At 39.3% G+C, this 71,305-nt stretch overlaps 3 protein-coding genes across 4 annotated transcripts; all 3 read left to right on the top strand.

Annotated features, from left to right (window-relative positions):
* The first annotated feature begins 20,762 nt into the window (after positions 1 to 20,762).
* On the top strand, positions 20,763 to 23,249 carry LOC140228758 (uncharacterized). Its single transcript, XM_072309035.1, has one exon. It carries the CDS (start codon positions 20,763 to 20,765, stop codon positions 23,247 to 23,249), a length of 2,487 nt encoding a protein of 828 aa, XP_072165136.1.
* A 9,683-nt stretch (positions 23,250 to 32,932) lies between these two features.
* Positions 32,933 to 61,325, top strand: LOC140228617 (glutathione hydrolase 1 proenzyme-like). 2 transcript variants are annotated; one of them, XM_072308863.1, is made up of 12 exons: positions 32,933 to 33,142; positions 36,136 to 36,353; positions 45,915 to 46,154; positions 47,027 to 47,250; positions 49,117 to 49,315; positions 49,880 to 50,040; positions 50,839 to 50,988; positions 53,536 to 53,672; positions 54,307 to 54,503; positions 55,983 to 56,196; positions 57,262 to 57,381; positions 58,043 to 61,325. In XM_072308863.1, exons 2-12 carry the CDS (start codon positions 36,136 to 36,138, stop codon positions 58,190 to 58,192), a joined length of 2,010 nt encoding a protein of 669 aa, XP_072164964.1. In that variant the 5' UTR covers positions 32,933 to 33,142; the 3' UTR covers positions 58,193 to 61,325. The 2 variants fall into 2 exon arrangements, with proteins under 2 accessions (XP_072164964.1, XP_072164965.1); XM_072308864.1 differs by having other exon boundaries at positions 32,933 to 33,402.
* Positions 61,326 to 64,709: 3,384 nt separating this feature from the next.
* Positions 64,710 to 70,448, top strand: LOC140228757 (uncharacterized). The gene is made up of 3 exons (XM_072309034.1): positions 64,710 to 65,394; positions 66,163 to 67,225; positions 69,650 to 70,448. The coding sequence occupies exons 1-3, from the start codon at positions 64,710 to 64,712 to the stop codon at positions 70,446 to 70,448; spliced, it is 2,547 nt and encodes an 848-aa protein (XP_072165135.1).
* The last annotated feature ends 857 nt before the right edge of the window (positions 70,449 to 71,305 follow it).

The following is a 71,305-nucleotide window of genomic DNA, read 5'->3' as shown; positions in this document are numbered from 1 at the left end:
AAAGTTATGTGTATATTTCAACTTAACATGTTTCCACAGCAACAGTGGTATCAGTCACAAGACATACATGTATGTAAATTAGACAAGTTGTGACCCTGCCTAACAAAACTGTTAGGTGTCCCCTGTAATGGGTATGACATTCTATCATTACTTTCCATGTACAATCTTCCTTTGTATTTGCACAAACTGTTCATACCAGTCACGTGAGACCAGTGAATGTGAATTTGTCAAGGGTTGAGGAATCAGAAACAATGATTTCTTCCAGGTTCGCATCAAACACTTGGCATCACAGTACTCTAAAAGCATTCCAGCATTCTAAAAAAATGAAAAATGTCCCCTAATCTTGTTTAATAGTCTAGACCCATACAGAAAGGATCGAGGCGCCATACAAACACTGACCATGTATGGAAATTTCACCAGGAAAACAGAATGTCATGGCAGTCAGAATACAAGAAAAATATCTTGTGTAAACAAAGCAGGATATGACATGAGGCATGCTATATCCACTTTTACCTCCTTAATGTCTGTATGATAGTGGGTAAAATTAGATTTTCATTGTCTGTGGGGTAATTCTGCTATGACAGATTATAGTTTTTACATCAGCGAGGCCTCTAACAAAATAGGCGATGTGAAAGACTCTGTGGTGCATACAGAAAACAATCACAGATGATTAGATACAAATGGGTTCATAAAAATATAAATATGGTTTGATGTGGACACTCATTGCGAAACTATTAAAACAAGACAAATTACATCCCATAAGAGATGATTACAGACTTTTAGTGCCATAGTGCCGCTGCTACATCGTTGATTTATCACACCATTCTGAAACTCGGTCCATCATTAAAGGCATAATTTACCATTTGCAGATGAAACAAAAACCCAGCATTATTGCTTTATAAGAGTTCCAAAATGTGAGTTTGGGTTAGAAGGAACCACTGTAAAAAATTTAATCCATATAATCAATGTTAAGTATTGTTAAATAGACAAAATGTGAACAAGAGATATAATAAAAATGTCACCAGAATAAACCGTCTACAGTTATGGTTTAGTGAGAAAAATACTGATATCTCCTTACATTTTAGGCTTTAGTGCGAAAATTTTATATGGTAGGATGTTTTGTGATACAACAGACCTACACATATGCATCAAATGTGATATCTTGAGCATTTTTTATATCACTGTTCCCAAAGGTAAACTGGACCTTTAACAGTCATGTTTATGCCAATTGGGAATACAATTGTACAAGTGAAGATTTTGCATTCTCAATTGCATTTCTTTTTGGAAAGTTTACAATTGTATGTTATTTGTTAACTTTCTGAGGTGTCTACGCAAATTACCATGATGGGATTTCATTTAAGGTTGAAAATATAAAAGAGAGAGAGAGAAGGAATAGACTTTAAAAGCTTCTGTTGAGTTTCATCTATGTAAGATGATGCTGTTATCTTTCAGTGATTTCTCTGCTTCTTCAGCATTCTGGAAATTGTTATGATTTTGTTTTTTTTTGTCCAAACTTAGACATTCAGATTCATGAAATTCTTCCATCAAGAAGTCGCATTGCAACTGATTGACAAATTGCCCTACATCGACATTTACGTCGATGTAGGGCGATTTTTCAATCAGTTGCAAAACTTAGGCATGATTTGTCCTAATATTTGGTCAATTATTCTGGTTTAACAATCATTTGCACTAGATGTATATTGGGATAAGCTCAGGAGAAAAGAATGATGATGATTCCTTTTATGTTCGGACATATGTCAATGCTTCTGTTAAAGGCTTTTATCGAAACATTATCCATCGAGCAATATCCCGGCAGCTTGAACAGATGTTTTTGCAAATTTCTTTACCCTTCAATGTGATACAAATACTGTTAGACAGGATTTTGTTTCAGTAATAAAATTCTATTTTCATTCAATGTAACAAGAGGACACAAACAAACTAGACAATACTATGAGTTGCACTGAGGTCTTAAATGTTGTAGAGTGTCCATGACTGTTCAGTCGAAGACAACTATTACTGGTATGTACAACTGTGAGTCACAAAGAGGTATGCCTTACATGTATGCTACATACATGTATTTGTTACATATGATGTGCTTGAGAGAAGTACCAAACCATTACTGTGAAAAGCAAGATATTTCACGGCAAGAAATTTTTGCAAATTGTCACTAGCATTCAACGCATTGTAGTGAAGACAAAAACTTTCCTGTGGACTTAAATTTTGCTAATCTTGACTCTCATGAAATCTCCAAAAAAAAAAAAAAAAAAAGCATATGAACATTTCTGGTTTTACAGTACATGTAGACGTGAAGTTACATAGGAGGTGGGCCATATTACAAAGCCACTATTTAGCCCTTTTAGTATCCAGTAATGATGTGGTTAATATGTTTCAAAAATACCACATTCCAAAAGAACAATAAGATGAGGCATACAAATTGATAAGTGAAAAGAGCACAGTGTTTCATTTTAGTCCGATTGCATTTTATCACCATTTGTATGCTTTTTGACAGCATGTGGTCATTGTGTAACCATGACACATTATTGTAAAATCTTGATATGCTACACATATGTGACAGTATGATCGTCAAACACTAACAGACACGCAAGGATCGTGTATACATTTGATGGCTTGAATAAGAATCATATGAGACTAAGTGCATGAGCACAGACAAAGTAGAAATCGCTTTTCAAACTGTTATCAATGTTGAAATCAATATGTAATGTGAAGTGATTGAATCGTATGTATTTTTGAGACACTTTCAGTATTCTTTGCTTATTTTCATTGCTTACATAGAATGGGATTACTGTTAATATCAATAGACCTGTAGCCCCACATAATCATTATGCATATTGCTTAGTACCGTGGACAACGAAACTTCCCACACACAGTGAGATGTAGGCGTTCAGACAAAGACAAAGTGAGTCTCAATATGGCCTGTCATTTGATACCAGGCTTCATATTTCCTTTAATCCCGCGATGTCTCAGGTGAAAATGATCTGCGGTCACTGATACAATTTCTGTTTGTGTCCTAAGGACCAGCCCAAAACTAATTCGAAGAAAGCTTGCAAGGTACTTTAGAGTCCATATCAAAAGTAACCTTTGTTCTTTTCCTAAGATGAAACTCATCTTAATAGTATGTTGCAAAGCCTGAGTCAGTCCCTATTCATTGTCTTCCATTGTCGTAAATATTACATTTTGTATTTATTCAATTTTGGAAACTGTATTTATCTTATATTTATTTTTCATTATCTTTTATTTTTTCAAGAGGAAGGTACAGTAGAGAATCTGGTCATTCATTGGGGACGGTTTGGCAATTTTCTTTGTTCTCTCAGGTTTTTCTGCCCATTTTTTTTTTAAATCGTAATCATCTCAATCCAAGTTCCATGTTATAATAGAGCACTAACTTTCATTAAGTCTTAAAAGCTGGTTTCTGCATATCTAATCTTTATGATGCACTGGTAGTCAGGTATATATGTTGCCATAGAAACTAGAGAAGCACTCTGAGAGTGCAGACCTCCGCCAAGCAGCTAATTTCCACTGATGATCTGGTTCTTTCATAGAGATCAGTGATTTCACCCATACGTATATTATACATGCTGAAAATCGCCCAATTTATCAATATAGACACCTTTTGTTACGTCATAAACCCTCAGCTGCGCAGCGCACCTCGCCCTATCAGAAACTAGAGCACGCACTTTTGTGTGCGTATGAAAACCTCAAAAATGCCTAGCTTGAACTCCAAAGTTCATTGACCCTACCTGCCAAAATATCAAAAATCGTTCATAAAATCCACAAAAATTTTTCGGATCACCACCAAAATTTAGTAATCAGTTTCTTGTGTCATTCTCAACCTTTCCTGCAAGTTTCATCCAAATCCGTTCACAACTTTTTGAGTTATTTTGCACATGGACAAACAAACCAATGGTAATGAAAACATAACCTCCTCTCTTGGCGGAGGTAATTATCAAGTATTGTCTCATCAAGGAGATATGAAACTCTGTGAAGTGGTTTGAGGACATCTCTCCCATGCAAATGCATGGTATAAACCATAAATGCCCAGATATTATTATCATGTGATAAAGTGACTCGTTAGTGTTCAATGCTTAATTTTTTTTGTCTGGTTCAGTATTCATGTATGTTGTCTGTCTGTGGTTATACTTCAATATCTCTGAGTTCCAATGCAGTTCTGTATATATTGTGACATTATGAGGCCTGTATCATATTTTATTCAGAAATTTTGTGGGACTGTTTCCAATACAACCTTCCTCCATAGATATATTCTTTTCAGTACTACAAATGTCACTCCATGAAACTGATGGCAGTGTTTTTTCTCACAACATCTGCAGGTAAAAGTGTCAACATTTCCTTGAATCTTTTTTTTTGGGGGGGGGAGGGGAGGGAGGGGAACAGGTTTTGTGCACAGGTGTAGGCATCTTCCTGTGATTGATCCATGTTTTTTACTCTATTTAGTCGTAAGTCTTAAAGAGAATGAAACCCACATATAAAAACAAAAGGTATGTTAGTCGAGTAAATGCAGCAATATTAGTAGAACACATCTGTGCATTTTGAGGAAAGTAGTACAGTCCATTCAAAAGTTATGAGTTCATAGAATTCTAGCTGCCATTGCTGGATTGGGAGACTTCAAGATTTCCTGACACCCTGTATGGACAACGATATGAAGGAAAAAAAGATAAAGAGAATTCAAAATATTTTCATTTTTTAGCATAATGGAAATCACTTGACTATTACCTCTTTCAGAAAATGGGGGAATTATATTGTTACAGTCAGTATCGAGAGGAGGGGATGTACAATTGTAAACTTTTCACTAAATAAAGATGTTGTAGAATTCTCTTTATGTTTTCTTTATATCATTGTCCATGCGTGATATCACCAACCGTTGCACCGTTCTCCATCTAATGATGGCTGCACCAAAACTTTAAAATTCATAACTTTTCAATGGATTGTCCGATTTTCCTCAAACTTTGCTGACGTTTTCCTAACATTTGCTGCATTCACTCAATCCACATCTGTATTTTTCCATGCCCCTTTAAATCTTATATGTAGAACAGGTATTGTGTGCAGGTTTAGTTATCTTTCTGTGTCTCACTTCTTATCTTTTATCAGAAAGTGCATAAGAAAGAAAAATCTCACCAAATGATAGATTTTTTTTTTTTGTTTCAAAAGTATAGATACCTGTAATTCATCAGTACTCTTGTATCATGGTGTTTCAAAAAATATTTCACAATTCAGCTTCCTCTGTGTCTGTATTTAAGATGCAATGTACATATTCAAAATTCCTTTTAATGTTGGAAAAGTTTGTAGTACTGTTGGTGAATGGTGTGTGGATTGTGGCATACATATGGTATGTTCTATGCCATCAAACAAATTCTTAATTTGTGTACAGTGGTCAAGATGAAAATGGTTTTATTTTTCAGGAATTTCAGCTATTGATAGAAAACACATCCGTACTAATATTTAAATTATGGTCAGACATTCAATGAAACCGAGGTTCTGGATACGTGGTAGATTTAGTGATTTTTTTTTTTTTTTTTCATGACTTTCACTAGCATACTGATATTCAGAAAATGAATAACCTTCAAAAATATTACCACCCGTAACACAAGTGCTCTGTATTTGAATCTCCAAGATGGGATATCATTCTTATTTTTTTTCCCAAAAGGAGAAAATATGTATTTCTCAGCTTCTTGGTTGCATATTCAACCATTCAGCCAAAATTGTCTTGCAAGACCGAATTCACAAAATGCATGGCATGTACAGAGTGATATAAGAAGCATTCAGTATATCAGAATTTCTCGCTCTCTTCTTTCTTTCTTTAGAACAACAACATATATCAGAATCAAATGAATGTGCTCTCATGTAAAGTCAAACATGTCTTAGCAGCCACATGATTAATGTGCTCATTACAGACTTGGAGGGGGAGTTATGTGGCCTTGAATACAGTGGCCACCTGTCTAATGTGACCAGTGGCCACCTTTATTTCCTCTAGATCATACAGTGTACAAGTAATCCGCTGTGCATAGTGGCCACATATTACATACATGTAATTATGATGAGCAATATCTGGTGATGTACTGAAGTACCTTTTGTTTTTTCTTTCACCAGCATTCCTGAATCTGGCATACCAGCCCTGTTTTGAGGGTCAGTTTACAGTGATTTTAGTTTGAAATGAAAACGAGACTTAAAAGCGTTTGCACTCAATCAGTTCTGAGACATGATAATTCATGTTGGACATTCGTTAATACTGCAAGTACACATACGATTGTATGTGACGAAATCTAGTTTGTCGCAGTTTATAGTGACCACTAGTCAATGAAAAAGCTTGTTTGTGTGTGTGTGTGTGTGTGTGTGTGCCCTGAGTGGTTGCTCTATACAGGTTTGATCATTTCTTTCTGGGAAATGAAAGTATGAATGTAATATTGGACTTGTTGGATGTTGAATAGATTTGTATTATGCAAAGCTGCAACAAGCTACTTGAATGCATGGTATCACTTCTGTCGCACAAGACACGGTGTTTTACCTTGCTCAGGTAAATGATATGGTGCTTACGCCCTTGAACAATGCTTCTTCTGGTTTTCAAGTGATGGTATGAACAATGTTGGCTGAAAACTCAATGGTTTGAGTCAGAGAAGAAATACACTCTTCGAAGTTCTATCTCCAACACTCAAAGTGTCTTGTCTTTTTATCTGTACAATTCAAAGTGTCAGTACTCCACAGAGTTTACTAATACATGGCCGCCTCAACAAAATATGTTCTCTTATGCAGAAAAAAAAAGAAAATAAAGCAGAAGAAAGACAACTCCATTGCTGTTCGAGTACAATTATTGTAACACTGCTTGGAAAAGTAGTGAGTGGAGCTGGAAGCCTGTGAAGTGTGAGCCTCAAAGTGGACAGTTAATATGTAGGGTGTATATGCATGTGTAAGTGTTGACCAGTCAGTTTATTGAATATGGTGTAAAGGTATAAGTGCCAAGTATTGAACCTAATAGTCAGTATTTGGTAAGGGGCAAATGTATAAGTGTAGAGTATCTGGTATTGAGTAGGGTGGTATAAATGTGTGAGGTTTAAGTATGTTTGTACCAGTGGAGTAGAGAGAAAATACTATGGCAGTGTTGTAGTCATTATGGTGTAGGGTGTAAATGTAAGTCTTACGAGTATATAGTCAGTGTGGAGTATAGAGTAGAGTGTAAACGTTTGTTACAGGTAGTCTGTGTAGAGTTGTGAGAAGGGTGTAGTGTTGCATAGCCAGTATGGAGTAGGGAGTACAGTAAATTTGTGTAAAAAAATATGGAGTAGGGTGTATGTGTAGTGTTGTGTTAGTGTTGAGTTGTCAGTATGGAGTAAATGTACAAGTGTTGAGTAGTCGGTATGGAGCAAGGAGTTAAATCTAATTGTGTCGAGTAGTATGAGTGTTGATACTGTATACGCCATATATTTCGCGAGTCTAAATTTTCGCGAATTGGGACTTCCCATCAATTTCGCGAGTGGTTAAATTTCACGATCGTGGAGTCCTGCACTGAACGGAGAAAATGTATACGCGTACATTACATTCATATTGGCATTCGAGTCAATATTTTCGCGTGTTTTTAATTTCGTGAATAGCAGCTGACTCGCGAAATTCGCGAAAATAAAAACCTCGCGAAATATTCGGCGTATACAGTAGTTGGATTAGATACATGTTCTCTGAGGGGTGTTAAAGGGATCGTATAGTTTTGGTTGAGACCAAATTTCAGGTTTCCAACATTTTTTGGTGAGATAATGAGAGACCTCTTATGAAATATGAAAGAGTATGTAATTCTGTGAGGAATTCAACATTTAGTCGATGACAATTGGTTTCGAAATGGTTGAGATATCCAAAAAAGAGCGATTCTAAGAAAGTGTGGGACCCACACTTTGTTACGGTCGCTTTGTTTTACTTTGTTTTTGGATGTTTCAGTCATTCCAAACCAGATTTTCATCAAATAAACTTTGAATTCCTCTTAAAATGGTAGGCTTTGTACTATATCATAAGTGCTTTCTTGGTATCTCGCAAAAAGTTAAAAGCCCAATTCTCATCTCAACCAATACTGTACCATCCCTTTAAGGGAATAACATGCACACAGATTTTATGATATTCTGTGCCTTGATTGATTATCTAAAAAGCTTCGGATCATTCTGTCAATCAGTTTTATCAATATATCCATCTATCATTTCAGATTTTGTGCCTTTTTACACAGATTACAACAGTATACACATAGATCAGTCTGAATCTACAAGTCTAAATACCACTAGTATACAGCTACTCAAGAAACTGCTTGAGATCTAGCTGGTTTTAAAACTAGTAGTAGAGTAAAAGTTGAAGCAAAAGATGTGACAATCACATTGTATATTAAATTTTCTAGCATGGATATCACTTCATATGGATCAATTCCTATCAATTTCTTCTTTGCTTGCTTACCATTAATATTTTATTTGGCATTTGCAAGACAATGCAAGTGAGTGATCAAACAGCAAACAACAAACAAAGCAAGAATGATACAAGAGTACACTGAGAAGTCAGGCTTTCCCAGCCTGTTGTGCTTGCAAATTGATCAACATCAGCATCAACATGCATAATTATATCACACTCTGGCAACCTCTCTTTTCTTCCACAATTATGATTTCAATCGAAATCCCTTTTTAGCAGCCACACTCCAGGCGGTTCCGATCCACAATCTCTATCAGAAGTCGATGTTCTTGTTCTGTAGCTGTGCCGAGGGAACTCCACAGCTCCCTCTATTGGTAAAAGTCTTACAGACTTGGGACTGCGTTTCGGCCACAGCAGTACAGTAACGACAACGGTAAGATGCCCACAGTGTACAGGGGAAAACTTCGGGTACAGGTTGCATCCGCATTGACCTGTTGTTGACTTCATTAATTAAAGTGTAATTGAACACCATGTTCTAATAACTTATACAAATTAGGTTATCTCAGACAACTAAAAACAGTAATATAGTCTAATAATACAATTACATAACTAGGTGATGACGCCATTACCGAACAAGTTTTCCACGGACCTGTACATTGGTCTGCGCTAAACTTATTTTCTGTTTACATAAAATTAATGGGAAGAAGTTGTGCTCTAATCAATTACTTTAGACTTGCAATAACTTAGCAACACTGACTTGTAGGGAGAGATGATTTTAGTTGCTGAATTATTGGCCACAAACGTCTTTGAAATCATTTTGCGCACGAAAATGTCCGATTTTCTTAAATTACCACATTTCTATTCATTTGTTGTTGTTTTTCATTTGCTATATTGTTACAGCATACTTGAACGCTCAGTAGAAATTGCGCTTTAAACGTTTAAAAAGAAATTCTCAAACATCAGGATAGACATACGGTTTGTCGACAAGTACCGAAGATCGCATAAATTCGTGATCCCCGCTTTCCACAGAACATTCTCTTTAGCGGGAGGGGGCATAGATGTTGGTGGGGATGGTGATGGTGCTCGAGGGATTTTGTGTTTGTTTGTTTGTCTGTCTGTGCTTGTGTTAGTTATTTTTTATTTTTGTTTTTGTTCTTTGCTTTGTTTGTTTGTTTTTTTTTTTTGATGGGATGGGGGGGGGGGGGATGGTGAGCTCTTGGCATGGACGTCAATGTTGCCAACCCTTCAGACCCAAAGCCCTTGAATGTGCCATGGCAAGAAACAGTTGCTGCGATTGAGGTCCTCCGGTAACCATGAGCAGTGGAAGACAGCTAGCACACCAGTGATTGTTGTCCGCCCCGCAGCAGAAGCACCGAAAGTGCCTGTTCTTTTGTGCTTGGATTTTTGGTTCTTTTCATCTGCAACTTACCAATTTTTAAGCCGTCGAGATCCCTGGAGGTTGTTGGCTCGGGTGCACGTCACGAGACCGACACCCACGAGTCATACAGCCCACAAGTTATACAGCTCACAAGTCATACAGCCCACGAGTCAGACAGCTCACAAGTCATACAGCCCACCAGTTATACAGCCCACGAGTTCGACACTGAGTAAATAAAGCCCACGAGTTCGACATCAAGTAAAATAAGCCCAGGAGTTATACGGCTCACGAGACCGACACTACGCACAAAAGGCCCATGAGACCGACAGTAAGCAAACAAAGCCCACGAGACCGACACTACACTTAAAAGGTCCACGAGACCGACGCTACGCATACAAGGCTCACGAGACCGACATTACGCAAAAGAGGTTCACCAGACCGACACTAAGCAAAGAAGGCCCACGAGACCGACAGGATGAACAGCGCCACCTATAGACCAATAGATTGTATAGGGTGTCCTGATAATAGCATAGGAAGATATTATGAGAGATGGAAAAGAAGAGTTGCCATCTCCGGCAGGGTGTTACCCCATTGGTTGCCCCCCCCCCCCCCCCCCCCGAAATGATCAGGATCTTTAATTGTGTTCGCATGGGTGTGTGTTTGTGAAAAAAAATGAACAAAGTACAATAAAAGTGTGTAACAGATCTTTCCACAATAAACCTGCGAGGGTGTTGATTCAGTATTAATAAAAAATAAAAAATAACGTAATCGTCTATTAAGGTAGCGTTAGGAATTCGGGAAAAAACAGATGCATCCATAAAAACAGCTTTTGTATTTCACGATAAAATGTACTGTTCGGAGGAGAATAACACAAGCCAAAAAATTGAGGTGAATCCCTGCGATATAAAACGTTTTAATCAGTAGAATTGCATTATAGTTACAGAAAAAAAACAAACAAATACAATAGATCTTACTGCAAAACGTCAAAGCAGGAGGGTAGAATATCTGAAACAGAATAAGTAACTAGTGAATCGGGAAAGAGAAGAGGTAAAATTTATTTCTTGTCCATCTTCTAGCTAAAAACTGGGAAAGCCTATTAAAAATAGCACGATGGCATTATCAAAGCTCTAAAATTAATCCATACATCGTTATTGTCCTCTTTTAAATTCATTTGTGTTTTTTGTCTCTTTTTTTTTTGGGGGGGGGGGATGAAGAATACTAATTCTTCTATTTTATTTGGGGGGGGGTGGGGGCATGAAGAATACAATTCAATTTTTCTACTTGATAGCAATGTCGCTCCCTGACACACTTGCCCCCCTCCACAGAAGTATGTAGAAATACATATTTGATGACGTTCATAATTATGTAGATGGTCACCATCTTTCAATTGATAGCGTTACGAAATTACACCCGCCAGTATGTTATTTTCCGTCCATGGAACACCCTATACAGGTGATTGACATGTAGATGGCGCTGTTTATCCTGTCGGTCTCGTGGGCCTTCTTTGCCTACTGTCGGTCTCGTGGGCTTTCTTTGCTTAGTGTCGGTCTCGTGAGCCTTTTTAGCTTAGTGTCGGTCTCGTGGGCCTTTTTTGCCTACTGTCGGTCTCGTGGGCTTCCTTTGCTTAGTGTCGGTCTCATGAGCCTTTATTGCTTAGTGTCGGTCTCGTGGGCTATGTTTGCTTAGTGTCGGTCTCGTGAGCCTTTTGTGCGTAGTGTCGAACTCATGGGCTGTATGACTCGTGAGCCATATAACTCGTGGGCTGTATGACTCATGGACCTATTATTGATGTCGGTCTCGTGGACCGTATGACTCGTGGGTGTCGGTCTCGTGGGATGCCCCCGTTGGCTCTGGGAATTATACCGACGTGTATTAGGGAGAAACATGGGGTTAGATGGTCGCCTATAGTTTGTTTGCGTCTCTACGTGGGAATTCAGACAAGCAGCCTTACAAAATAAAATATAGCTCTCATCGTCTCACCCCAAACCCCCTTCATTCTGTTTAACCTCACTACACCCCTGAAACCAGATGGTAGATATCCAAAAAACAAATGATTCTATATCCTCTTGTGATCTGACTATTGTTGCAATGCAAATACAACAAGTCCCCTTAAAATGTTCGGGAACTGCTCCTTTTGTCGATCTGATTTACCTCTGTGATTGATGCAGTTCATATAAGGAGGCAGTAAAAGTGGATCTTAGAGCGATAACTTAATTTGGCAACTACGGATGACGAAGAAAACACCTTACCTGAAACCCAGGATATTATTTTCGAATATAAAGGTAAGGAAACTTTCTGGTGCGCTGAAATTTCTTGGTAAGAAAGTGTTATGAATAATCATTAGGTTAATGGCTATGCTTTTATCGTTCTGCTGTTATCAAGCCTATGAAGCAAGAATGTATAGTTGTTCGTCAAGCGACGATTATGACTGAACTGATCTGGAGAAATAGCCGTTTGCGATTTTTGCTTCTGAGGTTAAAGATATACAGTCCAGAGATTGGTAGAAGAAAAAAAAGAAAAACTGTTGTGCTAAACTGTTTCCGAGTATGAATAGATCAGCTTTGATAAATAGTACTTGGTATTAACACTTGAATAGAAATTGATTTGGACAGATATTAAGGCTCAACTTCATATGACTTTTGTGCCTATGATATTTGATCCTGTGGTGTTTAAACCTGTTTTTACAGCTGACGTCATACCCATCTCTTATCCCTGGTATTATTACCTGACGTCTATAACATTATAATCAGAGAGGCAAAAACATGGTTTACTGAGATTTGAAACACTTCAGATTGGCTTGAAGCGTTCCAAAAACAGAGTGCATGACATTGTATTTAATGCAGCGTTTTCAATAATCTAAAAACTGAATCGAGATGTTAAGGTGGTGAGCCAAGTTACTCGAAAAGTTGATTTGTCATTGTCGTGTTTCGTGTCTTTAAAAAAAAATCAATTTACCTCGCACAAATTGATAAACATCCCAACTTCCTCCCTCTGTAGCATTTCCTCTTTCGTATTCTATCTGTAATTATCTTCGTAAATTCATCAGTGCATTTCTCCATCCATCTTTCTGACTATCAGCGTACATTATTCACCTCATGTATCCATCCATACAGCTATCCATTCAATCTATGTATGTGTCTTATGTCTGTCTGTATGTCTATCCCTCAATCCATCTGTCTATACTATTATTACCAACTTACGAACATTTTATTTTATTTTGAATTATTGTCACCATTTTCAAACTATCAGTTGGAACGAACGAAAAGATAAAAAGAATGGAGAATCCAACAAATAAATAAGATATCATCTCGAAAAACATGTTTAAGTAAATTGTCAATCAAAGAATCAAAAGTGTAACCACTATGTAATCTCACGACAACAAGATGTGCATGGTTTTCAATGGAGGAAACTGGAGAGGAATCAAGATGTGACTTCCATTCTTGTTACAATAAACGAATTGATGCATTTTGAATCAAAGAAAAGAAAACCACAGTTTATTTCTTTTTAATACCAACAGTTTTACGAGATGATAATTGTGATGATTACAAATTTATTTACAATAATGATGACGATGACAAAGATAATGACGATTATGATGATGATAATAATAATAATAATAATAATAATAATAATAATAATAATAATAATAATAATAATGGTAATAATGATAATAATAATAATAATAATAATAATGGTAATAATGATAATAATAATAATAATAATAATGCGTATGGTGCATATACTAATCAAAGATTCATTGTGCGTCGTGGCACCGAAAAGGAGAATAGAAAGGCTAACTTGAGAGTCCTTTGTTGCCATGTTGATAAACTTGATGATCTATTCATTCGTAAGAAACTGTTCACATATTTCTATGTTTGATATCATTGTATCGCTGGTTTTTTTTTTTTTGTTGTTGTTGTTGTTGTTGTTGTTGTTGTTGTTGTTCTGTCATTTCATCTTAATGTAGTTGAGTTTTTCCCATTAATCTCTGAAATTTTATGACTGCATTATAACCTTGTGAAAACTGTAAAATCCACCTGTTATTACAGCACTAATTCATTTTCATGAAACATATCCAGATGTAAATTCAATTTTTATCGCGTTCTTACCTTTGACAGTAAAGGTGAATACTTTCACAAATCATTTATATTTCCTTCCACCTTCACCCCTTTTGGGATGACCATTTCAAGAGAAAAGAAATAACAGTTTACTTCATATCTTTTACTATGACGGCGGTAATTATGTATCCTTTATTCATTCGTTTGAATTAGTTTTCATTACGTTTGTATAATAATCAGTAAGTGTCAGCCTGACAGTTTTTTTTTTCTAGGTGATGAGATAGAATCAAAGAAAAGAAAAGAACAATAAATACAAGAAAATGGTTTGTCAAGATGCGGAGAGTTTCAATCAAAGAATCGAGCATAATAACAGTGATCGATTACAAATTGTAACCCGAAGGCATACTTAGTCGCGTAGCAACCACTGGTATGTTAGTTGTGCAACCTTTGATTATCATTCCTCCACTGAATACTGGCGATCGATACAGGTGTAGCACCTTTTATTCGGACACGGGAGGCTGGACACCCCAGGTCGCAGCTTCGATCGATGGTGCGATAAGGCTGCCCTTTTGTCGATGTTCAATAACACATGTACGCAGCAAACAATGGGTCAAGGGTCAAGAAATGGCAATCGTTGTATCTGAGTAGCCAGTAGAGTTATGATCGATATAAAACAAACCTTGACTTCATAGCGTTGTCTACAGCACGTACTATTGTTATTTTTTCTCTCTCTCTCCCTCTCGTGCTTCGTTCCCCTCTCTCTTTTTTCTCCCCCCCCCCCCGTCTCTCTGCCTCATTCACGCTGTATTGTTGTTCCTCCATTGGGAATTGAGTAGAATGAGGGGTAAGGGTAAAGGGTGAAGCCAGTGTGGTAGGATACAGGGATCAACGTCTTTTTCATACTTTTGTGGATATAATTATTGTGAGTAAATCATCAAGACATAAGGCAAAATTTCAGTACAGGCTATATTTGGGTTTTTGCTATACAGTCTGTAATTTTGATCGCTAAACTCTCTAACACGTGAAAAGTGTGATCAAATACCAAACAAGACAGAGACGATTAGTAAGAGAGAGAAAAAAGATACGCCTCATGTTTAGGGTATATATAAATTCGCATATTTTCATACTCGTCACCATCGCCTACAGAGTTGTTCCCTTCCCCCATCATCCCTGCTCCTCCCCGACCCCTCCAGCCCCCCTCCCTCACCCCCATTCCCAACGCGGTATCCTTGTTTCTCATCTCGCTTCGGTCGAGCGACGATAGGAACGTGTAACCTGTTTGTAGAAGTTATAGAGCCTTTACGGGACCCGTTCGATCGGATCAATGCACGGCATTGTCGGCCATAGACGGCAAACGTCGTATCCCCATTAAATATTGATGATAATTTGAATGTAGCCATTATTATGACCATGCAGTACCACATGGGGCAGATCGACCGGCATGGGGCCATGCAGCCGTCTCGAGGCGCGGATCACGAAACCGTACGATTGTCTGCACGAACTCGCTAGTTCGCGGTTGCTACGGAATCACCTGTCGCATGTGTATTGTAACTTCGCCGGTTTATCTTCGAAACTTGTGCTTTGGATGTCAAAGAGAAATGGATATTATCAGCTATGTGACTGAAATATGACAGGGATTATCGGGATGGAAGCACTGGAAGGGAAAAACGGGAGGTAGGTTGTTGTGTATATATACTTCGATATATTATTGTCACGCCGGTTGATTGTTTGTTTAAGGGTAGCAGGCGGCTACAGTGGGGGTGTTCGCGGGGGTCCCGTCCCGATACTGAACTCGTCGGTAATCCCCATCAACAGAAGGGGAGGTAACCCAAATATGGACGAGAAAACGAAAAAAGGGGATACACATTGCAGTTCGATCAGTGCGCGATTTGATATTGATAATAATCCACTTCTACAAATGCCACCATGTTAATACTTTAGTGATGTTAACTGTCTTTTCTTTTCGAAATCAAATTGATAGTAATCATACACATATCCATATTATGAGGGCATGGTCATAGACCGCTAGTAATATGGTACATATCATCCTTAAAAGGGAAGCATATCTTGTGTAGGAAAGATAATCCACTTAAATCAACCGTTCATTCCTGGTATTGGTATGGTTATTTGCAGTCAAAACACGCTAGAAGGAAGTACAAATGAATGTGCCAGCAAAACGAACTTCCCTCTTCACTCCGAAATATAAACCGCATTCATCTACACAGTACCGATACTTTACAATAAAAATAAAAACACACACACACACACAACGAAACGAAAGGAACGAAATAATGTACTAACCATACCACAATGTAACAAACACAACTCCTAAAGTCAAAGAATATTGCTCAAAGGGATAAATAGCAATCACTTCCTGCATAAACTTAGATTCATCGAAGATAAACAAATACGAATTTCCACGCTTTTTATATGCAATATGAATCAAAGAGGCCTCTTTACCAAAGCAAATTCTTCTAAAAGGTTGTTTTGCAGGGTAATCTGAGTGAAGAGTCTTGGACACGTATTTAATTTTTTCAAACTGCATTTAATGAGATTTCCGACGAAAAGTTCACTTTTATACTTGTCTTTTCATTTCATTTCATTATATGAATTCAGTTGATAATATAGCGATACCCTCTGGATAAGTCAGATAATAAACTGAAAAACAATGAATAATACCTCCGGTTCTGTATTGTTATGAGATTCTATATTTTATGACAACACTGGAGTTTTACACGAGAAAAGCGTCAGTATTATACTTTTCCTTAAATTAGACATCAATAAGAATTCATACAATTTAGATTTTTAGATTCACTTTATTGAAGAATTTTGATTTTAAGAATTCAGTTTTGATGGTGAAATCAGTAAATTTCACACACACACACACACACACACACACACACACACACACACACACACAAATCAAATGACGAACATTACATATGTGTATCCGAGGTAGCACAAAATATTTGTGTTTTCTATCAAAATAAGCAGAAATTAGATGAATTATAGCGTTGTGTTAAGTCAGTTAAGGATTTTATTTTCTTCATATCCGTCGCATAGAAACGTTGAATCCAATATTGATTTGTAATTGATCAAATCAACATTGTGAACTTACTGAAAGTTCTATAACATAGGCAAACAATTCAAAGATGATAAGAACAACACATCGAACTGTTTGGAGAGTATTGAACATAATCTTACTAGATGATGTATATGATCATAACACGTTTTTTTTTTTTTTTTTTAGACAGAGAAAGAGCAAGAATATAACAGCTTGGCGTTTTGTTTTAACACAATATTTTACTTATCAATAATGTCCTTCAGTTTACGTCTAAATTTGAGGCTTTGAATGCATCGGAAGGCTCGTCCACCAAAGTCGTGTGACTGGTAATATACGTGCTGTGTAGTTTGTGCTAATTTTAAGACAAGGAGTTATTTCTATCTAAAATACAGAAAATCAAGAGCACAAACAATACTGCACATTTTGACTGCCACTAATTTATTGAAACATTAAGAGTAATTATTATAACTTCTGAGTTCTGAACCGCATGAAAGTCTTGCTAGCAATCACATTGTGAGCTTATGATTTTTCCCCATTTCAGGGTGGTCAGTTCATGTTTGCTGTGGAAGACACTCCAGACTTTAAAACTCTTCATGAATGATATGAATTGTTGCAATTATGAATTGTTGCAAAAATGTCACGAGTATACAGACACGTTTTGATGAAAAGCGGGAAATATGATATGCAATACAAGGGTCTATAAACCTTCATAATTTCGCTACATCGTGTTGTTTTGAAATACATTGTTTACGAATGATTACACACAATCAAAATTGTCAGATTTTAATATTTCGTGAGGATTTTTTTTTTCACTTTAGGGAGAGGAAAAAACGAAGCAAAATCAAACAATGATGAAAATGATAAAACTGCATTCTTCCTTTATACTTGCATACTAGCCCACATAAGGCAATACCATCCAGAAATCTTGACAATGTATTCCAACATAATATAGGGCCTACATGCACAATTCCAGGCGTAGATATTGACGTTACTGAGGCAAATACAAATGAAAAATTGAACAGTTGCTCTTATATTCCCGAAGAATGTTTCAGTCCTATTCTCCTTGTTTGGAAGATTTCGTGTCTTTTTATTTTCTATTTGTTATTATTGGAAAATAATATTTGTCATGTTTCTCTTCGTTTCGACCTAGCATCATTCGTCCTTTTTTCCTCCACTCACTTTAACACATTATGGCGTGCTAAACACGTCGCAATACAGTTTGTCTCGCTCTAAGTAATCACGATGTACTTGTTTCTGCTTCATGAAATAAGTATACGGCAAGCGTTTGTTGTTGTTGTCGTTGTCGTTGTTGTTGTTTTTGTTATTGTCGTTGTTGTTGTTGTTGTTAAGAGTGTAACGTTGGCTCCAGGTAACTCAACGCCAGTCACTTTGCCACGGATAATTAGCTCTTCAGTGGGATATCTTATTCTGGTGCAAATAGATAATTTCCAGCATTTTTTGGTATAAATTATGTATCAATATTCTTATTTGACCGTTATAGAAGGCCTGTCTTTGTAATTCATCATCATAGGCGTGCTTGCAAACAACTGCTAATAAGCTAAACAGACATTCAATAAAGAAAGGAGCCAACATGTCTTATAGCATGGCCGGAAACATTGCATTTATAGGATGCATATACGTTATTACTTTTTCGTTTTCCATAAGACAGTCGTTAAAGAAATTTTTCTAAAATATCATTCAGGTATAGGAATATGTAAAAGTATATACTTGTAAATAACAAATCTATTGATACCGTACACTGACTAATATATGAATATGTAAATGTACATCCTCATATACATGTCATGTAACAAAGTTGTTAATTTTGTACACTAATAACAATTGTAGTTTTGTTTTGTTTTGTGTTTACACAAGCGGTCTGTGAGGGTTCGGGGCTAATTTATAATGACATATTCTTTTTCTTACATTCCTCATGTTGTTATTATCCTCACCCTTCTGAACATTATTTCTTCTATTATCACATCAATCACTATGCTATCATAACCACTAAGTGTTCTTGCAGGTGTCGTTGTTATTCTTACATTTAACTATAACCGTCTTGGTCTTTGACATTGCGTAAGTTTCCCCTGTGGATATTTCTGTTCATGTTATGTCAATAAATCAACATGAAATATTTCAACAATATTGATATTTACTTAATACCATCTATCGCTATTTGTAGTTAGTAACACCATTTACCCATACTATGTCGTGACACTATATTAGTGAAGATATAAAATATGAAGGTATAAAATCTTGCTACTCATTCCTTCTGTTAAACTTGTAGATAGGCATACATTCGATATTCCTAATACAATACAGAATTTGATTCCAGTCCACTATCTTTTTCCTCAAATAACGTTGGTGTAAGATTAGTAAAAAAAAAAAAAATTAAGTGTTTTTAATCACCGTTATAAGTAATAGTCTGGCTCCTTACAATTAGAGAGAAAGAAAAGAAAATCAAGAACAAGGTAGAACAAGACACGCATATTGCATACATTCACATTGATACTCATTCTTTCTTAAATAAGATAGATAAGATAGATAAGATAGATAAGAGTTTGAGTTTATTAACAACATACATGTGAATATGATAACATGAAATTCCATAGGGTAAGATACAATAACATGATTTTTTTTAATGAGAATACAATGATTTTGTACAAGGTTCTTACAGCTATGCAAGCATATATTTTACATACTTATATTAATCTTACATAAGAATACATGTGGTATAATAGATTTAGTTTCGTTGTGATACATTTATCACTGAAAAGGCAAAGAGTGTGAATAAGTATGTAATATAGAAATACGCACAGACAAAGGTTCTGAAAAAAAAAATAGAAAAACAGAAGATAATGTTGTTAAAAGGGGAACCAAAAGTTAGCACAAGTGCTAGTCGAGAAGTTCTCCCATTATATTAAGCTGCTTATTGCAAGGTCTACTTTTTTAAAGTAACTGTACTATAAAAAATACATTAAACTAAACACTGAATATTCTTTTCTTCACTAAACTTCATTTAACTAGTGATTTTTTAGGTTTCTTCGAAAATGAGGATCTTGTTCTTTCCTCCTGAGTATTTTTGGGCAAACTATTCCAAAACTTTGACCCGACAAAAGATATAGAAAATGTACCATGTGTCGTTTTACATTTCGGGAGTCTAAGCATGGAATGATCTTTGCCTCTAGTCCTGTATGCATGATTCTTTGGCTCATAATATTGCGTTACAGAATGTGGTAAATGTCCCTTGTGTAGATCATATACAAAGGTTGACACTGCAAGCTTATGCTGGTTAAAAACATCTAGCACTCCTAGACTGGTGAATAATGGCCTAGAACTTGTAATGTAATTGCTCTCACGGCCATTTTTTGTGCTAAAAATATACAATTTAGGTGGCTTCTGTAGGTACTTCCCCATACTTCAATTCCATAAATTATATGTGATTGTATAAAGAATTTATATAAAAGCATGAGAACATGCCTTGGAACAAAGTATCTTAACTTAAAAATTAAGCCAATTTTGCGCCTAATGCAATTTGGATTCCTACAAAAGATGTTACATGTACTCTTTCTATAAACGTTTCAGAGACTGTTAATCTTCACCACAAAGTCTTTCATTCACTTTCGTTGACAAAAACAAAATAACGACGGCAGTTCCATCATCATCGTCATTACCATTAATGTCTTGTCTACATCAGTCATAGTACTAGTACATGTAAGATATACTTATAACACGAGTGTATATTTTGTCTCTCAATCTCCTCTGCAGCTACCAAGACACCATTACCCAGCAATGGAAGGATATCGCACAGCGCCCTCGCGTGCCCACACCGAGTCGCAAGCCATCCGAGCACAATGACATGCAGACGGGCGTATTCCTTCAACTCTTCACGAACAGCATCAACAGGGCGCTGCACAAGCAACACTGCACTTGTAAGGGGAAGAGCTACGATGCCGATGAACTGATTACCAAGAGCAATCCCGGAATGTTTGGATCTAATGCAAATCACGATAACAAATCAGTGAAACGAATCATGAAAAAGAAAGAAACAGAGAGAAATGATCTCCACGAATGTGTTGACATCAAACTTCCACCACTTTCCAACCTGAGAAGTATGATTCCCGTCAGTGGGTCGAATGAATTCATCAAACAAGCTACGCAAAACTTGAAGGAACAGCTAAAGGAGGCCGTAGGCGATGGAAGCGGCACGCAGACATCTCCGCGGGCAAAGCCTCTCGGTACAACGGGGATTGTGGAACCCGACGAAGAGCTGCGTCTTCCTAGTATCATGGAGATTCGCGATCGAAACGGTAACAACTGGAAGATTGTTCAGGAGCCGTCGCTGAAAACCCGCCAACGTCAGAGGAATGAGAAGGCGCGATACGACGGTAAGCTATTCCAACAAATATCTACGCAGAAGATTGAACTGAAAAATACGCCTCCAAATACTGCCAGGTTAACTCTTCCTACAGGAGACGCCATTAGCGGCATAGATGCGACAGTGATTGACGCAGTGTCACGGACAAACACGCCACAAGTCCAGCAACTTAACTTTGCTTTGTCCGATCTAGACGACTTGCTGGACGCCAACAGCACAACGCAGGATGACAATGCCAATCTCCCAGAACTTCAACCACTCTGTCAGCCCGCTCTTAAACACGTCTGCACATCACAGCTCCAGACGCCTAAGGACGTCCCGGATGAGATGACGCGAAAAGTGTTGCTGGGAAAATGGGCAGCGTCGGTGCGCACGGGAAAAATGTCTTACAGCGAATATCTGCAGAAGGTTTCGCTGATGTCAATGCTACAGCGGTCGGATACAATGACAAGCAAAAAAGACATGCTACATAGCCAGAGCCAAGTGTGGGTGTCTAGTAATAAGGAGAAGAGACCGCGGACGAGAAGTCTTGAAGATATGCTCACCGCCGATACCAAGCAAAAGAGGTTGGTTGTTGAAGCAAACTCTGATGGACTCTCCCCAAGACCAACTGGTCCGTCAGGTAGGACCGATCCAACGGGAGGGATCACTCCGGCCAATAGCGTCACAGTCTGTAGCCCAGACCTTCCCCCGGAACTGCAGAGGTTGTATACGAGGGCGGCAAAAAAGGTGGCGACAGTAGACATTAGCCAGCATCTGCGAGAACAACTACCCAGTAATTTTCTTGATCTAGATCGACACAAACTACGCATGCAGTATCCCATGTACAACTTCAAGCGCGAGCAAGAACGCTCAAATGTTTTTATGAGACTTGGTTCTCAGTCGATGCCTGGGGGAGTCTCTGTGAATCAAGAGCTAGAAAGGCCGATGACGAACGAACCAAAAGAAATACAGCTACAAGCGAATATTACCCATGTAGTGAATGACAGAATGCGGTCCAAGGCCCGCAGGAGCTTGAGCAGTCGGCAGGGTAGAAATGCCATGACGGTAACAGGTGGAAGGATCATGCAGGCACCAGTGGAGCAGAAGGCAAAATATGAGATTGATGAGATGGCTGAACTCCAGCGGCAGTACAGGGAGCAGCAAGCGATAATCGAGAACGCGTCACCGTCCAAGATCTACACGGTGCCTCATCAGCCACCGACCACACCCGTTGATGCAGCCCTGACGCTAGCCAGTGCGTCCTTGCCTGAGATGGTAGTGCACATGTCCGTCGAACCGGCCAAAGAGAAGCAAAATAACACCAAGGGGCCGAGGGGTACCGTCACGGCGGCGACTGAGATCACAGGAAGTGACCCAGTAGCCGAGGTGAGGAAAAATGAAACGAGGACAGCAGCGAAGAAGACTGATGTTGGGGAGCCTGTGCCCATCCTTACCATCATGCCGGAGGGACAGAATTGCGACACCACCCTGAAGTCAACGAGTTTTGTTACCGTGAAGGGTAACAAAGCCACTGTTGATAAACCAGGGGTAAGGGGAGGGCAAGAGATGGACTTGGAAAGGAAAGGACAGTATGACATAGACGCGCAAATGGAGACGCAGTCTGTTGCCAGCGAGATAATTGAACACGGCAACTTCACCAACGTTGACAATGATATATCAAAACCATTAATAGGAGCCATTCAAAAAGAGAAAGGTGACTTTTCTGACGCAAAACCATCCATTACGCAACTGGAACTCGCAAACACCGACCTTGCAACCAAACAAGCACCCACAACCACCTTTAGAAGCCGATCGCTGGAAATTTTAGCGAGGATTCCGGACGGAGCCGGAAAGACTTCTGATGCTCAGACGAGGAAACCTCGGTTACTTGGTTCAAAGCCAGCACTATTGACAACCAAACGAGTTCCTCTGAACACGCAAAAAGTAGAATTTGTTAGTCCCGCTGTGAATCAGGGCAAAGCTTAATGAGAATTCTTGCAAGAATTTTAAAGACTTGAAGTGCAATTTGTTTTCATTTATTTATCAAATGATAATCAGGACTTAATACGCTTCCCTCTCCCTCCCCACATGATTTTCTCCTGGCAAATCGCCCATTGTGTGGAATTTACAAAACAGCAATGACCAAATATGAAAAAACTGCTGTGCAAAGCTGAAACTTTTTGTGTCATTTGGCACCTGTCGAGTGTCTTATTTAACTGCATGGTCGTCTTTTTTATACATGTATTTATTTGTAGATATATATCAAAGACCAAGAATGATGAGGGTTTGGGTCACCTGCTAACCAAACAACAAACTTTGAATAAAGAATGTTTGTTTTCTTCTGGTTTTTTTTTAACTTTCTCTATAGCAGTGCAAAAGTAAGCAACATAACAATATCTTCACAATTCAAATCAAGTCAACTGGGATTTAGTTGAAAAGACAGCCACAGATTCGACGTCACATACTTTCTTAGGGAGTGAATACATAATATACCATTGTTATTCTTATCTTTGTATCACTGCATCCAAAATTTTTGTTAATATTTGTTTCTGTACTCCTCAGTGTCGTAACCATGATTCTGTTCAATTTTGGTATTCTGCCCAAATCTCAAGAAGGATGTACGGGAAGAACCTTATGTCGTAATGCACATAGCCGCGCACAATCAAGCGAGTTTACTTTTTTTTTTTTTTAAGTCTGTTGTTCTTTCACAAGTTTTCATAATCGACGAGGAATACGAAACATGTACAATCTGTATCCATCGATTAATCTTTTACCAGGGAATCGTGCAAAATTCAACCACAGTGGTAGCTTTCACAGCCATAGGGGTGACTGTGATATAACCAGGATTCGAAATATTTGCATTGTATCATGAAAATGGGTGGAGTTAATTTGTTGTTGTTGTTTTTTTTTTGTCGATGCTGACTTTTTGAGACATTGCAGTGATGATGTGTCAGAGCTTTCTTGCAGTTGAAAAAAAAAACAGAATATTGGCTGCTGTTGCTTTGAAGATGGCTCTTAAGTAAAAAGACGTCTACAATGTCCACTATAGTCACTTTCACCGCTTTACAAATCATTAATAGAGGCATAGTTTCTAATGAATGATAAAATAACCAATGTGGTTATTTCACTGTAACATTCATGCATGAGATGCGTGTCCTTTTTCATATTTTTTGGAATAAAGTCTTGTAGAAGAAATAGAACTTTCAGTCCGGTCGCATGTAGTACAAATCTAATCTAATACATATTCTGAACAGACGTTGAGTCAGTCCAACTCCCCAAAACATAAAAGATTATGAAATGAATCGATAATTTACTTGGAATGTAATGTTTCTTCCAAAAGACTGCAATCTTTCACCAAAACACAATCAGATCATTCATAGGAAATTGAGATACCAGCAATAATGTATGAAGTATGAGTGTGGATTTTTGTTTTAATTGCAGAGTATTGAATATCATAAATAGTATTTATCATGCAATGCCTTTTGCAAGAGACAATCTTCGTATTTTGAATTTGTATGCAATACTTGCCTGTAGTCACGTGTATTATAATTTACACATTTTTGGTTCGTTATGTCAATGTAAAGGTGACGGGTATCTTATTTCTGTGCACGTGTAACATGATTCTACTTGAACATGTTTGAAAATTAAAAGTCGATTTGACGTTGCATTTTGCGTGAAATGTAATTTGGACATTTATGGGTCCTTTTTATTCATGATCTTACCTTAGATCAAATTCAGTTTCAATACATGTAGCTTTTCACTTTATTTCACTTTTTTGTTGTTGCTACTCCCAGGCAAACTAAACACTTCATGAAAGATTTTGAATGATGGTCGGTGTCATCGTTACATTCCTTTATTCCACAATTTATGTCAATGTCAATTATGTCACAATTAACAAATTTAGACGTCTTCACAATCCTTTATACCACATTTTACGTCACTTATAGCAAGTCCAAAGATTTAAAAAAGTTTATGTGAGATTAGCATTTGCTCCGACATGATTGATTCTGACAACTATCATTAGTCTGTATCACAATCAAGATACACTGACAACTATCATTAGTCTGTATCACAATCAAGATACACTTCATATGTTTTGTTTTTCTTTCGTTTTGGTTCTTTTTTTAAATTGCCTTCAAAAAGACACGTAATGTAAGATTGAATACTTTTTTTATGTGAATAGCAACATGCTAAATGCACCATTGACGCAGAGGGCGTGCTTGATGATACGAGGGCACCCTGTTGTGAAGAAGATGTACAGTAATGTGTGACAGAATGATACTTCTTATATGACCACTACAAATGAAAACTTACTAGTATATCAGGACGTGTTTACTCTTTTTGATAAATCCGTGTCCATGCGCGTCCCTTTATTTTAATCTTTTTTTAAATGTAAAAGTAATAAATAAACTATTGAATTGAATTGAATTAAAAGTAGTTATTCCTAAAATATACTACTTAATGCGTAACATCAGTGTAGATTTCCAGACCTTATTCTTCATGATTAGAATGATATCTATCTATACCATATACAAAATTACACACACACACACACACACACACATAATATATATATATATATATATATATATATATATACAATTATTTATTTATTTATACGTATATACGTACGTTCCTAAACATCATTACTGTTAGCATCCTGGGCCCCGTCTTATCAAAAGATATAATCGATGATAAATTTCCTTATCACACAGGCTGCCATAGACTTATCATAGAAATCAATTATATAATCAATTATATAATCAATTATAACTCTTCATAAAACAGGGCCCCGACTGCGTTATTTTTCCCGTTCTCTCGTAATACCTATTCCTGCAAGTTCAACATCTAAAATTCCACGACTTTTGAGTGATTTGAATGATCATTGTAATGACAGCTGCAATGTGTTGTCAGTTTAAATTTACTATACTAGTAGGCCTACTTCACAACCACCGCTGTCATAGTGTGGACGTTCCCTTTAACTTGCACGATATCATGAATTAAATTGTTTTATGTTTCCATCGTTCTCTCTCTTGGGCATCATAATAATTTCGAGTGTCACATGACACTCAATTTATTTCAGCCCTTATTACTTCCAGCTCCCTACTTGGTCACCTCCGTTTTCATCAGGGACTCGTTAAAAGAAATTATATTTTAGCACATACATACACACACACACACACACACACACACACACACGCAAACTACGACACATGTAGTTTCTGTACTATATGCCACCAACCGATACATTTCTGTAATTTCCTGATGTCTAAGAGGCCCCATAGTGTAATAGAGACGATTATTTAAGTGTGCATGTGTAGCGATTAGGCCTATACTTACACTGTGCATAAACATGAATGTAATCTTACCAATCTTTCGATTAAGATTCAGTGTGAACTTGTCAGTCTGAAGCAAGTGAAGGAATTATGGGCGCTTAACTTACCTTTTTGACTTGAAAATAGCAGTCGCGACAGCAACGAGAATTCTATACCCGATATAAACTGACTAGCACTAAAGAGGAGTCTATTTAACAATGAAGGTCAGAGGCAATTGTATTGAAATCGGACAGGTACCACTAAAATTATGAACGTTACACAAAAAAAGACATGCAAATTCAGAAGTGAATACGCACTCTTGTACACTGTCACACTCTGATGCAAATACCGTATAACGATAACTGCATTGAAATCATGATCACAAACCCCAATACCTACCGGCGTACACATACTTTACCTCGAAATTACCATTCTGCAACGCTAATCACACACGATACAGTAGTGTAAATGTATTGACATCTTGATTGTAGAGTAGCGATGTAAAATTTAATGTCTAAGGTGATGCTCTGAACAAGTGCAACTCTGCTAGTGATGGCGCTCTCTCACTCTAAAAAAAAAATATCAAATGATAAATCAATATTTTGAATGTTGTCACTCCTTCAACCTTTTGTATCTAAACATAATACATTTAGCATTCAATATGGTGGAGGGCTCCTATTTCTCCCTCTTTAGATATCAGTTTTAGTTTCAGTTTAGTTTATTTTGCACCAAGCATTAAAAATATGCAGAGCATACAATAAAACATGAATGTACAAAATGAGATACAAAAAGAGAAAAATTCATAGGACATATAAGTATAGAAATAATGTGGCGGTATGACTACATACAAAGAGATTGCCACTGGAGGGGAAGCAGCAAGAAAGGAAAAGCCCTTGTGAGTAGCTAACCCATTGTACTGTAACATTTATACCTTTGACAGATTTAAGAAAAAAAAAATGTCAGTTAAGTTGACAAAACAGAACAATTCAAACCAATGCAATCATTACAAAAGAAAACTACGGAGGTATGAACGATAACAACACAGAAAACAGCAACAACAAAAAATATCATCGATTATGAAGTTTAATTATAGGCCTATTTAGTTTCCATCAATCGAATATTACTAGTAATGCATCATGCAAAGTACATGTTTGTATATTCATATTATTAAAGAATTAGAAAGAAGATTATGCACGTAATATTACTCTGCTGAACGGCAGCGTGTGTGCGGTGTGCTTCAGTTTGTGAATGAGGGCGTATGGGGGAATGCTTTCGTTAGATGATGTTCGTCATTCCGAAGGTTCGTTTATCCGAATTAAAATGAACTATGGTTCGTGATTCCGAAGGTTCGAGAATCTGAAAAATGAAAAGGGGTTAATTGTTAGGAAGGTTCGATAGTTCGACAATGAAATTGGGAAAAAAAGTATATGTATTACCGAATCTTAGGAATTACGAACCTTTCGTTTCTAGTATAACAAACCTTCGGAATAACGAATTATGTTCGTTTTCGTTATTCGGGGGTTGGGGGTTGGTGGGATTGAGCGGATAAATAATACTTCATTTAATTTTAGTTCATTTCATTCATTTTCACTTTTTCCTCTTTTAGAAACATTCTTCTCAGTTTGATCATACATGAGTATGACTAATTTTCATCCCTTTTATGGGGACAATTGATATCTAAATGAGAATGTTCATACCGTATTGAGTTTTCGTTATGAATAATTAGTATAAGTTTGATATGAATGGCGTCAACAATTTGTATTTGATTTGAGACGAAAAGCAGAAAATATCTTTAAAAAAACCCAAAACAATATCGCTAACTTCCAAACGGGGTCATCCCACAAGCCCGACACCCATGAGTCATACAGCCCACTAGTTCTACATTGAAAAAAAGTTCCATGAGTCATACAGCTCACGAGTCACACAACACATGAGTTCAACCCATGGGCAAACAAAGCCCATGAGTTCGACACTATATAGGTAAAAACAGCCCACGAGTTCGACAGATACAACACGGGGCTTAATGTGTCGGTCTCGTGGGCCTTGTTATCTTAGTGTCGAACTCGTGGGCTGTATGACACGTGAGCTGATGTATAACTCATGGGCTGTATGACTCGTGAGCTCTATAACTTGTGGGCTGTATGACTCGTGGGTGTCGATCTCTTGACGTGCACCCCTTCCAAACATCCTATGTTATGATAAGGTACAGTGTTGTTACGGAATCTCTGTTGGTATCGATTTTTTTCTTCTACTTTCCTTGCCAGGAAAAAGAGAAATATAGAAATAAAATAAGCCCAAACCGCACCAAAACATGAGATCCTTTTCCCATGTTTTTAATCGTATTTGTTCAATTAATAATAACTGAAATGTAACCAAAAAAAAAAAAAAAAAAAGGAAAAAAGAGCAGGGAAAGCATACTAATGAAAATATGATAGTAATGATTTTGATGATAAAAGAATAGTAGCAATGAAAACTCTACGTTATCATGATGCAGCATATCACGTTGTGACACTTTTTCTACCTCTCAATACTAAAAAAAGAAGAAGAGATAAAACAACAATATTAGCGTGCAAAGCCATTAATCATCCAAAGTATATTCTGTGAATGAAAGAAAGATATCATTCAGAGGGGTGAAGGTTCAGATGCAAGTTTCTTCACTTTGTTTCCCTCTACAAATTAAATTTGTTAAGATCGCAACTGCTGATCTGTAAATTAACAAACATGTCGGAGAAAAGGAACCAGCGGGACTCGAACCTGTCATCTACTGCTTTCCGGGCAGCGACACTACCACCAGGCTGTCCCTGGTTGCCGGCAGTGACACGATGAACATGGAACAAATACCCAAGCTCCGAAATTCCGACATAGTCCAAGGCGGACAAGGCATATTAAATGAAAGAAAGATATTATTCAGAGGGGTGAAGGTTCAGATGCAAGTTTCTTCACTTTGTCTCCCTCTACAAATTAAATTTGTTAAGATCGCAACTGCTGATCTGTAAATTAACAAACATATTATATACTGTGAAATCCGGGAAACTTGTCCGAGGTTTGCCCGACATAGCAACGGCTACTGCAGCAAGGTACTATTGTATGACGTCCTCGCACTGAAGAGGAACATCAGTATGCACTGTATACAGTATATGTCCCAAAAAATTACAATCAGATTTTTGCATTGATAACACCAAATATGATCAAAATTGTCTAAATGCTACTTCAGGGTCTTAAGATATAACATTTTAGCTCTATTTTGAGGAAACCCCATTCGATTTGGCTAAGCGGTCACAGAGAAATGCGGATTGCTGTAAAGCATGTCATGAATCTGATTTTTCCAAGTTTAGCACTTCGATGATCTTGTGTGTGAGTATAATACAATAGACTGAACTTGGGGGGAAGAGATTCCCGACATCCTTTACAAAATGCCATATTTCTCTTTGACCACTGAAGCAAATCGAATGGGGTCTTCTGTAAGATGTGGGCAATGAGTTATAGTTTCATACCCTGAATTTGTATTTAGATTAATTCAATATTTTAAAGATATCATTGCGGAGGGTCCCGTTGTAATTTTTTTTTTTTTTTTTTTTTGGGGGGGGGGGGAGACATACGGTACAGTACACATAATGGGTGTTTATTGGGGGCTTTCTGTGGGGGAGGGATACAGGTCTAGTTTGGGATTAGATGAGGATTCAGGTTTTAACTTTTTGCCAGATAGCTACTGACACCACTATATAGTATGACATATCAAAGAGCATACGATTCTACGAGAATTTAAATGAAGAGGTCTTGATAAAAGGTGGGACCGATCTTTTATAAAGACCATTTCTTCTTATTTTGTTTTGCAATATCTCAGCCATTTCCAAACCGGTTTTCATTCAAAATAAACTTTGTATTCCTCTTAGAATTGTTTGCTCTTTTCATGTTTCATGGAGTGGTTTCTAATTATCTCGCAAGAAGAATCCCCGTCTCAACCAAAACTGAACCATCCCTTCCCGGAAAAAGTTCCCAACAAAATGCCCATAATATAAACACATTGCAATATCGTCCCATTAACAGGATTGACATATCAGACGTGTACAATTGAACAGGACAACAACCTTAACGTGAAATTGAAAAAAAAAAAAGGACCGGTTTCCTCAGAAAGATAAATAATAGCGCGTGATATGTACTAATCGTATACTTCCTGTTTATGTGTTTCTGAACTCGAGCTCCTTTCTTTTGCGCACTGGCAGACTGAAGAAAAATTAAACAAGTTGAAAAAAAAAAAAGAGAGAAAGAGATATACACTTTCCCTTGCCTATTACAAGGTTGCCATACAATGACACAGACAATGTTTGCTTGTCATAACCTCTGGATAAAGCAACAGCTGACTGTTATTGAGATTCCAGCGCTTTACACGGGTACAGCTTCTCTGCAGCCTAGATTGTACTGATATCAAAGTACAAAAGTGTAGTATAGGAGGCGTGCGTGCCATATTATTCTTTGTACATTTTTAAAAGTAAGTCATTCATTATGTGGAACTGAACTTAATTTTCAAATCATCAATGGCAATCACCTCTTGATTGAATCTGCCAGTATGGAAACAGGTAAGACTGTAATCAATAACTTATTGTTTCTCAAGAATCGAAAGAATCGCAGATAATGTAATAACATTAAGTTTTTTTTAATAAGTAGGCCCTATATATCGTTTTTGACAATACACACACAACCCGATCGTTACATGTTTATTTATAAGCTTTAATTACCCAGAATCTGATGACACAGAGTGTGGCAATTGCACAACACAGAGCCTATGAACAATCATAAGCTTGTCCAGACGACTACATATTTATCCACAAACTTGCGATTATTAAAACCTCTGCCAGTCGCACAGTAAATGACTTCTGATTAGTCCGGAGGGGATGGGGTGATTGGGGTGGTGATCGAGTGGGAGGGGGTGATTGGGATGGTGATCGAGTGCGAAGGGATGGGGCTCCGCAAGCGCGTTACGAAGCCCGCGCCTTACTTACTATCGGTTTATAAAAACTTTCCCTTCCTTTAGACGTTCGGACCTTGGTATTCAGTCCGCCTCTCTGCATAGCCATGGAGCTATAGCTATATGAGAACCATATCATACATGTAACTTGGTCTTCTTGAGCAGAGAGACACAGGGGGAGATGGGGAGTCGTTGAGTGCAAGGTTGAATATCCCCAAAGAGGTCAAATTGACATGACCTGCCAACCTCGACACGAACTGTTTGCCATAAGCATTTAGGGCTCTTATGACACCCAGCACCAAAGAGTATATCGTACCCGCGTAGAGGGCCCTACGTGTATCATGCTCGTCATGTGTATTATGAAAACAACAGTGCCAAGACATATAATATACGTGGTACAATCTTCCAGGGCGTAAATATAGTGGAATGAGAGAAAGCTATAATCGACGGGAGGATTCTTTGAGGACGCGAAGGCATTGTGTGCAAGGACATAGGCCGATATGATATCCATAGAGGGGGAAATGGTAAACTTGTCAATCGGTCTCAGATAGGCCCCTAATTAATCATGACTGTAGCCTAGGTCATAATCCTTTCGTGGGACGCCAAATATGAAACTACTCAGTACACTTGATCAATGTTTGTGAACATCAATTCTAAGCGAATATTATGATTCAATAAGATTTTAATCCTCCCATTTTTATTGGGGGATGGGGGGGGGGGTGGAACTCACGATCATGCGATAGCAATACTCTTATTCTTCACCAGCAAATTAGAAAAGCGGCCAGAGGTGACGACCTTTTTCGCTTGAGTTCTTCAATCTAAATCTCCTCCTCCGTCGTTCAATGACATTGCCTAAACCCAATTATGCAAGAATTACGGCAAGCAGCTTAGGCGAACATGCTCCCAGAGACATGCCCTCGGTTGTGTAGGTGCATATATTTATAGTCGCGCCAGAGCCCAGAGCCCGTCATAATCCCCTTTCCCGACCAGAAGTTTCATTTCCGGTTATTTGTGTGTATGTGATTATGTTTTCTTTCATCAGACCACCCTCATTGTAGACAATTTGCATGCATGAGTGGCCACGAAAGAGGGTAAATAATGTCATTGCCGACGAGGCGATTGCTTCTTTAATGTGATGAGGACATTATTTTGGACCGAGACGAAAGCCCGTATCACTGCAGGTTGGGGGTCATTGAGGAGCAGACGAAACAAAGCCAAAGATTGAAAATAATGACTTCCCAGTCAGTCAGTCTGTCGACACAAAATAAGTTGAACTCACACTCGCAGACGATCGAGCTGAACGCGCGCACCACAAAGAAGCACTTATGATCTATCGCTGTCTGCAACGGCCGACGCTTCCCTCTGGAAACAGAGATAACCTACCAGCACTCAATAGCCACTCACAAGGCCCGGATTACCAGTAACGCTCGAAACAACTGCAAGGAAACTCCCGAAAGAACTTCCCTTGATTTTGAATTCGACGTAGATCCCAAGCGGACGAGCTGTGATCTTTGAACCTACATTTGAAGGTCCAGGTTGTAGGAAACGACTCCTGTAAGAACATTGTATATTGGAAGTTTGCTGTGCATTGAAAAGCGGTGAGTAAATAACGAACACCGTATACAAACATTTAAGCTTAATCTGTTCGCCATGCACCAGAGTGTGTGCATGTCCATACGTTTTTCTCTGGAAATCTTATTTGGGCTCGGTCCCATTGACTTCAGGATCGGTACGTCCTAACGCGTGAATGAGCTATTGTCATGAATATTATGGTTCGACACATTGGGTTACTTGAAACTTATTGTGCTACTCAAGTGGAGGGGACAGACATTTTTTAGCGAGAACTGAATTGTGGAAGGTAATATTATCTGATTATAGACCGACAATATACTGAAGACTTGATGTAGTTTCTAATGAGATTCATCATCGTCGTTTATTTTCATTTCGACTTTAAAGATCTGTTTTGCTTATAGTTTGAAACGTTTGCATGGTATAGGAAAGACTTCATCTCTTTTGCTGTGACAAGTAAATGTTATCCAAACATTCAATTGTATTACCGATTTTTATGATAGCCTGTAGTCCATCATTAAACATAGTACTGCGAATCGAGTGTGTTTATGTTAATTGAAAATAATTCGGAAATTATTTTCAGAGCGATCGAGCGACTGCTATGACGGCTCGCACTGGTACATTGATTAACGATTCTAGCGTATTATCATGTTTTGTCATCCTTCAAAGGGCACAGACTATAGTGCTTACGAAGTATGATTGACCGAAAGATCGGTCTGTATCTGGTCGTCGAGGAAAGTTCATGTTCCGCGGAGACTGCGTCTGGCTTCACGGAATCCCTTCAACAGTGTCTACGGAGGAAAGCCGATAGTGTGAAAAGGAAATCAATAGATAAAAGACTCCGTACCTACTGATTGTTCTGTCTAGTTATAAGAGTAAACAATAGTATGCTCAAATTTATGATAAAGAGAAAAAGAAAATAAGGTTCCAGTCCATATTCCTGTATTTGTATCGTTCTTCTCTTATTGGCAAACGCGTGATTTTTTTTTTCCTCCAAAGATTTTAATTCAGTTTCTTTATAGGGAACATTCGTTCATTTTTCCTTGAAGTGAAAACGTAGAACACTGCCTAGATACCATGAATGTATTAACTGTCACAGGCTTTGATTAGACAAGATTCCAGCTACCACTTCTAAATACTGTTATATATCCATATGGTGCCATCATATCCCATTCATTTCTTTGCGGAAAAAAAGTAATAATAAATAAATAAAATAGATTAATGCTGGAAAAAAAAAAACTTAGTTCCTGCCGTTAATGTTTTAGACGGGAGGCAGACGTGATCGGACTATCATATAACCGGATATTACGTGGGAAAGAAACCAGGAATTAAAAGCGATGCAAATTGGCGACAGCCTATATTCGTTTTCAAGGAGCAGTTAACCTATGTTTTTTTTCTTTAAAATCAATTTATTTGTATCGTTCTTAGTATTCCATCATGACCTCTCATTGCATATTGAACAGAAGTCACTGTAATCCACGCAGTCTGAACAATCTCAATTCTGTATCTTAAGCGATTTTAAAACCGTTGTAAATTACTGATTTCATGCAGACAGGAATTACATCAGCAATGAAAGATTTACCAAAGAACATTCAATTTCAGATACAAGTGTATCAAAAAGGTTTCACGTTTTGATTTTAATTGCAAACTAGATAGCGTTCACAGTGACCATACAATATGCACTCGGCCTTTAACCTCCTCGGGCTTTGATCTCGCTGTAGCGCGTTGCCTCTACATAGTCGTTAAGCGGAATCCAATATTGTCATAATGTAAAATCTCAGTCCATTTTCTCTTCATAATGTAATATCTCAATCCATTTCTCCCATGTATCACTGTATATTGAAATCATAAGACATCATATTTCATGCATGCGCCTCGCCTCCACAAGAATTGCCCTGCCTCTTTTCCCGCCAACTGAGATTGATGACACTTATCTACCGCGCAGACAGCACCATCGTAGTAACGAGCAGAGTCTGTACAAGTTATCCAAACGGAATAAAAGATGAACGGTTAAATGAAACATGCCTCGCCTGAAGGCATCCGGAAGTCCCAAACAATTAATTTGAATGGGTCACCGTCATTTTTTGGTTGTTTTTTCTTCTTCTTTTTATCATTCCAAATGAAGGCCCTGGATGACACACAACCTCAGTGCATTGATTATGGGTTACCTTTATCTCGTTACCGTATACGCTCTCATAGTGGTAGCCGTTATGTTCTGCAATGTCATGAAGTGCAATCTAGTACTAAACTTAATTTGTATCCAAGTAACAGAACGTGGAACCCGACATACACAGGTTACAGGAACGGCTCATTGCACATTATTAGTGTACTCTACGCGAAGTATTGCACTGTTATCGTACATTGCAGTTACACTTCGTGGTCATGAATACTAGCCTTACACAGAATTAGCACAAAGCGTAGTTATAACGGTATATTCCTTCCCTTTTGCGTAGCATTATGGAGGGTAGGTTTGGAGGCGTATTGCTTCAATTGCTGCTGAGCCATTGTGTTTGACTTGTTTCTTCGCGTTGTCAGTCAGATAAAGAAAATTTTCACGAATAAAGTCTTACAGAATGAGTTTGTAATCAAGTTACATTTCCGAACTTGTCGGCCTTGTGAATGTCCAGCCAGCCTTTTCTACCTGAGCTTCAAGCTACGCCATCACCATCAAGAGCCCGATGTGACTTTCATGGTATAGTCCTAAATACCCCCCCCCCCCACACACACACACACACACACGACGACATATCAATACTAATACTGTACCAGTGCTTCCTTATCACTCACAGGGAAAATCAGCAACAATCGCTTCCTTAGGAAAAGATGTGGCAGAAATCGTTGTAACGCTGAAATGTGAGATAGCTATCTAATTTCACGATCTTGTAATGATGATACGGCTCTATCATGTTCAAGTAGAACGGTAGATCTCATCAATCTTTATAGGCCTATTAATTGTGTATTCATTTCCCTATCTATCAATCTATCCATCTATCTATCCATCTATCCATCTACCTACCGCAAGATGGAGGCTGCAGCTGAAGATGTAGAGTTGGAGAAGAAAGAGCTCTTGGTTCAGGGAGGAACGGAGGCTGGATACGGCTCGGAGGCCAAGGCCGACGCGGCAGTGACTGGAGACGCCGATGTCCTCACCATGGAAGAGTTCCGGACCAAGCTCGCGCAGGAGGGCGCTGTGGCAACCAACGCTGACCCGGAGGAGGCTTACGAAAAACCAAAGAAGGGGTAAGAACATTGCGGCGCCTCTTGCGTCTGTCGTAGAAAAGTATGGTTAACGCACTCAAGGCATGACTTCTTGGTCTCGGTTTTTTTTTTCCTCTTTTGTTGTTCAGTGTACCACCTCGTTCCTCCTTGAAGCTCCCATCCAACTTTTTTAATGCGTTTTCTTGGTAATTGATTAGAAAAATCTCGGAGTGTTTTTTCAATCATGGGAAAGAGTTAATCTTAATTCATCATGCAGATGGCTCTTTGTGCCGAAGAGACCCGGAGAACAGCTTCAATCTGAGGGTATTTCGGAGAAAACCGCTTGACTCGCGATGACATCACGTTGGATCAAATAATCCCGCTAGGGAAAAATTAAGAATGAAAATATGGGGTATGATATTTCAAGTCGTTTCCAGCAAGCTAATTTTCGAGAGTTAAAGTCGTATTACTTTTGTCGTGTGGGGAAAACGAAATACTTAAAGAGTGTGAAAATTTGTCAGCAAAGGAAGAGTAATCGGGTTAAGAATCTTCCTCTGGCCGGCTTTGGGAGAACGCGGGACTTTCTCTATCTCATAACGGCTGAAGGAAGAAGACACGGCTTTTAGGTTGGAGAACAGTTCAAAGTTTTTGAAAAAATATGAACGAGATCCTAAGGATATTAACCCTAACTAGGTAGATGATACGGCCGGGGGGGGCTCCCAGGCCTCCCCCCTCCAGATCTCGGCCGTCGACAGCGCGATCGCGACGAAAATTGGCACACACATTGCCTATGATGTAATCTAAAGTACCGTGAAGTTAATCTTAAAAAAAAATATATCATTTATGCTAAATTATGCTAATTTATGCATAATGAAGCATGAAATCAGACAATTTGGTATAAATCACTAAATAAAGCTCAAAACTGGCACATTTTTTGTGTAAATATTCTTTTTAGTGTCCTTAGCAAATGCAAGAGAAAAAAATTTGCAATCAGAAATAATTTCTGAAGTATTTTATTGTTTTTTTAATTTCTTATGTATTTCCTTGTTTTTTCGACTTTATGTTTTTCATTGTTTTTTCGATGAAATTTGTCCGCGACATTGTTCCGAACAAAAAAAAAAATATGTTATTTATCGATTTTACTCAATAAATCCCCAAAGTAGTCATGCTGTTATGAACTTTGCCTGTAAACACTGTTTTCATTGAAATTGTACACGAATTCACGTTTTAGAGCAATTTTTGGTCTGACATGCACGTACATATTTATGCGCAACTTCGGAACCGCGCGCCCGGGCATCACAAATTTGGTCTCAAAAGATGCGTGAGACTCGAAAGAAAAAAGTCATGAAACATCGCGGCGATAGCTTTTCGCGATAGCGATACATCGCGCGAAACGTCGAGGGGGGCCTCGGAGGCCTCCCCCCCCCCCGGCCTAGTTAGGGTTAAACATGTCATTTAAAAACGTATAGGTCTAGAGTGAGGGGTATGTTACGGCACATTTTGGTAAATTTCCAAAATGTGCAGTTACCAAAATGTGCCGTAACAAGTTTACCAAAATGTGCAGGACATTGACGGCACATTTTGATAACTCCCTGCTCCTCCACAATCATCACAAAAACAAATTGTAAGTGCAGTTGGTTTTTGTCCCCACCGAAAAAGGCCGTAGTCACACCTTTCCGAGCAAGCTACGCGGGCTTGTTGCGTGTGAGGATTTTCCAGCATACCGGACAATTTCTGAGGGCGGACAAAGATTTGCGCGAGTTGTGCATATGTGTCTTACTTGCTGGATGCGTGCTACTGATGTTCTTCTTTCGGGTATTCTGTGTGACCTGCGTGCCAGGCGCATGGGGGCTGAAAACTCATTCATCTAAAGGAATGGCAGAAGTCCAACAGAAAAGACAGAGTGTCATTATCTTGGCCGCGCTGACCGCATACGGGGACTGCGAAGTACCTGCGTGGGAGTTGCCTGCGAGGTGCTACTCAAAATTTGGCTGTGGATAAATCGGACTTGCGTGCGCAGCTCCGGGCAACTACGGGCAAGATAATTTTCCTGCGTGCTGGGAAAACCTTATACTCGCATACTCGCAGCAAGTCCGCGTAGCTTGCCCGGAAATGTGTGACACGGCCTTTTTCGGTGGGGACAAAACCAACTGCACTTACAATTTGTTTTTGTGATGATTGTGGAGGAGCAGGGAGTTATCAAAATGTGCCGTCAATGTCCTGCACATTTTGGTAAATTTACCAAAATGTGCCGTAACTAAGGCCGTGTCACACCTTTCTGGGCAAGCTACGTGGGCTTGTTGTGAGTAGGGATTTTTTTTTTTTTTTTCAGCACGCAGGAAAATGTTTTTTTTGTTTTTTTTTTGCGGGCGGACAAGAATGTTTACGAGTTTCTCACTTGTGTCTTATTTGCTAGACGCGTGCTACTTACCTTCTACTTGCGTGTATTCCGTTTGACCTGCGTGAAAACTTTGAAACCAATCCGTTTTCTGTTACGAGCGACTTACGGGTACTGCGAAGTACCTGCGTTGGAGTTGTCTGCAAGGTGCTGCCGACAAGGGTCTCCTACTGGTGTTCTGCGTGTACCCCCGCAACTCACTCGGAACATATTTTGAACATGCTCAGAAGGCCTTGTCATACCGTATCTGGGGAAGCTTGACTTGCGGGGAAGCAAATTTGCTATCCGGAGCTCTCCGCAGTTGGTCCGCACCTGACAGTACCAAAGCGCGTATCTCGCCTGTATTTGCCCGGAGGTGCGCACGCAAGTCCAAGTTATAAGAATGACCAAAACTTTTTCCGGGTGAATCGTGGGAATTGCCCGCAGAGGTACACGCAGAACGCCAGTAGGAGGCCCTTAGCGGCAGCACCTCGCAGGCAACTCCCACGCATGTATATCGCAGTCCCCGTATGCGGCCAAATTAATGACATTCTGTGATACTTCTGCCATTCCTTCAGAGGAATTCCTTCACTGAGTTGTCAGCCCCACGCACCTGGCACGCAGGTCACACAGCACACCCGCACGAAAAGCAATCGCAATAGATTACTCGAGCCTTCAGCTCGGGTGCGCTAAATAAGTGTCTTGCCTGTCTTTACTGCAGCAGCAGGACCATATCACCTTAACTCCTTGACCGTATTATAAATCTCAAGCCCATCCATGGGTTTTTAGTTCAGTTACCAAAATGTGCAGATTGTCCAAAATGTGCAGGAAAATCCACTTTTAACTGCACATTTTGGTAACAGTTGATCCCGTCAGGTATAGGTGCACTATCGGCACATTTTGGTAATTTGCCAAAATGTGCCGATTTACCAAAATGTGCCGTAACAGGGCATCCCCCTCCCACAAAAAGGAGCTCTTGCATCTTTAGAACTTAAATTCAACAATCTGGTGCACACTTTTGTGTGAATATTTGGGGGGAAAAAAAGATCATTCCCAAAGAAAGAAGGAACATTCACGGACAATGTGAATAGGTAAATTAAGGTATCTGTCATTTTTTTTTTTCGGTGTGTGCCTTGTTATTGTAAGGCGGTCATCATTGCATTTTTAGATTTGAAATTCAACGATTTGGTGCACACTTTTAGGGAAATTCTGAGAAGAATGTTCAATGAAAAAAATGAAGAATGTAATAAATGCTCCGGACAATACTATGACTGACTAAATAGTGATATTTCCGCGTGTGATATCTCACGGTGTCCCACTATAAATCCTACTATAAATGTGGAACGGGAGGGGGGATGGGAGGGGGTTTCCCTTCAAAATGAGCTTTTTCATTTTTAGAATTGAAATTCAGTTAGCATAGTTTGGGTGCATGGAATGTTAAAAAAAGGTTTCAATTAAGAAAGTAATTGATTTTTTTTTGGGGGGGGGGCAGTTTGCATGCGTAGATCATGGTATCTGTCAGGTCTTGTATCACATTGCATATAGCGCTCGTTGGAAAAGACAAAGTAAACAGCAGTGAATGGAGTGGTGACAGATTTCACGATTTTTTTTTTTTTCATGTGTAACATTAGGAGAATGAGATACGAGAAATGTACTTAACAAATACAAAAAAGGAAAGCATGCACACTCAAATAAATTTTACCATTGTTGCCTGATTTTCTCAGTTAGTAAGGGCCTAATCAATCTAACTAAACACTAATATCCAAATCCAAAGAAAAAAACGGGGGTTGAATTTTTTGGAGCAACTGCCCCCACCTCCCGCCGCCATACATGTACTGTATACTAACACAACTCCAATTTTTAGGTCAATTGAGTCGTACAAAATTCAAGGATTCTGTTTCAGAGGCATGGAAATTTTGGGTCTCTATTGGAATACAAATGACTATTGTGTAGAGTGACGAATCGTCCGCATGCGCCATTGTATCAACGTCTGCAAAAGCAGGGAGGTGGAAAGGAAATTACCCAACTCCCAGCATGATAAAAGTGAGTGCAGTCAGTTAAATACCGTCCATAGTATATGAACCACTACTCCACAAACTATCTCTTAAAAAGCATCAATTTGGTCCGAGACCACCTAGAACATTTGGCTGTTGGCTTTACCGCTATCACATGACCAGCTTATGCCCTGGTCAAACTAGGAATCGGGAACGTAATTTGAAATCAGATGCAAGGCGGTAAGTACTAAAGTGTTGAGCAAAGTAAAGAGCAAAGGGCCTGGCTTTACCCAAGAGTCTGAAACATGTCGCTTCTTGAATATCACACAAACTCGTTTGACTTCAGAATCGTTTATGCCATCACGAAATGTGTGCGAACATTTAGGTCCTAACTGCGTAATAGGCTGCGTAAAAGCGGACCCTATGTATATCAGGTTTCAGGGTGATGATTGTTATCCCGAAGGTTCGTTATTCCGAAACACACACATGCCCTTTGCCTACTGTTCGTTATTCTAAAAATGAAAAAGGGTTCGTTAATCCTAACATTTGTGGCGTTATTCCAAGGGTTCGTTATTCTTAAGGCACGTTAATCGAAGGTTTGTTAATCCCTAAATGAAACTAGACTTAGAATTTGTCGTAACTGACAAATTCGGTGAACCGTTCAATTTGATAACGGAGGCAAATGGGCATGCAATTTCTTGTAATATGTTTATTAGAGAACAGATATTCGAACTGCATCTTGCCGAAGATAAGCTTTTTATAGTTCTGCTCATACACGATGAGTATTGCACAAAATCTCTGTAAAACCGAAGCCTGAGTTTTATGTTTAACTACATTCCTAGAAATGATTGCAACTTCCAATTAACAAACAATGACCACTGACGATAGCCCAGAGTGCCAGCTACAACATATAGAAATCCTGGAAAAATCTGACCAGGGATTAGTGAGCTACTGCTCAATGAATAAAGTCATGTCAATTTGCGTTTCACACACACAAAAAAGAAAGAAATGGACTGCCATTGAGATATAACGTAAAATGGCTAGATTTGACAATGGTAACTTCAATTGATGTCGTTACTATGATTACGCCATCTAATTGAATAATCGTGAGAGTAATTTCGATAGAGAATTCAATAAGTCACAACATACTAAATAAATTTTGGGTACAGATTTGTCAAGGATAAGAGACATACACTATATGAATTTCAAATGTGATGACGAAATTATGAAATTTCATATTTTTCATTTCATGCAGGAATTTTATAACTTTAAACAACTTTGCAAGACTTATTTAGACTAATTCGCTGACATCTACCACTCATCCGCTTTCAGAATATGTAAAGAAATGGGGGGTTATCGTCCATACGAAAGAGCTATACGTGGAAACGTATCTTGAATGAACATTTCTTAATTCCTAGCATTTGCACTGTATTTCACCATTGATGCACGCAGTGAATTCCAACTTTGGCAGGCCTGTATGACGTCATATCGAGTCGGATAGACTTGAAATTTAGTAAAAATGTTCTCCATAATATATCAATATAATTACATGCAAAAAAAAAAATGTTTTTCCAACTTGGTATCTTGCAGACGACTGGCAACTGGTTATGAAATTTTAGAAATATAGATATACAGGTAAATATGCACGTCTGCCGATTTTCATTGGAAAATAACCTTTAGAAATAGAGCTAGAGGCAATAAAGTGATTTTAGAAAATGACGTCTTAATGATTTCACAGTTGAGCAATCACAGAGAAAAAAATAGCATCCTGAGCCCATGAGACATACTAAAAATATCAAGAGGTAAGACCCTGAGCTTCTAGAGATACGCTCTGCTCAAGATTTGTACAGAAAGAAAGAAATAAAGAAAAAATTAGTACAGATTACGGATCATGGATCACCTAACAATTAAGAGGTGCTCCTTGAATTTTCACGGATCACCTATTAAGAAAGATTTCGTACAATAGCAAGAGTTACTCCGTGAGCTTTCACGGATCACGTAGTTTCGACATTCCGAAGGTTTGTTAATCCGAAAATTAGGGCAAATTGGGTTGTACAAAATCAAGGATTCCGTTCAGAGAGGTTGGTGGAAATTTTGAGTCGCTGTTGAAATAGACTGAAATGACTATTGTGTACAACAACGAATCATCTGCATGCACCATTGTATCGATGTCTGCAATAGCAGGGAGGTGGAAAGGAAACTCCACCTCCAAGCATGATGAAAGTGAGTGCAGTCAGTCTATCATCGTCCATATGAAACCACTTCTTCACAAACTATCTCTTAAAAACCTCAATTTGCTCCGAGACTGTTGGCTTTGCCGCCATCACATTATCAGCTTGTGCCCTGGTCAAGCTAGGAAACGGGAACGTATTGAAATCAGATGCAAGGCGGTAAGTAAAATGTTGAGTAAAATGTTGAGTAAAGTGAAAAGCAAAGGGCCTCTCTTTACCCAACAGTCTGATACATGTCGCTCCATGAATATCACACGAACTGATTTGACTTCAGAATCGTTTTACCATCACGAAATGTGTGCAAATATTTAGGCCCTAACTGTATGAAAGGCTGCGTAATAGCGCACCCAATGTATTTCAGGTTCCAGGGTGATGATTGTTTTCCCTAAGGTTCATTATTCCAAAACACACACATGTCCTTTAATTGCTTACATTTTCGTTAATCCGAAAAGGAAATAGGGTTCGTTAATCTGAACATGAGGCTTTATTTCAAGGGATCGTTATTCCGAAGGTTAGTAAGATACGTGTAGAAGGTTCGTTAATCCGAATATGAAATAAGGTTCGTCATTCGATCCCAAATTTAGTTATTCTGAAAATGAAATAAGGTTTGTTTATCTGGAAATTAAAGGAATGTGCGTGCTACCGAGCCTTCAGAATAACGAACCTTATTTCATTTTCGGATTAACGAACCCTCTGAAAAACGAATCTATTGTTGTTTTCGAGTAAACGAAACGGCGGAATAACAAGCTGTAACCTATCTCATCCTTACTCGTGTATGCCCTCTGTTCCACTAGGAAATAATGTACCATTATCGTTCGTGATTCCAGCTAACCATGATGTTATTATATAGTACCGTCTCGTGTGGTTCTGAATCTGATCTTAATTTCTTCATCCATGAAGTCCCCAAAACCACATTTCTTTGCCCTAGAGTTGTGCTCGTTATCATGAAGTATCATTCTATCTAATCTTAGTGCAACACTTCATGATAGGGAAGAGCAAAAATACCCTTTTAGTTGGGCCTTATTATTCGTTTTTATTTGTTTCGCTTGTAGAAACTTCAAGAGTCTTTTAACTGCTAAATCTATATCTGATTTTTATATCAATTGTTTTCAGATGATTCAAGTTCCCGTTTATCCCTACTGTAAAATATGCATATCTTTAATTCTGATATTGTGAGAGCACGGATTGATACATGATCGTCATGAATTATTTTGTGCTTTTTGTTGTTTTTCAGTGCCTGTGTGTTATCGGATTGATATTTGAAAAAAAAAAACAACAACAACTGTTAGTGTTCCATAAATATATCAAGAGCACGTGACAGTTTTTAATGGATGAAACGTATTGGACTATTACTGGGTCAACTGTGGAGGCGACATTTTGACCCTGTCCCGTGTCCGCTTTCAATTATTCTCGTTTCTTTGCACAAAAGAGGTAACACATAACCTTTACTGAAATCCATTCGAACTTGATGTCTCCCTTTTTGTCCCTTTTTTCGTTGGGAATGGAGCCGTTAGCAATAAATTGCTAACTCATAAACCGCTTATCAGAGTATTTTTGTTACATGTTTACAGCAATTTATTTTTTTAGATTTTTTTTTTTTAGATTTAGATTTAGATTTTGAAGCTAACTGCACCATTGCTTTTGAGTGATAGGTCGAACACTCATGATATTATGTCTCCCTGCCGAAGGGATCACTAAAAGTGGCAGATAAGTACATGTAATGAATCGTTTGTAATGGCTGTTATTCGTTTATTAACCGAGTAATAATAGGCCTTTCAAACATACATCACAGCAAGGCCAAAGCATCAGACGACTTTTCAGGCATCATGAGCATGCGTCTCATTAAAGTTCATACTTTCATTCCGTTAATGATCACATTGTATGGCAGGTCTGTCAAATATACGTCACACCTAGGGGCATGATATGGAGCGTATAGACGGATTTTTTTTTTTTCTGACAAATATGCTTTCAGTCAATCAGATGCAAAGGTTTCAGTAGCTTAAACCAGTTTGCAAAAAAAAAAATAGATAAATAAAAAGAAAAATCTGACAAAACGCTTAATGAAATGCCCACAGTAATGCGAAAAAGAACACAATTCTAAATAGATACGGCAAACGAAAAACAAAAGTACTTGGTAATTCAGACAAACTGTGAGAACCACTCACTCTCTATCATGAGAAGAGTGTTGTTTGTCCTATAGCAAGTATTCTTTTCACAAAACAAGGTCCAAATGACCAAATCAAGCTTCAATTTAAGCGAAACTCGATTGTTAAAGCAGTTGTTTCTTCTCTGTTTTGACGTGCCCTATATTCTGCAATATCCTTGGCTCATCTCCCAACCTCAATAGGAATAAGGCAACACCTGCTACCGGTACCTATGCCGAGTCATTAGCTCACAGATAGCGCAACTGCTTGCCCTCGAAAGGAACGGAAGGGTACCTCTCCTAGCCATATCTAACACTAAGTGGCAGGAGACACAAAATGACCAGTTCCGTTAAAGGAAAGGGATCACTAATTGGAAAAAGAAATAACAAATCTTTCAGAGATAGCCATGTACAATATGCACGCTTCTAACTATACTACACTAAGCACACACGCACACGCACATAGACACACAAATACAAATACACATACATACACATGCATAACTGCGGGTACTAAGTAGTTTGTTAATGTCATTATTCTTCTGATTATACAATATTAATAGTAATGATAAAATGATGATTATAATCATCATAATGATGATTTATTTTTTGATGTGTCAATACAAAATATGATATCATTAACCACTGTGGAGGTAGTGATTGATGACGGACATTTGGTGATACATTGTAATAGCAATAATAGTACATGTACATGATAAGAACAAACATGATACTTTATATGAAATTACGCCATTTTCAATTGCGCTATTACTCCAATACGCAGATGTTAACATGATATGTTAAAATCCATAAAATCACATATTATGTGATTTTATGGATTTTCCTTCCCTCCGCCAGATTCGGTGGTTCAACTCGCTGTGCCATAGCTCTCTGCGTGGGTCTCGCTGTCGCTGTGATCTTCACTGTCGTCCTTGCGCTCGTCAGTGGTCGCGGAGGCAAAGAAAGTGTCACCATGGCAACGCCTACCAATGGGAGCACAGGGACAACGCCTGCCAATGGGAGAACAGAGGACAGGTCGAGCGTGTTTCAGTCAGCGGCAGTATCATCTGACGTGGATATCTGTTCAAAAATGGGAAGGTGAGGGGACGGAATCCAGTGTACTTGTCCCTTCTCACCTTTTGAAAATGATCACCCTGTTTCATGATAATAGGTGGATCGGAAATTGAGAGTCTTGTTTGAAATTGATTAAAACAAACTTTGGGTTCCGCTAAAAATGCTATTATTCTCATTACAGTATACATCTTAAACCCCGTTTTAAAGGAGCTTTTCAAACCAGAGTTACTTAATACTGCGATAACGTCCGCGTAGCGTGCGTCCGGGTATTTTTTTAACCATGCTTGTTAAAACGGTATTCTTGGAAACCTACCCGGAGAAGTTTTCGGTGTGTGTCTGTTAAAACGGTATCCTAACTCTCTCCCGCTGTTTTATTGTCCGAGGCGAGGAATTTTGTTCTCCGGACGTTGTCGCGACGTAGTCGCGGTAAGGTCTGTTAAAACAGGACTTGAGCTTACTTTACTGATGCTACAACGATGAAGATTAGGATACTAGTAATCACTATCCTCGTCATCATCATCATCCCACTTATAATGATCGAGAAATCTTCTCATTATGTAGGGTATCTCCGTTAACGAACCAATCAGTGTGCTTTAATGGTAATTATAAAGATGTAAATGGAACAAATTCTTTCTTGTCGTCTTTGTCAAGTTCAAGGGGAAATATGATGAGCGCTTTTGCTTAAATATTTTACCTTAGATTGCAGAAATACAAATACGGGGACATAGGTGGGCCAGATGAGTTGAGAATCTGATGCGAATTACGAAAAACCGTGATAGGTGCACCAGGAAGGAAAACATGATGTTTGCTGATTCTATAGCGCAGTCTATCCAAAGTTGTGCTGCATATTATGCGTGTGTGTGTTTTATCCATGATTCCGGTTTGGATTTAACCAGCGATATTCTCCTAAAGAACGGGTCAGCGGTGGACGCCGCCATCACCACGCAGCTCTGCATCGGGTTGGTGAATAGCCAGAGTTCCGGCCTCGGGGGAGGCTTCTTTATGCTCATCTACTCACAGACGACCGGGGAGAGCAGGTTCCTCGACGCTCGGGAGACGGCCCCATTAGCGGCCAATGAGGCGTACGTAGCCAATCTTCTTGCCGCGGATTCTCCGTTCGGTAAGTTTACGTCGAAATTACCTCATACCAAGGCATTTCCCTAAAGGGAGATTGATATGAGAGCGAGACGGCCTTCATCATTATGTCAATAGTATATTATGTCATCTTTTCCGACCTCTCTATCCCCAGGGACTCTCTTTCTCCAGTGGGGGATGATTGGGGGTTAACGGGTTTAAACACCCCCCCCCCCCTTCTGGACCTTTTTTTGTTTCGTTTTATTCTTGTTTTTGCTTGTCAGCTGATTTTGGAGAGAAGTGGCAGCAAAAATGTGAAGACATTTCTTTCATGACAAATGGTCATTGGGTCCCCCTACCCCACCCCCTTAACAAAAAGCTAGATCCGTCTCTACTCTCTCTTATTTATTCATTGGGTCCCCCTACCCCACCCCCTTAACAAAAAGCTAGATCCGTCTCTGCTCTCTCTTATTTGTTCTATTCTTATTACTATTACTATTTCTATTACTATTACTATTACCATTACCATTACCATTACCATTACCATTACCATTACTATTTCTATTTCTGTTTCTATTTATATTTCTATTTCTACTTCTATTTCTATTTCTATTTCTATTTCTATTTTTATTTCTATTTCTATTTCTATTTCTATTTCTATTTCTATTTCTATTTCTATTTCTATTTCTATTTCTATTTCTATTTCTATTTCTATTTCTATTTCTATTTCTATTTCTATTTCTATTTCTATTTCTATTTCTATTTCTATTTCTATTTCTATTTCTATTTCTATTTCTATTTCTATTTCTATTTCTATTGCTATTGCTATTATTTTTACTATTACTATTACTATTATTATTGTATTCCAACCTGACAACACAACTACATTAAGCAGAGCTTGTTGAGGATATGAGGTATGAATTTTCTTCAATTCTCTTTTCCGACATGTTTGATAAAATGCAGATCAGCAGTTTTGATCTTATAAATTTCATTTTTACAGAGGGCAAACTAATTAAATGAACCCATACCTCATAACCTCACCCCTCTGCTTAATAATCTCTTACTTTCAAAAACACATAGTATTATACTTGTTTTTCTTTTGTTTGGTTTTTTATATTATTCGGTTCGGTTTAATTTTCTTCAAATTCCATTTTTAATACGATATAACGACATCTATTAAAACACTCCAACCACATGAAGCAAGATGTACTGGCAAAAACAAAAACAAAAAGAGAAAAAGTTGTCACATGATCATCTACGTAGATATTGGTTTATCTCTACGAGATCTAGGGCAATGACCCCCTTGGCAATTAACCTGGACCCTTCCCCTGGCCCTTATCCTACTCCTACTCCTACTCCTATACTCCTAATCCTGAACCTAAACCTGACCCTAGACCCACACTCCTAACCCTGAACCTCACCCCAACCCTAATCGTTACTCTAACCGTACCACTAACCAGTATTTAGCCGGGGGTAATTGCCCTCGGGGGTAAATGCCCTCAGGGGTAAATGCCCTGATACGATCTCTTTGCCCCGCAGACAAGCTCCTCGACTACACTTTTGACCTCGAGGAAGGCATATCTGACTCTACATAGTTGTGTTTAAATCATTGTAATTATGATTTCTTGTACATGTGGAGGGGAAAGAATGAGTGACATTACTAAACATACGGTACACACTTGAAAGCTACATAAGTTATGGCAATATGGCATTTTTGATATACCGTCGTATTATCATCGATTTTCACCGGTTTGATATTCGGATGTGTTGTGATATTTTTTTTTTATTGACTAATTCCATATGTTTGGATTAAATACCTCTAAGTCACCTCTCCATTGGTCCAGACTTGTTAGATGCACCCCCCCCCCCCCATGATTAATCTTACTCCCCGTTGGTGTGATGTGTATTCCAGGCATCCAGAACACGGCCGTTCCTGGCGAAGTCCGAGGACTATGGGAAGCCCACCAGAAATACGGCATCCTACCGTGGTCGGACCTCTTCCAACCCGTGATCGAGCTGGCAGAGAATGGCTACCCGGCGACGGAACATCTCGACGTCACACTTCAGCGGATGATAAAGAAAAAGCCCCTTTCAGAGTACACGGGCGCGTGGTAAGAAAGCAAGCTCTCTCATCAGCGGGGTATTTTTGTGTTAGGTTTTTCTTCACAGTTATTGAAATTGGCAAACAAAATTGAAAAAAAAAATGACCCTCTACTCCCTAAACATCCACTGTCTCTTTCGGGTGCTCTTTTTAAGTGTTGCTACTGCGAGTTGTACTTTTTTTCCTCTATGTTACTCCGTTCCTAATGAGCATTGAAGGGATGGCACATTTTCTGTTGAGCTGGGGCTTCAGGTTTCGGGCATTTTTTATGATGCTTTTTTGAGATAATAAAACACCTCTTATGACATATTATGAAAGGGCATATAATTCTAAAAGAAATTCAAAGTTTATTTGATGAAAATTGATGTAGATTTCTCCCACTTTTTTTTAATCGTTTAATGTTCAAATGCCCAGTTTGTTTTACCGTCCATCTTGTATATATACCGGGAGATTCGATGATGGTGTTTACATGCTATCACGTCCAAACAAAATCTACGTTAAGGAACACACCAACCATGTGTTGATAAGGAAACTAACCCCTTGTGTGTGGTTTATTGCCTATCCCTTCGTGTAGGGACATTTATATGCGAGAGGACGGAAGTCCCAAACGGGCGGGAGATCTGGTCCAGAACCGTCTGTTGGCCCAGACACTTCGAGCCATCGCTGCCAACGGGTCGGACGAGTTCTACACGGGAGACACTGCCCAGAAACTGGTTCAGGAGATACAGGAATTAGGTAGGAGCTTTCGTGTGATATACACTTCATCGGATGAATTTGCGATTCTAAACCGCGCGTTGTTCAGGTTTGATTATTTTGTTTTCAGTAAAAAAAATAAAAAAATAATAAAAAAGTACTTAAGATCCTTATGGACGCTAGAAACGGATTTTGCTATAGTTTGCATGCAATGGACCGTCTCTGTAACGATTTTGTATGAAAATAAATGGATGTTTCTTTTCCTGCAGCCTAGCAACGAGCCATTTTATTCACCCGCTCCTTGCAAGTTAGTTTCTTAGGCAAGAATTCACTAGGTAACCATTAGTTATTGATAGGTTGGGGCAATACTCCGGCAAGTTTTGTAGATATTACTGCAATCTTTTGTGAACAAAACAGGCATAAAATGTAAATGTAATGTCTTTTCATAATATGGATGACCATAATATATATGGTATCATCCAAACATTTGTAGCGCTAATTCCCTGTCAACCCGATAGTGACTGCATTTTTATGTACCCCAGTTTACCCCAATTTTGTAATTCAAACGACCGACCATCTCAATAGTTTTCGATTTTGCGTCAGCCACATTTTGCTGGATAATTTCGTGTCTAGAAGACTTAAGTTTGTATCCAGTGAGTATAGAAGATACTGTTTAATGTTTTTACTGTGAACTGTTTACTTATTTTCATGACTTGAAAGTAAAAATTGTTTTAGTAAGTCATTTGCCCCTTTCCTTCCAAGTTGAGTACTCGCAGTGCTTTCTTTTTTTGAACACCGTTACTGGAGTATTATTTTATTTCGTGACTGAATTTAATACAGGTGGAATCATCACCGCGGAAGATCTGGCCAATTACACGACGAGATGGGATGACGCTCTCTCGTCACCATTCGGCGATGGGGGCACACTCCTCACCACTGGATCGCCATCGGGTGGACCCGTGCTCCAGTTTATCACCAATGCCATGCAGGGTAAAGACGATGAAATACCCTGTACCTTTGCCACTATGAAATAAACGTAAAGGTAACTGTTGTGCTCCATTAGCCTATGACGTCGTGTAAAGTCACAGTTCGTGGTAGCAGGCATTACGACGATATTGTACAGTGAATTCATTTTCATGCCAGCGGATGATCTTTTTACTTTGTTTTCATTTTCCATCCGACAAGATGTCTGGCTTGCCAATGTTCAGTTGCAGTTACTTGTCTTTCATATGGGATACAGTGATGTGAGTACATGGGGCTAGCGATGATGGAATGGTGGTCAAGTTATTAGAAAGATACACTATTTTATATAATGCACGTTATGGAGTCATGAAACAATAAAGAAGGCATGTATAAGGAAGTAAACCAGGTATCTCACTGACTTGGAGACTAGGTAGTGACCTGGCGATTTTTTTTTTTTTTTTTCGGAGACTCCTTCCAGGCTCTATTGGTCTCGGAGACCTCTCCGCGAGGTCTCTGCGACATCTCCTTAGTCGCAACCAAATCGCCGAGGCTAATTTTGTTCGCAAAGTCTCCGTGACGTTTCCGTGACCTTGCGGAGACTCATTGGTAACGTATCGGAGACATCGTGGGCGCTCTCTGCGACTTTCGGACGAATAAATTATCACCTTATTAGTAAACGTTTCGGAAGTCGCCTTGGACTCGCCTTCTTGATGAGAGTATCTTTCTTGGTCTTTCGAGATGCACGAGTCGCGGCGAAGTTTCCTCCAATTAATGATTTCGTTTCAGTCCTCCCCGAGGGAAAGTGCCGTGAAAGAAGGTCCAACTGCAGCTGCAAACGACTTGGACTGAAACCTTTGGATTGGGAGCTCCTAGTCTTTTCCACTGAGCCACACCCGATCATTATTTGGTTTTCTTACTCTTTATCACATGATTTTATATTGGCAATGATTAGGGACATTTCTTGACTTTCGTGCTGCATGAATCAGTAAAAATACCTCAGATTTCAAATACTTCTGTCTATAGGAAATGCTCAAACACAAAGGAATTCTAATCAGTATGGGTTACAATGTACTGTGCAATCAAAGATTCAGTGTGTGTCTAATGAAACCAAGGCAAATAGTGCGTCCACGCTTAATATAATCACACAAAAAATAAAGAGTAAAATAATGGAATAGAATTGTCAAACCGTGCACAAAGTATTCACTCTTTCACGCTAGATGCATTCGAAGATACTTTATACGTGTTTGGTCGGTTTTTGTCCCCGCCGAACGAGTTCGAGCAGGGGACTATGAAACGGGCTCCGTACGTGTGTGTGTCCGTCCGTCCGTCTGTCTGTCCGTCCGTCCGTCCGTCTGTCTGTCCGTCCGTCCGTCTGTCTGTGCGTCCGTGTGTGATCAAAATTTTCAATTTGCTACTTCTCTGTCATTTATGAGCCAACTTTGATTCTGTTTGCTTTATATGATAGCACTACATGGGAGCTTTGAAACTTCTACACAGAATTTCAGTTGTGACCTTTGACCTTGACCTTTGACCTATATTATTGTACATTTTGCTTCAAAATGCTACTCCTTCGCCATTTCTAACCCGATTTCGATTCCGTTTGCTTTATGTGATGGCACTAGGTGAGGGCTTCAAAACTTCTACACAGAATTTTGACCTTTGACTTCTTTGATCTTTGACCTTGATTTTTCACCTATATTGTACATTGGCTACAAAATGCTACTCCTTCGCCATTTCTAACCCGATTTCGATTCCGTTTGCTTTATGTGATATGGCACTAGGTGAGGGCTTCAAAACTTCTACACAGAATTTTGACCTTTGACTTCTTTGACCTTTGACCTTGATTTTTGACCTATATTGTACATTTTGCTACAAAATGCTACTCCTTCGCCATTTCTAACCCGATTTCGATTCCGTGTGCTTTATGTGATGTTACTAGGTGAGGGCTTCAAAACTCCTACACAGAATTTTGACCTTTGACTTCTTTGACCTTTGACCTTGATTTTTGACCTGCATTGTACATTTTGCTACAAAATGCTACTCCTTTGCCATTTCTAACCCAATTTCATTTCCGTTTGCTTTATGTGATGGCACTACAGTCTGTAGGTGAGGGCTTCAAAACTTCTACACAGAATTTTGACCCTGGACTTCTTTAACCTTTGACCTCGATTTTTGACATACTCCTTTGCCATTTCTAACCCGATTTCGATTCCGTTTTCTTTATGTGATGGCACTAGGTGAGGGCTTCAAAACTTCTTCACAGAATTTTGGCCTTTGACTTCTTTGACCTTTGACCTTGATTTTTGACCTATATTGTACATTGGCTACAAAATGCTACTCCTTCGCCATTTCTATCAAAACCCGATTTCGATTCCGTTTGCTTCTTGTGATGGCTTTAGGTGAGGGCTTCAAAACTACTACACAGAATTTTGACCTTTGACTTCTTTGACCTTTGACCTTGATTTTTTACCAATATTGTACATTTTGCTACTAAATGCTACTTCCGGCGGGGACATATTTTACGCACCGCGTAATTTCTACTTTTCCTTGTTTCACACTACATTGCATCTCCAGCTTTCAACCTGACAAGCGCGGACTTTGCTTCCCCAGACGCCCTCGTGCTGACGTACCACCGATTTTTGGAGACACTAAAGTTTGCCTACGGGCTTCGCAGTCACATGGGTGATTCCGACACACCCAAGGTCAGACAGGTAAGATCCCGTGTACATCTCCCTTGCGGTCTCCGATTTCGCTTCCGATCGAAAGGAGCGAAACTATAGCAACCGTTAGGTATACTCTAGTCTAGTTTCAGCAAGACCAGGGCCCCGTTTTATGAAGAGTTATAATTGATTATCTCTTCTGAAAAAAAAGGGGGCCCAGGTACATAGAAAGCAATAAGAATGAGAGTGATAATGGTCATGATAATAATGATGTTATTATTATCATAATTATTATTATTAGTAGTAGTAGTATATTTAGTAGTAGTAGTAGCAGCAATAGTAGTAGTAGTAGTATCGTCATCTTCATATTACAAAACTTTTAGCAAAATAACTAAATTTCTGTCATAAATACAGCACAAGCGCTGTCCTCTAAGAGGAGCAGTTGATAACATTAGGGAGCATGAATCGTGAATCATGTTCAACAATGAACGCATCGCACAAAGATTACAGAACCAGTGTACACATAAGTGCTTCTTTGTTACAAAGTGTAAAAAATTACCGTAATATCACAGATGAAGAGGGACAATTAGAGCAAATTGGCCTACTGTATCAACTGTTGTAAACAATAATGTGACGGGACTTTGTGCAGTAAGATGTCATAGTACACGCTTTAATTTGTTTCAAGGTCCTCGCTGACCTAGCATCCTTGGACGTGGCGCGTGAGGTCGCGGCAAGTATCCCCAACGACGCGGTAACGCACACCAACATCAGTTACTACCAGGTGGCTCCACGAGTTTCCAGCACCCTCGGCGGCACCAGCCATCTCAACGTCCTGGCTTCAAACGGAGATGCAGTTTCTTCCACTACATCCGTCAATTACAGGTACAGTGGGAACACAAATATTGTCGATTGCTTTCCTATAGGTTCTCTTCGGGAGACTTAGAAATAGATTGTCAGAACCGTGCTCTATTGTGCACGCCTGTCGATTTTGTTTTTTTCAATATGGACCAAATTGAGAGTTTGATGGAATAACGAGTTAACTCCTTACTTTTTGATTTTAAAGTATTTGCAAGCTGCTAAAAAGTGACAAGAAAATATGGGATTTTTTAATCATAACATCAAGAATATTCTTTGTTGTCGAAAAAGCAAAGTATATCACTGGAAAGGTTTTATTTTGCTCTTTCTGATGATAAACCCACTTTAACCCTAAAAGGGCCGGGCTTTTTTGGCTATGCTCAGACCGGGGGGGGGGGGGGAGAGATGGATTCCGGCCATCGGTGGTGCGATCGCTATGAAATTTTGCATGCGTGAGACCCACGTCATAATCTACAAGATTGTGTCATAAGATTTTCTGAAACAATCAATTTCTAATTTTAATTGATTAATTATGCAAATTAAGCTCAAGATCATATTTTAGCCTAATTAAAAGCATTGAGAGTCTAATTTTTGATCTGTAACTCTGTTTTAGCATATTCAACAATTGTACATCACAAAAACTTCCAAAACTCATTTCAATTTTTATGTATTTTATTGTTTTCAGAATTTCTTATGTATTTCCTTGTTTTTCAGCTTTTGTTTTTTTCTTTGTTTTTTCATTGGAAATTGTCACTGACCACTTTTCTACCATGATTAGCACAAAATTAATCAATGAAAGTGATTAATTGTAAAAATAATCAGGTTTTTATGACTGTCATGACAGAGCACCGTTTTCCATAATGTACACAAAATCACAAAATTGTGCCCCGTTTTGGGGCGACATTCCGTTACTAAAATGGGCGTGGCTTCGCAAAAGTATGCGCGGACGTTGCAAATTTGGTCTCGAAAGTTGTGCGAGACTTGAACAAATAAAGTCAAGAAGCCTCGCGACGAGGCCTTCTCGCGTTACAGAATTATAGCGCGAGACGTCGAGGAGGGGGGGGGGCGGATTCCGCCCCCCCCCCCCCCCTCCCCGGCCCTTTTAGGGTTAAAAATGTTTAGAAACGGCGCTATAACCAGTTTTTGATGAAACTCTGCAAATGTTTCAGATTTATTTTTTTTTGTATAATATAAAGGATGAAAGCATTGTTGTGGTTTTCAATAAACAACCGTTGAAATACCAGGACAGTCTTCATGAACTATCAACACTAGGATCGAGAGCTAAAATCCGATACCCTGCAGCATTAGATAAAGATTGCAACTTAACTTGAAAATTTTAATTATTCACGTACACGTAAAAATATGAAAAGTTAATTGCTTGTTCATCATTCTTTTTACAATCACAGATTCACTTCCAATTATCTTTGAACTGTAACAAGATGGCATGAAAATGTGCCTAAAACACATTGTATCGTTCGTTTGATTGTCTGTTTGTTTGCACTGAAGGTTTGGCAGTTCGATACGCTCTTCAACGACTGGACTAATATTCAACAATGAAATGGCCGATTTCAGTCTTTACGACACGTCGCCCAATTTTGTCGAACCGGGAAAGCGCCCTCTGTCGGCCATGGGTGGGCTTATAGTTCTGGACAAGGAGGGAAAAGTCAAGTTTGTCGAGGGTAGCGCGGGAAGCAAACGTATCATTAGCATTAACGCTTGGGTAAGTCACGTTTTTCCTTCTCACGTTTTATGTCTCTTTCCATATGAAAATCGATATATCTATCTTCTATCTATCTATCTGTCTATCTATCTTCTATCTATCTATCTATCTATCTATCTATCTATCTATTAATCTATCTATCTTCTATCTATCTATCTATCTATCGATCTATCTATCTTCTATTTACATTGTATCTATCTATCTATCGATCGATCGATCAATCTTTCTTATATCTATCTATCTATCTATCGATTTATCTATCTTCTATCTATCTATCTATCTATATCTATCTGTCTATCCATCTCTCATTCACTTTTCCTTTTTGTCTGTCTCAGTCTTTATAAAGGACTGATTGATAATAATTCTCAGTAACTTACAAAAATAACAACCGCCATTACTACAACAAATCAACTACCCAGGCACATGTATTAGTGTTCTTGAGAGATACAGTAGGCCTCTATGATCATGGTTGCGACAGTCGCTATCATATTTTGAATCAAAAATTTATCCTGTAATGATTGGTTGAAAGAGCTACAATTAATTTAGGTAGTTTCAGCTATGTCAGAATGTTTGCATGTTTCTTTCTTGAATATATATCAACAACTACTTTCATTTTAAAAATGCTTCGTAGAAAAATGAGCAAAGAAAATGGGATTCCATCGGGAATCCCATAAAAAATGCTTATCTACTTCGCAAAAGGACAACTTGTGCAATCCAGACGCTTGCTCTGTAACAATCCATCACTAGATGCACTTGAACTAAAATAGAATAAGTCGTCGTGCTTGCATGCGACTTAGTGAATAATAATCGTAATCCATACAGCGGATCCGATATATTAAAAGCTATCATAATGGAGCATCAAAACACACAACAGATACAATGGCCAGTGACGCTGTAATCCTCTTGCTGACCCCTCTCCTACGAGTGAGAGTATGACTGGAACTGTAGCAGTATATGAATGAGCTAGGTGTCTGTCACGACACTGTCGAGAGAGGAGAAGTCGAGGCAAGGAGAAAACATAAACAATGTGGTGAAGGTCTTGACTCTCTGTGCTTTCAACACCAGATGGCGCTGGCCACGGTTCTGGGGGATATTCCGCTCTCTAAGGCTGTCGACGAACCCCGTATTCACTGTGAACTCAAACCGCCAAACATTGTTGCCGACTACGAGGAAAACTTCCCACAAGTGAGATCCACAATTCTGTTGATTGCTATCTTTAGAAAACTCTCATCACTTTAGTCAGTCTTTTCCTTTTTGCTGTGTTGATAGTTTTGTTGATGTGTGAATGTTGGCCGAGTTTCTTTCAGAGTTTCAGAGTTTGTATCGCGTTTATTTGTTTTCAGCCAGGATAATTCCTTTCTTGAAAGAACCAAGTCAGTTTTCGAAATTATTTGAAGGGTGCATGGAAGGAATGTGGAAGTTCATCCTCATCTACAATGCACCCAAGATTTGGACAACGTATCGTGGTTTTCATGTGTTGTGAGTTAGGTTTGTAAATATACCTGAGCTCTATCCCCGCCTTTGAATTGTTAAGGAAGGACTATTATTAACAAAATGACGCTACTAATCCGTTTCTTTGTAGTCTACAAAATAGTTCTAAGATAGAAACAACATATAAAAACGTTAATCAATATAACCAGTATTAAGTATTGTTAAATATACACAATGTGTGTAGTGGTTTTACTGAAATCGTTTCTCGAATAAACCGTCTACAGTACTTACGGTTTCTTGAGAAAATTTGTGATATCTCCTTTGCGCCGTGTTATAGTTTCACCTCGAGTCTCATCCAGGCATCTATGTATGAGAATGAGGATATAGTTGGATTCACTTTGTTCATTCTTTGCAGAAAGTGTTAGACGGATTGAGCAGAATTGGTCACAGTTTGACAGAACTCGAAACATGGTTGTCTGTGGTGGAGGCTATTCTACGAGACGATGACGGACGAATTTTGGCTTACTCGGACCAACGGAAAGGAGGAGCACCAGCCGGATATTGAGGTCATTTTCAATAATCTGACCATGGGGGAAAAATGAGATCTCGTTGACCCTCTAATCATTTCTGGATAATCCAAAGTCACTAAGTGTGCGTACCCAATACAAATGTTAAACGTTCCGTTGATTGACACAGTAGCTAGCATCATTACTGTGTCAGAGACCGGCTTGTGTGCATATTTAGAGTAAACACACGGAGAGAAGTCGAGTTGCAAAACTCAGCAAGGTTGTCAGGATGATGCTAGTTATTCCGAAGGTTCGTAAGTCCGAAAATGTAATAAAGTTCTTAATTCCAAAGGCTCGTCATTACGACACGGCCAAATTTCGTATGCCTACAGATTTCAATTACTCATAAATGAAAAAGGTTCGTTATACCGAACGTAAAATGTGGCGTTACTCCGAAGTTTCATTATTTCCATGGCTCTTAATTCGGAAGATTAATTAAGGATTGATATTCCGAAGGTTCCTCAATCCGAAAATAAAGAGAAGGTGCGTAGTTATGAACATTTTTTTCGTTGTCGGATGAACGAACCTTTGGGTGATTAACCTTTTTACATTTCATGATTGACGAGCCCGTGGATTAAGGAAAATTGTTTGATTTTCGGATTAACTAACCTTTAGAATAACGAAACTTATTTTTCGGAATTACGAACCTTCGGAATAACGAAACTCGTATACAATAGCGAATCTTCGTACAAACGAAACCTTATTTTTTTTTTGCCAATTATTTTCTAGATTAACGAACCTTGGGAATAGCGAACTGTAACCGGTTTTCATGCTAGGACAAGAATGTGCCTCGGTGCTTTGATGAGTTTTTGACAACTGTCCTTCTTGCCTTCATATCTTTCATTTATTCTGTTCCGTTAAGGGAAAGTCGAATTTGATTTTTTTTTTTGTCACTTGAACCTATGGATGTGATACTCTAATGATCCTTGCCCAGTGTGTGTGCAACAAATTCAAAATCTGAAACATACTCACTTCAGCTTCAACAACTCATGGCTGACGTTATCCTTGCCATTTGTTTTTTCGACTCGCTGCCTTTAAAAAAAAAAAATAAAAATTCTGCTTTGTACATAATATTATTCCGTTATGATGAAGAATATCACTGCTACCTCTTCATGACATTTTACAATACATCGAAACTTTACTACGTAACTGTCGTCATGAACATGGTGATTTGAAAACATAAAGATTAAGATGACAACTGAACAAATTGTGTAAGACATATTAGTTAGCGTGCCATGAAATTGAACATGTATGATGACAACGTTGTTCACTTAGAGTTGCATCATCTTTGTCTACTTAACCACCTCATGCGGCCAAAGCTGACCAAAGTAGATTTCTGTTCTCTTCATGCAATTCTCTTCTTTCTTTTTTCACGTACAGAACGGATGAAACATTATCAACATAAGTAGCATAATGTCTTCTTATCAACTTGTACTTTAAATGTAGATAAATAACACTCATAGACGTGGTCATATTATATAGGCCTACTCTAGGGTAACACTTTATCCTTTTGTCGAACGCATTGTATGTCATTATGTAAGATTGTGTGTGTTGATGTGAATAGGCCTAGATCACGACAGACCAGAATGTGTCGTATGTACAAATATAACGATTGTTTTCCTCTTTCCTTTTCATAGCTTCATGACACTACATCGAGATTAGTTTCTAGTTTCGCCAATGTGTAGTCTATTCTTAGTTTGACTATTTTTAAGCAATGTATAACTTTATACAAGATGTTTGTAAGCATTGCATTGTAAATGGTATCACGTTTTGTTTTTGCAATATCATCTAGATGTACTTTCTTACATTGTCGTTGTTTCCTGATGTGTATTTTACAAGAGTGAATGAAGGATTTTGTGAAATAATTTGTGGTATTCGCATTGTGTATTTGATGACCTATATAATAAATATCACATTGTCATACAACAATCGACAAACTTAAGATTCATGACTTGTCGAAGTTTCCAAGTTTTGCTTCTGTCGTTTGAATCAATAATGTACGTGTTAATAAGAGGCTATAAATGAGCCGTCGTACTCACTTTGATTTTAAGTATTATAGACCCTATGTGTAGATGACTGCAGTTTCTTGCGCGATGTGCATTTCTCTTAATAGAGAGACCGAGTCATCTGGTTTAGACATGATAATCATAAAACAGTATTTTTGTAAACCATTGTTCTGCTCTTATTCAAGTCCGCGCCTTTGAATGTTTCTGTAGCAGATATGGCGCTATAGATGTGGATCATCATCATCATCATCATCATCATCATCACCAAGGCATTGTCTTAAATGTTGTTCTCTATCTCTTTCTCGTGTCATTGTCCTATTCTGTCACTGTTTTTGTCACTTGTTATATTGTTCCGTGTCCGTGAATTTGTCTCCAGTTGTTGTCTACATGAAGTATATCTGTATTCAGATTTTGGATTAAAAAAAAATCATCCTCTTGTGATTGGTTGAAGGAGCTTCACGTGATTATAATCACGTCTTAGCATAGCAATGCATATTTTGACACACTATGATATACTATTTGGAAAACGAAGTCACTTTTTATGACATTTTCAAAATACATGTGGTACACCATTACATTTTGTGAAGTGATGTCACAAAGCAATTATGACATCACAAAGGAATTGTAACATCGGTTGCTGCTTCGTACGGTCACTGGAGGATTCGTCCACTACCTCTCATCCACCACACGACTTCTCGCGTCACTTTCACTTTCTTTTGTATTTTTTTTTAATCCAAGATATGAAACAAATACACATTCTGCCTAATTTCAAGTTTTTAGTTAATATTATGGGCCTCGGTGCCTCCAATTTATAGCAATGCATGTATTCGCCCCTCAGTGAATAGTAAATGTACTCAATTGGACTCGCTTTCGCCTATGATTTGAACCAGAAACTGTCAAAGGCAAAGTATAGGTCCCCCAATATATTTCCACTGAACTTTGAATTATAAATGTGGAGACTCTACATTTCCCTCCAATCACTGTGCACACGTAAGCTTTCATATCGTCATCTCTATAGATAGGTATCCTCAAACAATGATGTCGTATAGCAGCAAATCAGTTCTGAAATTATTCTAATGTCTTTTGTCATACATTGTTAATTGAATAATGGACAGTACATATAATAATCCGATATGTATAAATGTTTACATACTTCCCAAAAGTTGAAACTTTGTTTCTTGTCTTCCTTGAAACTTGGGAGTCTTGAAAGTCAGGAATGTTGGTGATTATGTTTATCAACTCTTGACAACTCATTCACTTTTACATGCATACACACACACTTACATACATACATACATACATACACACACACCATGTAAAATCGGAGAAATAGCTTATAAGTTTTATGTTATGATTTAATAAGTGATATTTTGGATTTAAAAAATCGTTCGTCAGTGATTGGTTGAGAGCTTCACTTGACTATACATGTATGTAGTTCAACTATATTTTGGATCAAAAATCTATCCTCTAGTGATTGGTTGAAAGTGATCCACGTGATTGTATGTATTTCTTTATACATTGTACATAGTATAAGGTCATTGTGAAGGCGATGTCACAGAACAGCTGTGACATCGCGCGCTGCTTCGCTGTAGGATCCCACCACAAATTGCATCCACCAGACGACTTCTCACCTTATTTTCCCTTCTTTTGTTTGAATTTTTGATCCAATATATAAGACAAATGTAATCAGCCTAATTTCTAGTTTGTGATAAAAAGAAAACAAATCAAAACAAAACTATGGTCCTTGGTTTCTACAATGGTTGTAGGCATGGGCGTAAATCCCGGGGGGGATGGGGGGGATATATCCCCCCCTGAAATGGAGGAGGGGGGGATGGCCTGTACAATCATCCCCCCCTGAATATTGAGGGGAAAAAATGGAGGAAGCAGAAATGTGATTGTATCAATTTTGGCATTATTATTGCATGACGTTTGTACGCCGGCCTTCAGACAGGTAGCAGAGCTTAACAGTATTCTATCTTGTAGGAAAATGTATAATTTTCTTAAGCGCTCGCTCGCTTCGCTCGCTCGCGAAGAAAGTAACATCGACATACACTGTAAGGTATGGCTCAGGCGTTGACAACGTCAAATAGTATAGGTCTACATGTAAACATGTTATGACGCGAGTAACTGGGGACCATCTGCAAAATATGTACGAAAACATACAAACAAACAATAACAACAACTTTATCGCCATAATTGAATCCCCTCCATTTCCTGAATCATTCCTGAGAAACGACAGTGACTGATGACTCAGTCAGGATACATCTATGGGCATACCAAGGGAAGATCAGGGACGTCGAATCTATGGGAAGCAAAGGGGCATTTGCCCCGCCCCAAAGGAAGTGTTTAGACAGACAAATCATTTATCCCCCAAGCAATTCCCGAGATGAGGACAAATCTCGAACTTTCTTAACGGAAAATTGTCCAAATATCGCCAGAACTATGCACCAGATCGTTGTATTGCAATCATGAACATGCAAAAGGTCCGCTATACAGGATAAGAGATAAACTTTGTACACTTTTGACATAGACGTATGTCACTGCAGCAGTGTGCAGTGAGAATTTGGTGTAATTCTGTTTTATAAAATGGGTCTAGGATTGAAAACTAGTAAGTGTTAAACAGGTCTAAATTTGCAGACTACATGTGTTCAATGAAAGATAAGACCCCTACCCCAGGAGGCTAGTGTAAACATTGAACAATTACCCCCTTGTTTTAGAGAAAGTATTAAGAATCCACCATTCACTTCGTACAGCAATAGGGCTTTGTGTGTTGTACATGTATCCAGTATTATGGGTGGACGTGGCAAGCTGTTTAGTGACAGTATTCACAGTTCCAGTGAAAGCTTGCGAAGTTGCAGCAGTCTAACAAGTTCGTTCAAGTTTTGTGGGAAAACAACAGGCCCGAATTTGGTAAGAACTTATCTTCTTTACAATGTTTTATAGCTTATGATGATGTGTGTAATCATGTTAGTGAATGAGAAGATTGTAAGGAATATTTACAGAGCAGGATTTGATTTGCCAAATCTTTGTAGACAAATGGGAGTAGACAAAGAAGAAGCCAGTGATGCCCCATGCACACTGGTCTCTCTCTCCCCTCTTTCTCTCCTCTCTCTCTCCTCTTTCTCTCCTCTCTCTCCCCTCACACACACACTCTCTCTCTCTCTCTCTCTCATTCTGTGAGCATTATGAGTTTGTGCCTGAGGTTGGATGTATAGCGGAATGGTAGGGATGTATTATACCTTTTTGCTGTTGCTGTAGGTAGCTGTGGTTAATGAGTTATATTCTCACAAGTGTTGTTAGAGAAGTACAGAAGTACAGTGTACTGATACTGTCAGGCATTATTATGTAACATGATTTCTGTGATATAAGTAGTGGATGTTTTGTAGGAACAAATTTACACACATTCATAATGATTGGAGATGACAATTTAATGTAATCAAAATAGTTTTGACATTAGTTGGTTAATCGTTAGCTGGCGTATATGTTTTGTAGCTTAGGCTTTTATATGACAGTTTCATGAATTTATATATAATAGATGTTTTAAGATAATAATTAGTTATAGTTAATAATTTTGAGTTAATAGAATAAGTTTATTTTGTATACTCAGTTATGGTCAGTGATACATAAGGAAAAGTTTGAGAATTTATATTTCCGTGTTGATTTATGCAACAATAATTTTAATAACAAGTTAAAATATGGTTGAAGTTATGAAAGATTAAAAGTGAATAAGTTTTGGATAATATTGGAAGTGAATGTTAATAAAGTATATGAATAATATAAACAGTTGAGGTTTTAGTTGATCATATAACAGTTAATTCAGAAAATTATAAAATACGGATAAGTTTGGTTTATAACTGGTGAGTAAAGTGAACGAGAATATGTATTATAAGTTAGTGATATATAACAAAGATTATTGGTAGATTGTGTTATTAGACTTTAAATGAGGTAAAATGGTGTTAAACCATGTAATGTTTTATGAAGCTATTCATGTACATTTAAACGTAATTGTAAAACTTTGTTTTTGTGTATTATATTTCAGATTGTTATCTGAAGGTCCGTTATGAACTGAAGGTGCATATGAACCGAAGGTCGTTATCTAAAGTGAAGCTCAGTAACTGGAAGTCCGTAACTGAAGAATTGACTGGAATTTCATATTGGAAACATCAGTGTGTTAGCGTGATAAACAAGTATTTGTCACGGTAACCGGATGTCACCTTGTTTCATATTTGACCTTGTGAATAACAACTAAGGAGGGTTGTTTGAATTAACAGTGGAAACTCCTCCGTGGTACGAGTTGTCCCGGAGGCAGTCACAATAACAATCAAAGTGGACTGTCGTCCAACAAATAGAGCAGACTGTAATCCAACGAGCGATGAGCATCGCGTCACTGTCATCAATTGGAGCAGTTTCCAATAGTGATGGGATTTGGAAAGTTCTGAATTCCTCTGAATTGTATAATTTGTAGTTTCAACAGAACAAGTATTGGAGTACTAATACAGTGAGTAACATTATGGCTGCCGCGAATGTTTCCAGTACACTTGATCAGGCCATGGTGGTCAGTAAGGCTGAGAGTTCAGCTGGTCACGATCACTCATCCATGAAGGGTGAAATCTTGTCTAAATCACTGCCGGAAATGAAGATTGGAGACGAGAAAAAGTTAACTTCAGGGAGGAGTGTATCAAGCAAAGGAAAATCAGTCAAGAGTGAAAAGCTAATGAAAGCATTTCAAGCAGAGCTCGATGTAATGGACAAAGAGGATCAGATCGAGATTCTACAGAGGGAACATGAACATGCCGTAAAGATGCAAAAGGCCAAGATGGAATTGAAGCGATTGAAGATAAAGAAACAGCTGGAGCAGAAATTATCTGAGTTAGACGAGTCAGATGAGGATGACAATCTTACAGAAACGTCTAGATCCAGCAACATCTTGTTACCACGGGAGAGCAGGGAAGAATCAGTGCAGAGATTCTTTAATTCACAGCCAGTAGATGATGTGGAAGATAAGAGCGTAAATCCCGTAGTTCCTGAAGTTGGTCAAGCAAAACCTGTGACACAGGATACAGCCACCTCATCTGGGATGGAAAAGGTGGCAGAATCTCTTGCTCGTGTGGCAAACATGATCATACAACAAAACATGACCTCGCAGAGTATCGCTGTTTCAAGTCAGCTTCCTAAGTTGGAAGTACCAGTATTCAGTGGTGACCCCTTGCGCTATCCGCTATGGAACAATGCTTTTTCAAGTTTGGTTGACTCCAAGCCACTAGACGCTGCTATGAAACTGAACTACCTGAACAGCTACGTCACAGGAGAGCCCAGGAAGATGGTAGAGCATTATCTTCTTTTAGGCACAGATGAGGCCTATCATCGTGCAAGAGAGTCGCTGGCAAGGAGATACGGCAGTGGAAGTGTTGTAAGTTCGGCATTTTCAAGGAAGCTGAAAGCTTGGCCACGCATATCTGACAGGGATCCTGCAGGACTTCGCACATTTGCTGACTTCTTAGAGCAGGTGGTGGTGGCAAAGGCAACCGTGGGCTCCTTGGGGATTTTGGACTACCCCCAAGAGAACATAAAAATGTTGGAGAAGCTGCCCTTCTACATGGAACGGCAATGGCGGGATGAAGTTGACAGATGGCAGACCCGCGGGTATGGTGACTACCCCCCGTTCGCAACGTTTGCAGAGTTTGTAAAACGAGCGTCTGACAAGGCAAACCTACCGGAATTAACAGGTATTCAAAGAGGTGAGCCCAAGACACAGCTGTCACGATACCATGGCAAGGGAACCAATCAGCACTTGCAAGGAGGAAGAACTCTTGCAACGAATGCATCTCCTAAGTCACATGGAGTGTATTCATTGTGTCCATGCTGTCGTGGTCCTCATCACTTAGACGACTGTAGTGAATTCAAGAAGAGATCTCATCATGCAAAGAAAGCCTTCTTCTTTCAGAAAAGACTGTGCATGGGATGCGGTGTAGCCGACAACCACAGGGTGAAAGAGTGCACACAGAGGCGGAGCTGCAAAGAGTGTAAGGGCAGTCATCTGACATGTCTTCATCTGTCTACAAAGACTGAGAGCCCTCAGACATCCAATCCGCAGCCATCTGAAGAAGTTTCTTCAAAGTGCACCAATGTTTGCTCGTTACCAGACCAGGACGGCCGCGAACACTGCATGATAGTACCAGTTTGGGTTAGGCACAGTGATAACCCTTCCCGAGAGTATCTACAGTACGCCATCCTCGATGATCAGTCTAATGTGGGATTCGTATCGGTAGGATTGTGTGCTAAGTTGCAGCTGCAAGGCCAGGAGACAGAGCTTCAGTTAACTACCATGCACCAGAGTGCACGTGTGAAGAGCAAGAAGGTGACGGGTCTACAGGTGATGGATTTCAACAGGGAGCAAGTAATCGATTTACCTGCGTGTTTCTCTAGGAAAGAAGTGCCTGCAAGTAGACATCAAATACCAAAGGCAGAGGTTCTGCGGAAGTGGCCTCATCTGGAGCCAGTAGCCAGTCAGCTGATGCCATACAACAAGTCCATCGAGGTGTCACTGCTCATCGGAAATAACTGCACGAGAGCCATCCGACCAAGAGAAGTCTTAGCTGGCGGAGATGATGACCCCTATGCAATGAGGACCATTCTTGGATGGGGAGTGGTTGGCAGAGTATGCCAAACACCAATCCAGGATGATCATGGCGCCACATGCCACAAGCTGCAAGTGAGTGAGAGTTATCCAAACTTCACCTACGACACTAGAGCAAAAGAGGTCTTCTCGCCAGACCAAGTCCTTAGGATACTGGAGCAGGATTTCCAGGCGACAAATTCGAAGGGGGCACCTCTATCTGTTGAAGAAACAAAGTTCCTGACCATCTTAGAAAATGGTATCCGGAAGAGAGATGACGGTCATCTAGAGATGCCTCTACCGCTGAAGTCGGACCAGGCCAGTTTCCCAGACAATAAGATTCTCGCCTTGAAACGATGGAAACAGTTGGCAGCGAGATTGCACAGGAACCCAAAGTTTCTCAAGGACTACAAGGCATTCATGGCCGATGTCACTCACAACTACGCGGAAAGAGTTCCAGCTAATCGTCTCGCAATCCAAGATGGAAGAGTGAACTATGTGCCCCACACAGGTGTTTACCACCCCAGACAACCGGATAAGATCAGAGTCGTGTTTGACTGTTCCGCAACATTCCAAGGTGTGTCTTTGAACAGTCACCTGCTTCAAGGACCTGATCTGATGAATGGACTGCTAGGAGTCCTGTGCCGGTTCCGGAAAGAAGAAGTCGCATTCATGACAGACATAAAGAGTATGTTCCATCAATTCGTTGTCAGAGAAGAGGATAGAGATCTTCTTCGCTTCTTCTGGTATGAAGATGGTGACGAGACAAAGAAGCCGGTCGAATACAGGATGAAGGTTCACCTCTTTGGAGCAGCAAGTTCTCCAGGGTGTTGTAACTTTGGACTGAAGCGAGCAGCAGACGATGGAGAAGAGGAATTTGGATCAGCAGCAGCCACTTTCATTCGCAACGACTTCTATGTAGATGATGGACTGAGTTCTACACCTACTGCAGAAGCTGCTATCAAGTTACTGAAGGACAGCCAATCTATCTGTGCTCAGGCTGGTCTAAAACTACACAAGATTGTGTCAAATAGCCGAGATGTGCTGAAGAGTTTCCCAGCAGAACAGAGAGCTAAGAGCATTCAGGAACTTGACCTAGATGCAGACGAGCTGGCACTTGAGAGAGCTCTCGGGGTTTCATGGAACACTGAAAATGATACGTTTAAGTTCAACATCGAGGTGAAGGACAAGCCGTTCACTCGAAGGGGCGTGCTATCCACTGTCAGTTCCATCTACGATCCAAGTGGCTTCCTGAGTCCAGTGGTGCTAAAAGGAAAGAAGATCCTTCAACAGATGTGCAGACTCAATCTGGACTGGGACACTCTGATGCCCGAAGGTCTGCAGGTGGAATGGAGGAAATGGCTCGAGGAGAAACAGGAAGTACAGAAGCTCGAAATACCACGTTGTTTCAAGCCCAAGTCTTTCGGGGAGATCAAGGAGGTTGAGGTGCACCACTTTTCAGATGCAAGTCAGAGTGGCTATGGACAGTGTTCCTATCTGCGATTAATCAACCAGAGTGGCAAAGCTCATGTCTCTTTCATAGCTGGAAAGGCCAGGGTCGCACCTCTCAAGCAAGTCAGTATCCCTCGACTAGAACTCACGGCAGCAACAGTTTCCGCTAAGATGAGTGCATTTCTACGAAAGGAGCTCAAATACAGCAACGTGAAGGAATTCTTCTGGACGGATAGCCAGGTCGTGCTAGGCTACATCCACAATGAGGCCAGACGGTTCCACGTGTTTGTAGCCAACCGAGTGCAGATGATCAGAGATCATGCAGACCCAAATCGTTGGTTCTACGTTGAGACCAAAGACAACCCAGCTGATGACGCTTCTAGAGGGTTAAAAGCCAAACATCTCACCAATGACAGCCGGTGGTTAAAGGGTCCAGAGTTCCTGTGGACGGATGGTGCCTTCCAACCCAAACAGGCAGATGTCCGTGAGATTGGTGAGGATGATCCAGAAGTGAAGAGGGCGTCTGTGCTAAAGACAGAAGGACAAAAGGTGTTCCCCGATCACCTCGAATCAAGTAGATTCAACAGTTTCTCCGATTGGCATCATGTGAAGAAAGCCGTAGCGCATGGTTTGCAATACATGAAGAGACTGAGACGCAAAGACGTTGAACGCAGTATTCGTTCAAACAAGGAAAGAGGACACACAAGTGCAGTCAAATTACCTGCAGTTACCGTGCAGCAGCTAGACGCAGCAGAAAAGATCATCATCAGGGCTGTGCAGAAAGAGAACTTTCCGGAAGAGCTAGATGCACTCCAGAAACCTCAGACAGCAGACCTGAAATGTGATAGATCGAAGAATGCACAATTGAAGAAAGGGAGTGCATTGTACAGACTTGACCCCTATGTGGACGGTGACGGGATCATCCGAGTAGGAGGACGCAACGATAGAGCCAACATCTCAAGTGAGATTAAGCATCCTATCATTTTGCCCCGCAAGAGTCATATTAGCAAGTTGCTCATACTGCACCATCATCAAAGAACACACCACATGGGTCGAGGGATTACTCATAACGAGCTGCGTCAAGCTGGATACTGGGTCATTGGAGGGTCTTCAGCAGTATCTCTGTGCATCTCTTCCTGCGTGACGTGTAGGAGATGCCGTGGTCCGATGGTGCAGCAGAAGATGGCAGAGCTCCCGGAAGACCGGGTTGAGCCCTCAGCTCCTTTCACGTACTGTGGTGTCGACTACTTCGGCCCTTTCTTGGTCAAAGAAAGACGCAGCCAAGTGAAGCGCTATGGAGTTATCTTCACCTGTATGGCTTCCCGAAGTGTCCACCTGGAGACTGCGAGCAGCTTAACTTCTAGCTCCTTCATAAATGCACTCCGACGTTTTATGAACAGGAGAGGAGCTGTTAGACAACTACGCTCCGACCAAGGTACAATGTTCGTGGGGGCTCGCAGTGAACTGAGGGAAGCTCTAGCTGAAATGGACCAGAATGAGGTGCAAGAGTACCTACTGCAAAATGGATGCGACTGGATTCCATTCCAGATGAACGTACCACATGCTTCTCATATGGGTGGTGTATGGGAACGACAGATCCAGACAGTTCGCCGTGTCCTAGAGCCGCTGATGAAGTCTGCAGGAAGCCAGTTAGACGATGAGGCCTTTCGTACATTCATGACAGAGGCAGAGGTCATCATCAATTCCAGACCGCTGACCACATCTGGCATAAGTGACCCTGAGACACCGGAGCCGCTGACCCCGCTTCATCTTCTAACCATGAAGCCGAAGGTCGTTCTACCCCCTCCAGGACAGTTCCAGCGGGAGGATATGTATGCGCGGAAGTGGTGGAGAAGGGTCCAGTATTTGACCAATCAGTTCTGGCTAAGGTGGAGGAGAGAGTATCTTCAGCAACTGCAGAACCGCCAGAAGTGGGTCAGCCCAAGCAGACAACTCGCAGTTGGAGATGTGGTGATAGCAAAGGAGAACGATGATGCTCGTGGCAGGTGGCCCCTCGCACGTGTCGTCGAGGTCTACCCCAGCAAGGACAGCTTGATCAGGAAGGTCAAGGTGCTGATGGCCGACGGCTTGCTGGACAATGAGGGAAAGCGTCAACGCCCCCCTAGTGAACTGGAGAGACCTGTCCACAAGTTGGTACTGTTATTACCAGCAGAACAATAACTGGACTGTCACTAAAGAAGACCAGTTTCGAATCCCCATCAAGGAGCCTTTGAGCTATTTGACAGAATGAATATGTTGTGTTTTCAATTGCATCAGGAGAAAGCGAAAGTGCAAACATTCATTCCTGAATGTTGTATGGTGTTTAATTTTACATACATGTAACTTTTGTGTGATACTATGTACGTAAGTTAGGATCAGGTGAATATGTTATTTGTTAATGAAATGGTAAATGGATGGGTCCATTTAAAGGAGCCATGTCACTGCAGCAGTGTGCAGTGAGAATTTGGTGTAATTCTGTTTTATAAAATGGGTCTAGGATTGAAAACTAGTAAGTGTTAAACAGGTCTAAATTTGCAGACTACATGTGTTCAATGAAAGATAAGACCCCTACCCCAGGAGGCTAGTGTAAACATTGAACAATTACCCCCTTGTTTTAGAGAAAGTATTAAGAATCCACCATTCACTTCGTACAGCAATAGGGCTTTGTGTGTTGTACATGTATCCAGTATTATGGGTGGACGTGGCAAGCTGTTTAGTGACAGTATTCACAGTTCCAGTGAAAGCTTGCGAAGTTGCAGCAGTCTAACAAGTTCGTTCAAGTTTTGTGGGAAAACAACAGGCCCGAATTTGGTAAGAACTTATCTTCTTTACAATGTTTTATAGCTTATGATGATGTGTGTAATCATGTTAGTGAATGAGAAGATTGTAAGGAATATTTACAGAGCAGGATTTGATTTGCCAAATCTTTGTAGACAAATGGGAGTAGACAAAGAAGAAGCCAGTGATGCCCCATGCACACTGGTCTCTCTCTCCCCTCTTTCTCTCCTCTCTCTCTCCTCTTTCTCTCCTCTCTCTCC

This window comes from Diadema setosum, chromosome 5 (assembly GCF_964275005.1).
Source record: "Diadema setosum chromosome 5, eeDiaSeto1, whole genome shotgun sequence".
NCBI classification, from domain to species: Eukaryota; Metazoa; Echinodermata; class Echinoidea; order Diadematoida; family Diadematidae; genus Diadema; species Diadema setosum.
The sequence above is the reverse complement of the archived record's forward strand: the minus strand, read 5'-3'. Positions and strand labels throughout refer to the sequence as shown.

Excerpts from the sequence above, each read along its gene's own strand:
- LOC140228758 (XM_072309035.1), top strand. The coding sequence starts at position 20,763 with ATGCAGACGGGCGTATTCCTTCAACTCTTCACGAACAGCATCAACAGG.
- LOC140228617 (XM_072308863.1), top strand. The coding sequence starts at position 36,136 with ATGGAGGCTGCAGCTGAAGATGTAGAGTTGGAGAAGAAAGAGCTCTTG. Across the intron at positions 36,354-45,914 it reads TACGAAAAACCAAAGAAGGG|ATTCGGTGGTTCAACTCGCT; the intron begins GTAAGAACATTG and ends TCCCTCCGCCAG. Across the intron at positions 49,316-49,879 it reads TCAGAGTACACGGGCGCGTG|GGACATTTATATGCGAGAGG; the intron begins GTAAGAAAGCAA and ends CCCTTCGTGTAG.
- LOC140228757 (XM_072309034.1), top strand. The coding sequence starts at position 64,710 with ATGGCTGCCGCGAATGTTTCCAGTACACTTGATCAGGCCATGGTGGTC. Across the intron at positions 65,395-66,162 it reads GTTGGAAGTACCAGTATTCA|GCGGTGTAGCCGACAACCAC; the intron begins GTGGTGACCCCT and ends TGTGCATGGGAT. Across the intron at positions 67,226-69,649 it reads CCAAAGTTTCTCAAGGACTA|CCGACGTTTTATGAACAGGA; the intron begins CAAGGCATTCAT and ends CATAAATGCACT.